The sequence below is a fragment of the Daktulosphaira vitifoliae genome, unplaced genomic scaffold (assembly GCF_025091365.1).
Source record: "Daktulosphaira vitifoliae isolate Bord-2020 unplaced genomic scaffold, ASM2509136v1 Scaffold_5, whole genome shotgun sequence".
Lineage (NCBI taxonomy): Eukaryota > Metazoa > Arthropoda > Insecta > Hemiptera > Phylloxeridae > Daktulosphaira > Daktulosphaira vitifoliae.
The window spans coordinates 9,662,184-9,734,272 of record NW_026099576.1 but is presented as its reverse complement, the minus strand read 5'-3'; the positions used below and the strand labels follow the sequence as shown (position 1 = coordinate 9,734,272).

Genomic DNA, 72,089 nt, shown 5'->3' with positions numbered 1-72,089 from the left:
ATTAACTTTTAAAAGGTGTAATGTAATTGAAATGCGTTCTTTGAATGTAATTTTGGATAAACCTAAAGACTTTTCACAAGAAACTATCAAAAAGTTGCTGCTTAATCAAAATTTTGGAATGTTACCAAAAAAAATTGATCCTAATTATGGATTATACAAAATTGAATTGTTTAGTAAAAAAGGAAACGAAATATGTGACGTATTTGTTAATCAACGAAATGAAAATGAAAATTCTGTTTCCAAGTGTTCACTATCACCTAAATCTTCTAATGATTACTTAATTACTGAGATTCAAGTACATATATCTATATATTATTCTATTCTTAGTTAAATATTTATATATTTTACTTTTAATGTATTAAATTAGAAAACTGTTTTTTATATTTTTGTGGTACTTAATGCTTATAAGTTATAAACATTTGAACTTAAATAATAACTTTATTTTGAATTACCAATAATTTAACATTTTATTTTAGTATTATTAAGTGAAGACTTTATTTTTCTATCGAAGTTACCACAGATTTATTTTAGTGTTAATTAATAGATTAAACAGATTTGTGAAATTTCTTAAAGAAAGCTATTTGGTTGTATATTATACTAATTGGCATATTCTTGTAGTTTATTATTTTAAGAGATAATCAATTCAAATACTTTTTTGTATTGCTTTAGTTATTTATCTTCCAAGAAAAAAAAATTTAATGTAGAATGTTTTTAATTGACCCTATATAATCTAAAAATGTATAGTTTTATTTAAAAAAATATATTTAATCTTAATATTTTGAGATTTATGTTTAAGGCTACTGAAGTTAATTTGAGTAATTTGTAAGTATGACCATAGGCATTAATTAATTGAGGCAACTTGGAGAAACATGGTTAATGGGTATGGACCTTTGTGTCCATTTTCCAGTAGTAAATATCTATTATTATTTTGATGTAATTTCATAGAAGAACACTGATTATTAGTATTAATTTTGCTTTTTTATTTTAAGGTATAGCTTAATAGGTAATTTAGGTTTTCTATTAAAAAGAATATATATATACAGAGTGATTAGCTAACTATATCTCACACAATATCTTTAAAAATACAAGTGTTATAACAATTTTTTTTTTAACCATTATGGATTTTTGATGAGGTGTTTCATAAGAAAATTTTTATTTCTCCACCATTCCTTATGTTTAAAAATTGTATCAACTTCAGATTTTCAAATGACAACCCTATTTTTTTACACCATTAGATTTAGTTTAATAAAATTGTTTTGTAAAAAAAGTATTTTATTTTATTTAATAAGGGCTTCACGGCTCTCTAAAGTTTAGGGTCTATTAAGAAAAAGTTATAACAGACTCAATTGTTATTGGTCGTAAATCTATAAGCACTACCAGTTTTATAAATTAACATACCAAGCTTACCTTAGTTATTCTGTCTATGTGCATTGACAAAATAAACCAATAGCTCTTATCACTACTTAAAATAATAATGTGACTGTTGTTGGAAGACTACTGAATTTTTTCATCAAATATCCTAAATTTTAAAGTAGCGCATTTAGTTTAAAATTCCTAGTTTTTTATTATCTTTTTACTAAATTTTTTTTTTTATGAAATACATAAAAATAATATTTGTTGGTATTCGAAAATCTGAAGTTGATACAAGTTCTAAATATGAGGGATGATGATAGAAATTTATTTTTCTTGTGAAACAGCTCATCAAAGGTCCATAATGATTTAAAAAAAAAAATTATTTATAACACTTTTAAAGATATTACGTGAGACATAGTTAGTCGATCATTCTGTATATTAAAAGTAATAAGCCAAAGTGGTTTTTTTCTTGAATTATTGTATTATTATTTAACATGTACAAGTAAATAAACTAAATTTTTATTGATATCTGTAGGACTCTTTTTTTTGTATTAGTTTAAATTTTAACTTTTCATTAAAATAACCAGTAATAATAGTTTTCTTATGAAATTTTATATTTAATGAATTCAATATAATATTAATTGGTTCTATATTAATAATTATTCCAAAAATATATATTTGTAAGTTATTTAATAACGATAATATTTTCAAAACTAATGTAATGTTTTAGGATGATGACAAAATTTCAACTACTGGTTCTTGTAGCTTTACCATACTACATCAATCAAATGTACGTATTGTTTTTATAATTAAATTATTAACTAAATATATAAGTATTTATTTTTTTTTCATATATTTTTATATTTAGTAATAATTAAAACAGTATTTATAATTTTTAACATAGCTTTACTGTTTTTCTTTCATTTTTACTTAAATTTTTCATCTATTAATGTTTAATCCATGACATGTTTTTTTTACTTTTTCAGAATGATCAGATCACTATAGATAGTCAAGAAGAGAGGATAAGTAGTGTAAGTAAAATTTTGTGCTAATAATTATAGCTACTAACATTACAACACATTAAAATGTTATATGTAATTTTTCTGAAGATTAGTGGCATTATAGATGTGTAGCTTTTTTTAAGTTTCTTATGTCTAATGTTTCATTATAGCTCTTTTAGTTTGTTCTGTTAATATGTATGTATTTTTTTTTTAAATTATAATAATTTTATTTCTTTAGTATTTGATAGAGGTTATAATATACAGATATGCATAATACAATACAACCAACCATAATTTTACTCTCGTGGTAAATCATGTATGTTATAATTATGAGATTGTCCTTAAGACCTAAAGTTTGTGTCTATTGTACTTAAGACAATTTCAAATATATTGTATTTGATAAAATATGTATCATAAACTTTTAAATAATCCTATTTTTATGTATGCCTGTACATAAAATTCCAATAATTTAGTAATAAATTAAAATGTATTTATTATCAATTTAGATTGAAAAAATAACGTGTTTACAAGTAGAAAAACTTTCAAATAAAAGTGAGTTGCTCTGTGTACTACTGACTTACAAATCACCAATGCATTTTTTTGTGAGACAATATAACGCAGACTTCCATTGTTATTTTGAAAATATTAAGTCTTCTTTAGAAGAAAGGTATATTTTGAAAAAGTTTGATATCATCAAAAATATGTATGTGATCTTAAAACATTATTCTGGCTTAATATACCGTGCACAAGTTGTCAATATGGATTCAATTGTTGAAAGTAAATATTATTTGAATTTAAATAAATTAATAAATGAATTGTTTTACTATTAAATAATTACCTTGCCCAATAATTGTTTATATTTTTATTTTACAATATTTCACTTATGTGTTATATATTATGTTTTAAGGCACCCAGAATGTGTAAGAATGTAATTTTGATTGAAAAAAAAAAAATTAGAGAAGTACAAAAATAAAAAGTAAAATAATCATACTTCTGAGTGTATTAAAGATTTAAGAGAATTTTTCAATTATAATACTGCTTGTCATTGACTAAACCAAATTTGGAAAAATAGCATTTCTCAATTTTTAACTCATTTTTTTATCCTTTCAGCTCTGGGTGTATCAATTATATAATTACTATTGATTTTTAATTAACTAGTTTAAGCCTTATAATAATTAGCATGTTTTTGACAACTATTCAATATTATTAAATTAAATCAATAAAGTTAACAAAGTAATTTTTTATTATTACTAAGTCCAAAACTCAAAAATACTTTATAAAATGTTCAAAAACACTTGTCTTATAAGTATAAAAAATAATTAAAAAATTACACATAAAATATCTATATATGTTCCATAAAATTAGCTTTAAATAAAAAAATACTCTCTTAAAATGCCTTACTTATGTTTATTAAAAGAAAAATAATGCTATAAATTTTTTTTTTAATACATTGATAATATTTTGTATTAAACATATTATAACACTTTAAAAAGTATTTTAATTTTATTGTACTTCGAACAAAATATTTTGATTATAACAACATTTTTAAAATACAGATAATTTTCATAATTTTTGAGAAGCTAAGACCTCAAATTGTGCATATGAATATTTTTATACATAACACTAAAGAGTAATACATAATTAAAAAAAAGCACCTCTCATAAATTTTATTCTGAAATGTGGTAAATACTTATGTCTATCTATAATAGTTTTTGCTAGATTACTCTAAAGTTTAATAAAGTATAAAGGTAAAGTATAAATCAAATATCAAAGTGTATTCAGCAAATCACTTGTAAACCTTGATTTTAATTATAATGTCGTATTATTATTTATGTAATTATTATAGAAATAATTAATTATACAATTGTCATTCTTTAAAATTAATTATACCATCATATTTATCATTGAGAAATATATAAAATTTTATTATGTTATTAGTTTCAAAATAAAAATTGTTTTAAAAATTAAATTAAATTTTAAATTATTTCAAAATAAAACAACACTGAAAAAGTATATAAAAAAACCATGGTTAGTTACGAATTTTCGAAATGTTTATATATTATTTGTATTAAAAGCCTTTTTTTGCTTTATATTTACTAAAAAAGTACAAAGTTAATGTTTTTAATTCTTATAATATTATATATTTGTTGGTTAAAGTTCAATAATTGTAAGTTAAATCAATAAAAAAAATAATAATACTTGAAAATTCAGCTTTTATTTTGAAAAATGACACTCAAACTCAACTTAAAAGATTAAAAAAATCAGTTAAAAATGATGGAATCTTCCTAAAATGTTCACAAGTCTTATTAAAAACCATAAAATCATTTAAGAAAGTTAAAAAAAAATTGATTTTTTTATTATGTTTTTGATATAATTTTTGCATCATTACTCATTAGTAATTATCTCAAAAACTAGATGTGATAGATAAAATCTGAGGCCAAATTCGGAATCAACATTGAAATTTCTTTAAAAATTCATATAAAAGTTGAAAACAATAAAATAGCTGTTGTCCTGTGTTATTTCTAAAAAACACAAATTTTAATGAATTAAAATAATTTAAATTTAAAATACAGAAAAAATAAACTAAAATCTATTACATAGTATCATGAATATAATTTTTATTTCTAGGAATTGAATTAAAGTTAGTTGATGAAGGCAATGAAATTGTAAATGAAGAGTTTGATAAAATTGTATTGTATAATTTTTTGGAGAGTGATTGTATAATGCCTGCTCAATTAGTATTGGAATGTTCATTAAGTGATATGTGGTTTCCCCTATTGAATATTGATGTTGCTATGATAGTGAAATCACATTTTCACAATGCATCCATATATAAATGTATTATAACTGGTAAAGACGAAATTGGACGAAATTCAGTAAAAATGATTGAAAAAGATTCAAACATTGATATTGCTGATTCTATTCTTAAATCTGGTTTTGGTCAACGTTTAGAATCTGTAATGAAAACTGGTAAAAAATTATTTATATATCTTTTTTTTAATATTTTCGGTTGTCTTTATTTTTCTACTCCTTAATTTATGATAAGATTTATTTACTCTTTCTATCATCACAAGTTGTACCATTTTAAAAACAATTCACTAAAACTTCCTCCATAATAAGCAAAAAAACAACTTAAAGTATTCAATTTTATAGGTTATAAAATATTACAGGCCTAATGTTTTTATTTTAAAATTAGGTAAATTTATTAATAGAACTATTTATATTATAATCTCTAAAGTCAATAAAAATTCCCGCATGGTATACCTAATTTTGGTAACGGTGTGACAAGCCTGCGGACCTCAGTCATTGGCGTAGGAAGGTGGCACTCCCATCGCCCAATGCAATAAGGTGCATTGCAGTTGTCCTACCCTGATTTTAGTTAATTGGAGTAGTCTGGTTCTCCAGGTTGGAGGTTATGCGTTGAGCCAATAACCCAGCCATATAAAAAAAAGTTATGTTCAGGACTCGAAAATAAGCCTTGGAATAGATTTTACGGAAAAAAAAAGGAAACTAGTAATAGGAATTACTATGAGGTACATGGAACATAAGAACCTTGTACAAACCAGGAGCGACTTTGGATTTAGTAAGAGAAGTAGAAAAATATAAGATGAAATGTGTGATCTTACAAGAAATTAGATGGGAAGATACTGGAACAACTAAAGTATCCCAAACAGCCATTTTTAATGGTAAATGTGAACATCCTCACAAATTGGGGACTGGATTTGCTATATACGAGTCAATAATCCACACAGTCCAAGAATTTAGACCATAACAATAACAACCGAAAAATTTTATGTAGTTTGGATTATAGGCCAGTCAACGAAGGAGTAATATTAGCAAATAGCAGAAAAAAATTCCCATCCAAATTTTTTTTTTTTAAAGTTGAATTAAGATATGTATAATGACATATTAAAAGTCCTCATTGATTGGAATTGAGCCTTTTTTTTACAGCCTCGCAAAAGTTAAAAAATATGAGCTTTTTTAATTTTCTCAAAAAATATTTAACTTACAAAAAAAAGTTTCGTACAAAAGTTGTTTAAAAGACAATTATAAACAAAAAAAGTATCTTATATTTTTTCATTTAAACAAATATTTTTCGAGTTACATTACATTTAATATGAGTTCTAAAATTTATTTTTCATTTTTTTCATTTTACGGTTACTTTTTATCATGTTATACTTACATTAGACACAATTTTATAAATGCATATGTGTGTATGTGTGAGTTTATTTATTTATAGTATCATTAAAGTGTAGTGTTTATTAAGATACAACCGATAGAGTAGGTAATTGATTTAACGCTAAATTGATTAAACCCAACTAAACGTTAAATTGTACATTCTTAAACAACAATTATATTATGTCAATTGCCACCGGAATTTCTGGTAATCTTTTTCTTTGCCTTAATCCCAACTACTTGGGGTCGCCCACCCTTATCCTAAGCTTCCACTTGACACAATCTCTCACATTTTCTACGCTCACATCATCTGTCCTCATATCGCATTCAATAACATCTCTTTCTTGGGCTTCCTCTATCTCTTTTTCCTTCAACTTTTATTTCTATAACTATTCTTACGGCTTCCGATTTTTCTCTTCTCATAACATGATCAAACCATCTAAGTCTACTTTCTCTCATCTTATCCACGATTCACAATTCTACGAAATTCTGGCTGGGTTGACAAAAGAGAACATGAGGTAGGTGAAAATCATAAATCACCTGGAGAGGATCAAACTCATGCAGAACTCCTCAAAAAAGGAGGAGAAGAAATGACGCCCAGGTTGTGCAACCAAAAAGTTACCGGAAGATTGGAAAATAGCATTACTATGTCCAGTTTATAAGAAGGAAATAAACAAGAATTATCGCGGAATTGACCTTTTAAGTGTTGCTTATAAAGTTTTCGCGAACTGTGTTTTGTTAAGGATAAAAACAAAATCGGAACAAATCATTGACGATTATCAAGGAGGCTTTAGACCAGGAAGATCTACGGTAGACCAAATATTTATTCTCTGACAACTATTCCAAAAGACATGAGAGTTTGACAAGGAAATGCATGTACTCTATTGATTTCAAGAAGGCATACCACAGTATCCATCGCAAAAGCTTAATAAATATTTTTAGAGAGTATAACTTCCCACAAAAATTAGTAAAGCTAGTCAAAACAAGCATTATGGAAACATTCATTAAAGTAATAGTAGGAGAAGCTGAAACCGACCCAATAATAGTGAAATCAGGCCTAAGACAGGGGGACTCTATGTCACCTGTTCTATTTAATGTAGTATTAGAAAAATTTTTAAGGGAGACTAATATCAGACCCCAGGTAGGGTGTCACTACAAGATTCTTCCATAGCATTATTGGTATATGCAGACGATTTGGTCTTCATAGAAAAATCACACGATGGCCTCAGAACACTATTTGGCTTTTTGGAGGAGACAGCGACAAAGGTTGGTTTACAAATAAATGAAGGCAAAACCGAATACATGGTGGTGGGGAGAAGAGATAGTATGAGAATATATCCTTCCTTAGGAGTGGATTCAATTGAGTTAAGCAATTTAAATATTTAGGTTCAGTATTGACCGAAAAAAATGAAACTGAAAAGGAAGTAGCAACAAAAATCCTGTCGGAAAACAAATGTCTTTTCGGACTCACAAACATACTAGGGTCACGGTCCCTGTCGATTAATTTGTTAATTAATTTGTTGATTTTACTTGTATTATACTATAACTATAACTACTCTTGATTCAGATTTTTTATTGTTTTAACAATTTAGATTATGTTCTTATCATTTCTATGGGTCATTTTGATGGCCTATACAGCTAATTTAAAAATAAATTACAGTAATTAGCGCACAAACTGGTTAGGAACATATAGGCCCACAGAGATATCTGAATTTTCTGGTAACTTGCTCTTATTTTTATTTAATGAATCACAATTTGGCAATATAATTTATCCCATTATATTCTATTGGTCTCTCGAAATGGTTTTGATTTTGTTACTCAAAACTATATTTTTTGTCCACCTTAAGCAAAAGCTTACTATAAATAGCATAAAATAATCATCTAAGAATATTATACAATAACTATGCTTAGTAATTTAAGGTATTAGATATTTTAGCTTCGATCCTAAGTTGAGATAATATTAATTTAACATTATGTGTATATTATTATTTTTATTTTTCATGTCTGTTGCTACATTTTTTTAACTTTCATGAACTAATTTTTTTTAATGTTGCATCAATAGATTTCAAATCATGTATAGAAGAAGAAGGCTTAAAAAATGATAAAAATTCCCTGTTTAGTTTTAAATAAGAAAGCCAACTATATTTTTTAATTGGCAACATACATAATATATATATAAATAAGATGTATGTTGCTAGTATAATATTATTCAACTATTTATTAATTTAAAAAAACTTTATAATAGATAAATTGAGAAATAAATAAAATTAAAAGTACAAAAATAATCTTCTTGATATAATTATTATTTTAAGAGAACTCAAGTGGCTTAATAAATTTTTATGATTTCTTCTTAAAATAACAAAAAAAATTTTTATTTCACTACATTAATTTAATTTACTTGATATTTTTTTATTATTTTGCAGAAGAAACACCATATGAAGAATCTGTTTTAAATGGTCAAAGTTTCTTGTCATATGTGGTTTATTCTCATTACAAATTATTTATTCAACCAGAACCTTATACAGTAGATGAACTAGAAGAGGAAATAAAAAATTATATAACTGACAATCCAGTAAAAATTTTTAATTAATTATGTTTTTTTAGCTTCGATACGAAGCTGAGAAGATATTGGTTTTACTATGATGTGTTTTTTTTTTTTTTGTGTCTGTTACCACTTTTTCTCATCTCTCACCAAACCGATTTCTTTCAACGATATGTCAAAAGATCACAAATCGTATCTAGTCAAAGACATTACACTCAAAAATTGAAAAAATTTCCCTCGTTCCCCGTAAATGGGGGAACTCTCCAAAAAAATTACAAATTTAAAAATTGCTAATTTTTGACATTTTTTTTACTTAAAACTGCCATAACTTTTTGAAAAATGACCAAATCAATATAATTTTTTTTTTATAGATGCTTGATGTCTTTACCTTTCATTAGGTATATTTTTTTATAAATCTGACCTTTTACCTGCCCACAGGGGGGGATTAAAATAACAAAAATTCTGGATTTTATTTTTTACATTTTTAACTTTATAATGCTTTAACTTATTGAAAAGTGTATAAATCAATACAATTTTTTTATGAGAAATAATATTTATATCCCTCTTTCATTTGACATACTTTATCTTAATTAGGATATAAATAAGAAAATGGCAGATCACGTAGCTTTTTAATAATCCACCAATTTTTTAAAATTAAACACTAAAGATTTGCATCGAAGTGTTCTTTATGATAGTGATTTTAATCACTGTCAGATATCATTATACTTGACCCAACTATGCCACGTCACCACTATGCTGGGTTTTTTTTTATGTTATTTATATATTGATGTATAAATAAATGACCCAATAAATATCTGACCAGACATTTGTTGGTTGAACATTTAAAAGACCGTAAACAATGCTTATTTTGTTTGTTGGTAAAATCCAAATGGTTCAGATTGTCATTAAAATGAATTAATGAAACATTAGTACATTTTCAACCTTTTCATACCTCATATCACTGGTAATAAATACAAGTATTTATCATTAATGAAAGTACTTATTTGTTTTGTTTGTCTTTTCGATATTAAATAATGTGTTATGGTTATATTAATAATAAACGTCCTACAGGTCTCTACCGTCTAAACCACGTCTCAACTATGCCATGTCACCACTGTGCAGTGACCCCCCTGTGCTGATTTTTTTAAACTTATACATTATATTGGTATATGAGATATACAGGGGTAATCGGTTTTTCATAAACCACTCAATTGCTCTCAAAATAAATACAATATTGAAAAAAATAATTTTGCTTATATTTAGTTACATATGTTTCTTGATTTATCAACTAATAATTACTATTTAATATCATCCCTTATAACTTATAAGGATGACAACTTTATTTTTTTCTCAATGTTATTCATAGGCAGGAGGAATAGTATGACTCATAGATGATAAATAATAAAAATAGAAGGTCCCATTCCCCATCTCCAGTCATAACTTTATATTGTTAATAACTTCTGAAAGACTGGTCCAAAAATTGTTAAAAAGCAGTCAATTTCTTTTAAAAATGTTTCTATTTGAAAAAATAAAGATGACACCATAAATTATAAGGGATTAACATGCAACTAAAAAAAAAAAAAAAATTATTTTTTTTTTGTGTTAATTGATTGGTCTATGATAATATATATATTCATATACGAATTAAAAATTTAATGTAATATTAATTTATATTTTCAGATTTATGAACCTATAAGTTTAATAGATTTGCAAGGAAAATATTGTTTAGCAACTTTAAACAATGGTCAATGGTTTAGAGCATATGTAAAAAATATATCTGATGAATCTATTATTGTAAAATTGTTTGACATTGGCTTATTAACAGATGTTACTATTTCCCAGGTATGCAATATTGTGGAACAATTGTTATCAATTTATATTATTTGAATTTAAATTACTAAATTTACCATTATATTTTAATAGTAGAAATATTTTTGGCCACCAAATTTTATATTTTACATTAAACTTTTATTTAAACATATTTTAAGATTTTTTTTTGTTCTATAATATATATATTCAGAGTGATTTTTTTAATACTAGCGACTCAATATCTTTTAAAATAATAAGTTTTTGTGAATTTTCTTTTTTTGGTTTTTGTTAGTTACACATCTATTTCCATTTATTATATAATATTTTTTAGGTCCATCTCTTATNCTTATCTATTATATAATATTTTTTAGGTCCATCTCTTATATTTTATTGGGATGTCAACATTATTTTTTTAATGTAACATAGATATTTATAAAGCTTATAAAAAAGAAAATGACAAGTCTATAATGACTTTTGGACCAGTGCTTTAGATGTTATTAGCATTTTAAAATAAGACTAGAGATGAAGCAAATATGTTGCTGGTTATATCTTGGCCACTTTCTTTCACTCACCACGATGCAAAAATGTGAATATTTCCAAAGCACTGGTTCAAAAGTTATTATCGACCAGTTATTTTCTTAATTAGATAATTTTTTATTGTATAAGCTAGATAAATAATTGTATTTCCATTTTAAAATATTAATATGTTACCCTTATAAGATATGAGGGATGAACCTAAAAAGTATTTTATAGCAGATAACAATAATATACATATAACTAACAAAACCAAAAAAAATCACAAAAAAATGATTATATATAAGAAATTGAGTGGCTAGTGTTAAAAAAATGACCATATATATACTACAAGAATTATTTTCAAAAATATTGGAATTTAGCTAATTTATTACTTGTGCTAGGTTTTCTTATTTTCTTTTTAGGTAAGACCAATAACAAAAGATCTCATGAAAAAACCACAGTTATGTTTAATATGTGATATGGAAACAAAAGAATTAAGTTTCAAAATAGCTGAAAAAACATTATATAATGTAACTGTTACATCTATAAAACCAAATGGACTGTAAGTATTATATTTTTAAAATATAATGATAACTTAAATTACTAACAATAAGAATTATATTATTTAAATCCATAGATAATCTTTAAAATTTTGTTTAAAAAATATATTTGCAGCCTAGAGTTTCACAAATTTAATAAAAATTTTAAAAATATCATGAATATTGTTTTTTGCAAGGTACATTAATTTTAGAAATTAAAATGTTTGAAAGTTGTTCATTATTATATTAATATGTGCAGAGTGTTTAACATTTTATATAAATTAAAAATAAATTGAACATCATGACTTAGGTAATATAACCTGAATTCATAAAAAAAAAATGAAATCGGTAAAATAAGATTTTTTTCCCTTAATATATGTCATGTATATACCATCTACACTCAATTTTGATATTTTTGGGCAGAAACATTTTTTAATGTAAAATAAAACAAAATACTTTTTAAAAAATATTTAAATAATATTCATTAGACTTAATAAATTTCTAGACAGTTAGAAGATTTAATTAAAATTAATAGTTTAATTAATACTTTTAAATTATTCATAGTTATATTTATTATGTATACATATAATTTTTTAATATATATATTTCAGCTTGAGCGTTAAAATTAGTGAACATTTTTCTTCTCCATTGCCTATACCTGTTGTACGTGGAATAGAAAAAATATCTAAAGTCCATGTTGATGGCGATGTAGCTTATTTACAAAGAGTTGAAGACCACTGTAAACTTCTAAAAATGTCTGAAACTTTATCTAAAATAAATAGCAAATTATGCATAACTTCTATAATGAATTCTGGGGATCTGTATATGTTTGAAAATCATGGTTTATATTACAGATGTGTAATTAAATCAGTTAACTTAAAAATGGCTAATGTTCATTGTATTGATTATGGATATGAAAAGCAATTGGAAAAGAAAAAACTACAATTTATTGGATCCAATAAAGTTGCAAAACTACCAGGGCTTGCTATACCAGTTAAAACATTTCCTGGGGCTATTAACATTACAAATATATTTTTAACTAATTTGTTTATAAATGATGATAAAAGTATTAGCGCTGCGCCTTTTAAAATAAATTTAATTTTACCTCATGGAGATATAATTGAAAATCTTAAAAACAAGTGTTTAGTTAAAATTAGTTGTATGTATTCATATCAAGACTGTTGGATTGTTCCTGATATGCAATATACAAAAGAGAAATTAATATCTGAAGCACTAGACCAGATACAGACTAAAACAATTTTTTCAGTTTCTGAAGTTGGCGCTTTGTGTGCTGCTTTACATCCACTTGATAAAAAATGGTACAGAGCTTTAGTTCTAAGTGTAGCCAATGATTCTTTAAATGTATTAGCTATTGACACTGGAGAACATTTTAAAACATATAAAACTACAAAATTAGCTAGTGGATTACAGAGTATTCCTAATTTAGCTATTAATTGTAGAATAAAATCAAATGTTGATGCTAAAAAATTTGTTAATAAAATGGTGTTCTGTAAATTAATATCATGTGAAAAACCATTGATTGAAGTTGAATTATTCATTAATGATGATTTGGAAGATGATACTCCTTTACATAATAATTTGACTGTAAATATCTCAAAATTTGAATCATTTAATGAGTTTTATGTTGTAAAAGTTGAAAATTGTGAAAACACAAATGGCGATAGTATCAATATTAGTTCAGTTAATAAACTATTTTACCACTGTTGGATGGAAGAAACTGATGATATTTATATAAATGATCCAAAAAATTATGATCAAATTTCCGAAATTATGACTTCTCGAGAATGGGTTATGCAAATTAAAAATGATAAAGAACCTTTTTTGGTGAAACTAACAAATAATGGTCAAGACTGCGTTGATGTGATACTCGATAACCTTGTTTGTGTTTATTCAGATTATGAAACTCCTGAAGGTACAAACAAACACGAAGATTCCAGTTCTGACAATATAGAGCAAGCTGTAACTACAGAATCTGGTTTATGCTATGTAAAAAATGCTCAAGTTAGTGGAAACATTTCATTGGAAAACTTGATTATACCAAAATTAGAAAAAGTTGTTATAATTAAAGTTGAAACTCTTCATTGGTTTTATATACATTCAGTGAGTTTATTTGATCTCTATAAGGATCGTATAATTCATGAATTGGATATGTGTATTATAGAGTTAAAAGTAAATGCAAAATTATTGAACACTGTTGTTGTGACATTCAGTAACAAAAAAGGAACTTGGTGTAGAGCTGTGGTTGATAAAATTATTTCAGAAAGTATTGCATATTGTTATTTTATAGATTATGGAATGTATGAGAATTGTTCAGAATTTTATAAACCTACTGAATTTCTTAGTCTATGCCCATTTATTGTAAGACGTTGTGCTCTTATTGCATCAAAATTAGAAGATAAAGAAAATGAAATATGGTACCCTAATGTACTTGAAATGTTTAAAGATATATCAAGCATTAATGGACTTGTGATGGATATGATAGTACAAAAAGAAGGGTCTCCGTCTTTAGTTATATTACAAATAGAAGGAAATGATATAAGTGAAATGTTACTTCCACAGATTGTTGTGATTACGCATATTGAATCATTTTCCAATTTTATAGTTCAAACAGTATCTTCAGATCTAAATACTATAAAAGAAGAATTTAAACTTGGAAATATTACACTAGTACCAGTAGATGATCCTAAAATTGGAGATATTTATATAGCTAATATTAATTTGGAATTAAAACGAATAAGATTTGATGCACTTGGTGGCACAAAATATGTAGTAATTGATATAGATGACACATTGGATGCTATATCAGTTGATTGTTTATATGAGGTGCCTGAAAAAATTCAGGATATTCCTATTTTCACATTACGCTGTTCACTAATATTAGATGACAATGAAAAAAATTATTCATTTGACAATTTTAAAAGAATATCTAAGATTAAAAATGAAGCATTTGTCATGTGCATAATTACAGAAACTGATGGAAAATCACCAAACTTAGTGAAACTTTATTTGAATAACAAAAACATACAAGATTTTATCATAAAATCTAATTAGATATCTTCCAATATTTATTAACACAGCTATTTATTTTTAATTGTATAAATGTCTTGTTGAATAACAGTTAGAAAAAAAAAAGTATTAACAAATTTCTATTTACTTTTTTATATTACTTTTTGATTTTACATTCCTTTATGTATATTGATGTTATTGACTTTGTTTTTTTTAATGAAACCTATAAGTAAACTGATATTAATGATTATTTCTTAGTAATACTTAATGCCAAATATATTTTGCTATTTTGAAATAAAAAAATTGTATGAGACTGTTTATTTTGTTTTAACTATTTTTTATTATTATATTAAACTTCTTACTAAATTGTTTTGTAACATTTTATAAATAAGATTAATAACATTTAGGTAACTCTCATTTACAACTAATTATTAATTTGTATTAACTAATAATTGAACAATGTATTTGTTATGTTTCTTGTATCGAAGAAGAAATGTTTTATAAGGGTACTCGTTTTGTATTTAATGAGTGTTTTATGATAATTTGAAAAATTATTGGGCAAACCTAAAAATTTTCTTATCGAGTTTAAAGTATAAGAAAAAGATCAAGTCTTAAGGTTCTGAACTGTAGTCAACAACTACGTTTAATATAATGAAATTATACAAAGATCATATTGGATTAGCACAAATTAAAGGAGTTTGGTGAGACTTAGCTCTTTGAAAATTTCAAAAACACTACTACTACTATACTAGAAATAAAAAATGTTTAATCCACCGCATGGTAATAGATTAATATGTGTAGGTAACGCTCTTTAATATTGAGATTCGCCTTTAAGAATTTTTGGGATACTATTTAATTCCCTGAATACAGCCTTGATAATAATTTCAGGTAAATATATATTTATTAGATTAACCTAATAATTGTTTATTAAAACTTTAATTATAGTATATAAAAATGATCAAATATGTAGTTATTTTTATTAAAAATTATACACCTTATAATAGTATATTATTCACAATGTTGATGAGCCATTTACCTGTGAGGTATACGGTAATAATGCTTAATACAAGTCAAAAATAATTAACTACTACAAAAGTTAAATTAGAGTACAGTGAACGACCAGATCTTTAATTCTCAACTGTCGCTTGTATTTGTTATCAGCACAAAAAAAGAAAAATATGCTACGATTAAATTTAATTAAATATTAAAAATAGATTATTACTTATAATATAATTTATTATTGTCTACAATAAAAACGTAAGAAACTAAAATTAATTTACTATACATAGCAAATGTACTTAATTATAATTTTTAATTTTGGATTCAAACTAGGCATTAAACGTTAGCGTTTTAAGTAATACTATCGCTCCAATGCTTTTAAACAATTATAAACCTTGTTTTAGTTTAATTATGTAGTACATTTTGTTTAATAAGGCTGAAATTATTAATAAAGAAATTACATAACAATTGAGTTTTAATAATCAAGATATATTATAAATATTCTTTTTTCTTTACTAGAGAGAGAGAGAATACTGTAACATTTATTACAACCTGATTGTATAGTTGGAAGACTAAATATTAGTTAATAGATTCGGTGAAATTCGATTCATCGGATTGACGCTGTTGAGGTTGGAATGACTTAATCACACCAGGCGTGTGTACCATTTGCAGGAATCTATAATAAAACATGTTACTGGTAAATTTTTGACACGAGCTAGGGCCGCCAACTTATGATCTCAACTTACGGTAAATGAGGTTTACGGATGCGTCGACACCGCCCCATTGGATCTCTAAAGTATCCAGGTCCGCACTTGCGGTTAGACGTATTTGAAGACGATTGGGCACCTGGAGTTACAGCGGTAGTCATAGCAGAGGTTGTCGTCGCCGGGCTGGATTCGTACGTCTCGCTGGCAGATGCATTGCCGTTGCTGGCGATCAACGCCTCGACCATTTGTACGATTTTTTCGCTGTTGGCCGGCCCGAAAAGATCTGTTGCAGAAGTGAATGTTGTGGTAGGAGAAGTAGTCGAGTATGAGTTTTGCGTTGATGACGTCACTGGTGTTGACGACGTCGAGTTCGGTTTGGACGGTCCTAAACTCGATGGATCAGTGTAGTCCGGTAAATCGGCATACTAATCACAAATAATTATATTTCAGCCATATAAATTTACGTCAAATCGACTTCAAACATACTTCTTGTACATAATTACAATACATTATCGTTGTAGTTATGTATGAATTTTCAAGTACCCAAATTACTACTTTTTATGTATATCAACATTTTTTTTAAAAAACATAATTGAGTGCAAACATTTTTAAATGTTTAGTCTAACTGTTTATAATAAACTATTAATAATGATATTTTAAAAAATATATAAATGTAGAAAATGTGTTATTATTTTATCTTTATTATTCCGTTAATTTTATTTGTACCAGTTTTATAAACTTATTTAAAAAATTGTTTTTTTTATCAGGGCTGTTAGAGCGCCTGCTCCTCAAGAAAAAACGTTTGAATTCAACACAAATATGTATACAAATAAATGAACAATTTTCCGAATATTTTTTATGATGTTTTTGAAAAAATAATTGAAACTTTTTGAAATCTATCACAAATTAATTATTGTGAATCTTAATATAACTTTTTTTTTAAATTTAAAATGAATTTTCATATACTTTACTAAAACAGTACTTAGGATACAACCTGAATATTGAAAAAAATAATCAAATATTTTCAATTGAAGACTTACAATTCAAAACGTACTTTTTCAATTTTTATCAAATTTGAGTTAAGCATCAATTGTAATTTGGACGCGGCGTCAAATGGTATGATTAATTTTTTTTTTGTATGCGTCTATTCCTACAGAAAATTGATTTAAAAATAACGATTTTGTGCATAATGTACTTTTTTGATTTTAGAAAATCGCCTCTCTTGAAAATTTGTACTTTTGGAAATAGTACGTTTTGCATTGTTACCCCTTAGTTACTTTTTTTGGAGTACTTAACAAGGAAATCGTATTACCGTTACAGTGACATCAGAGTCTTATACGGACCAATAAATAATGTTGGTTTGAAATGTTTGATGAATAATTTGTATAGATTTATATTTTGAATGGTATAACGGGTTTTATACAAAAACGTTTTCGAGATAAATGTGCACTATATCAATCTGTAGGTAATAGTTTTTTTAACGATTTTGTGATTTTTCTTTTCAATATTCTACAAATTATGCTGAAAAAATTACAATATCTAACTGAAAATTCCGTTTGATCTCATACTCGGAGTAATTGAAGTTATTGGCGCGTGTCGCCCAAATAACGAAACAAAAAACAAACAATCGTGTTGTTTAAAAACGAGTAAAAATTTTAAAAAATGTTATCGACAGAACTTGATCATTAGTTTTGATATCACGATTCTAATGTTTAATTACATTATCAAAAGAACAAAATAGTATATAGTTAAACTATTTAATAATAGTTTTTTGTTTAATTAAACATAATTTTTTCTATAAAAGATATCACAATTGTTTATATGTAAATATTTAATTTCAACATCAACTAAATTATTGTCGACATCGATCATCAAGAAATCAAAATTTCCTGGTCAAAGTACTCATAATCGCGAAATACTGGGGTAACTATTCTAACGGTGTCTTAAAGTAAGAAAAAAATAGATCTAATGCATTTTTATTTGCATAACCGGCATATTTTTCCGTGTAAAATTTCAAATCACCACGAAAAATATTTATACTTTTGTGATATATTTAAAGGACATATTGAAAGATAAATATTTCAAATTTCTACGCTCAAAAAAATATTTAAGTGAATTATCGGAGATAGCTGACGTCTTGTGTTAGACGACATGGCGAATGCAAAATAATAGTTATACTTACGTCTTCGTCACCTGCAGCCGAATCGTCAAACACAGCGTACAATTCTATATTTTTTAGGTGTATTTGCAAGTTGTAATCACCAGTTTGGCTCTGGTCGAACTTGATGGTGGCAGTATGACAAGGCCGCGTTGCGACTGCGGCTACGAAAAATACGGACAAAATGACGCACCACCACCGCCGAAAGCTTGTCATTGTGTTCAAACTGCGGCTAGTATTGTTAATTAGAAAATTATTGATTTTAATTATTTTACTGGAAAAATAACGCCTGGAGAGCATTAACGAGAAACAAAATGTCCTGAGTCGGTTAGAATCGCGGCTGTAATCTAGTCTGCACCGCATCAACGAGCCGACTGTGCGCGGTCCATCAGTTGCATCCGTTCTGATCAACGGACCAGTTTCCAGTGGTCCACTAAGAACCGCGTTTTCCCATACGGCCAACAAGGACAATTTCCGTAGGATAGTTATTTTTCTGGGACTTCGTTAACAGTTAACGTGCAATTCTGGTCAATACGAATTTTCCATCATCATCTAATTACACAATAGGCCGTTAGAAATAAATCAATTTTGATGTTGAGTTTACAGTAAGAATAATCAAATAAAAAACGTCATCTTGAAATAGCCGACTTAATTGATGTCGGATTAAGCAAATTACTTGAGAAATCTTTTATTAGGCGTTTTGATGTTTGTACAGACATATTAAAATTATATTTATACACAGAAAAGCTCGTCGAATTTAAACTATAAAAACGGTATCTAAATAAAAAATCGTATTTTAACGTTTTAGGGTTAAATTACTTTTGCTTTAGTTTAACTCGAATAAAATTGTAAAGATAACAAAAGTCATCAGCCGTTTATTTGCGAAAATTCTTTGTTGATTTTGGAAGTAAATGAATCCGCGTGGTACATCCGTGTACTATTAGAAAATTGTTTCAAACTGCGTTGTTCTTAATTAATGAAATATGAAGAATTTTTGGCCAACCGAGATAATTTCTCTCCCAAGATTATTTCTTCGGGCTACGTTTAAACGACAAAAATATGTATGAATGAAACACATTTTTTACACTGATCAATGGTATGTTATCACTCTCACAATCGTTTTTGATGTTCATCTATAACAGTATATACTGTTTTTTTCGTTGAGCCCCCCCTAGAATTGTTTAATTTTATTGTATTCGCGTTCGTTAACTTACGATGTGTAGTCGTAAAGAATGGTTCAGGTTTTTTACGAGCACTAATATTCATTACACATTATAGTTTATAACGTTTAATTAAATCAATGGCTGCAACAATTTGTAGATTGTTTTTGCGTATAAGCTCTGGTCTGCCAATGATGTCCATTTCAGCCATAGATTAAACAACAAGTTTAGGATAACTGACATATTAAATACAATTTTTCTGTCAAACTTCTAACATTATTAAGATACCATGATATTACGTGTATAAAAAAATATATATTATACGATAATCATGATTAATTTTAATTATTTACATTTTCGAATAAAAAATAAATAAAAATATTAAAAACTGATGTATTCATCATACTTTTTTAGATATATTTTAATTAAAACTTGAAACAATATTTAAATTATTCAATTTTTGGTTGAAATGCAACGAATACAATTTGCCATGCTAAGAATAGACTTATTTAGAAAATTCAAAATGGAGATGGGGATAAAAAAAATTTTCCAATTGACAAAGTAACTTGAAAATGTTTTAACTCATTTTGAGCTGATTACGAGCAAAAAAAAAAAAGTCAAAAATCATTACCACTGATCAATGAGAGAAGCACGTGCATCTGTGCTCACCTATATATACACCCCTGATGTCACGTAAAGGTATGCAACTCAGAAAATTTGATAAAAAAAAACTTATAATTTATATCATTGAAGTATAACAGTACACTTAATCAGTAGTCGGTAAATAAGATGTAATATGAACAATATAGTCGTATTAAATTTATCCGTGTATATTTGTAATGTACGCATCTGCTGAATTTTTTAAATTATTTAACATTTAATTAAAACAAACTGGTCGAATATCAAAATAATATACGTCGAAATCAAATATATGTAACGTATAAATGCATCGTATTGTTCATGTATACAAATTATCCTAGTAGAAGTAAAAAAATATCGAGGACAAAAAAGTAAATAAATCCATGAAAGTGTACAACACGTGAGGGTGTTATTTGTGATAGCCAAAAAGTATTATATTGCTCATTGGATATTGTCAATCGTATTACGTAGACACATTGATCTGTTGTATATTTAGAGAAATTGCATGACATCCTATAAGTTGTCAAAAAATTATAATATCAGTATTGCGATAGTACTACTGTCTTTAAAATACATAGTTAACTAGAATAAATCATTTTTCACAGTGTTTATTTCGATATTTCATTTTCACATTCAATTTAAATATATCTTCAAAACTCATTTTTGAACTTTACTTGAGTATAAAAAACGTTAAATGTATAAATGCACTTGAATGATATGTGTATCACACAAAAATATTACTTTTGGCAGTATTTAAAAAAGTTTATAATAATGTTGACTTGTGATCCAATGAATAATCGCAATGTGTTTTACTTCTATTTTTGTATTATTATTATCACTGAATAAAAAAATAATGACTGTGCCGAAAGGTCTTAATAAAATGATTTAAGATAGTGTAACTGCATTATAATGAACAATTTTTACGATAGTTATTGCTGACGTGCATCTACGTATTTCGGCGAAAAAAATACATAAAAATGTATACATCAATTGTGAGATGAACATAATTTCATATGAATATGAATCAAATTCCATGCTTTCAAAAAGTGATTAACACTAAAAAACATATGTTAGTATGTAATTCCGCAACTCGTTTATGACTGTTTTATAATAGTGAACAAAGGGGTTCAGTACAAGACTTTTAATTTTCAAACTACAATCTAATAATGAGTCGTTATAAATACCAAATGTTAAAAACAATACACTTCCTATATGTCAATATATTTATAAGTACTGACACTTCATATACATATAGACATTTATTATGGCTACAATAATAATAAGAAGTAGATTAGTATTTCATGGACGTGACTGACCACCCCCGTGACGAAGAATGCTTTTAAAAATCGAAATTGATCTGTAAGTACCATTGAACCACTTTAACTGTACCAAAAAAATCCACATTAGTATAGAGGAAAATAAACGAATTCTATTATGTTTCTTGAAGTCGGACAATATTAAATCAAGTATGTTTAAGTCTTTACAAACAATCAATAGACAATCGTTAAAATTGTAACCATACGACGCGAAAAGTAATTCATCTTAAAAATCCGCATTAATAGGTTATATTGAATTGATGTGCTACATTCAAATTTTCAATTATAAAAAATATACTTCATAGAACAATATTTATATTGAAAGAACACACTTTAATAACATAAATCTTCAGTTGTAGATGAACTATATTGAATCATTTTAGAAACGTATCATGCAAGTGTCCCTCATTCGTTATGCATAAACCTTAAGAACATCTATAAATGTAAATTATACACCTCTAAACATTTTATACAATGCAATTGTTGTTAAATGGTCCAACTATTTACCATGAGTCGACACCTAAAACTTAAAATGCTTATAAGAATATCGAGATCTTGATCATTTTTTATTTTTAAATAAAACAGCGATGAATGATGACGATAAATGCTTCAATAAATCTGAATTATCAATGTAAAATTACTATTATTCTATATTGTAGACTATGGCGACACACCAGGACTCCACCGAACTCAATAGTTAACAATAAATATACTTAGGTCGTAATATTTAGTGGGACACTATTTGTATTGTATAGATTTCTGGCGACTCATTTTATACAGAGATTGATGAACTTCCTTATTGTATGCCTTCTAAATTGCATGTGTGACCTCCTCCTTCATCCCAAACGTGCAATTAATTTTATTCAACATTTAACTTTAATTTTTAATTATAGTGCCCCAAATATTTATCCAAAAATGTATTAGACAAATTTTTACTTCATTTATTAGTTAATTCCTGTACAATATTACAGCATGATGCATGTATAAAAGAAATAACAATCATTATAGTAAGTACATACATTTAACAAAAATGTGTTTGTTAAACAACATTCCTAAATATTACAAAAAAAAAAAAAAAAAAACATACTGAAGATGTGATATAGTTGGGATAAGTATAGATGATTAAAATCATGTATAGGCATAAATAATTGAAAACAGAAAATTATAACAACACAAAAAAAATGTACTTTAAACTTCGGTTGAAAAGATTAACTTTTCATACGAAAGTTACTATTTTGAGCTCCGTGCACGCAAATAAAGGGTCAAACTTTCAAAAAAGTTGTACCAAATAAAAGGGATTGATAATTTTTTTTCTTACTTCTAAGAGAGACAAAGAAAAAACAACTAGCCTCAGGGTTAAATAACTATCTACTATTATAAATTATAATACTATTACCAGTTCGCCACTCGCTAATATATGTTCAAATAAAAATTTAAGAACGCATTAGTGTCAACATATATGATGATGTCCTATTAATAATTTTGAGCTTAAAAAAATTCATAAGCCTACATTATCAGCAAAATATAACAAGTACTTATTGTTTCTAGAATCAATATAAATATCATAGGACACCAATAATTGATATATTTAATATATCTAAATATACTTGTATATTTAAGAGAAATATTTTTTCAGTCAAAGAAGAACATTTAAAAACATTTTATTATTACTTTTTTGGAAGGTTGATTTTTAAAATATTTTTTTATTGAAAACATAAATTACATTAATAATTGATTAACAAGTAATTAATTTATTCATTAATTAATCATAGTTAATGAGTAACGAACATTAAAATGTATCAATATTCATAAAATACATAAAATAATTTTTAAGGATTAACTTTATTTTTAAAAATATAGAAGATGATTAAATATTTAGATTATTTAAACTATCCCTGAATTGTATTCTAGCCTAGTTTTGAAAATTAATTAAACATTTGCGAATTGATAAAAACGCAAAGTCAATGACTTGGGAAAAACAAGTTTGCTTCCTAATTGATCCACACATGTATTCCAAAGTGAAGTATATTTTATAGCGTACAGTGATAAGGTCAAGATCGTGATGATGTAAGTTCATTGACCGTTAGCAGATTAATATTTAAAAATATGTTTATAATAAACGTTGTCGAGAGTATTTTGAGTGTGCATATTAATAATTATATGGAAACTGTAGGAACACATACACTAAGTGATATGCGTGTTAGCTAACGGTATTAGCTGAACTCGTATAAACAAATTTCAAATTATGTTGTACGGGTTTTTTCCACACGGCTATAATTTACAAACGGTCATCATCTATACTACCGGTTATGAACATCATCGGCGACGAAGCGTATGGCAAGAAACTCTAACCCAATACCCAAGTCAACTCCAGTGCATTTACTGAACGGCAACGATGACGGTCGCTCTGCGAATTGTTATTTTTTTGGTCGTCGCGGCGGTATGTTGCACTTTGACATTTGGCATCCCAATACCTGGCAAAACTATTACTTACGATCAACGGCAGAATGGTGAATTCAACTTACAGGTAGACTTGAAAGACATTGCACTTTTATTTTTGGGAGGATCTGAATTTTTAGGTGAAAGATCTTCAGGTACCAAATTGTTTAACACATTCGAACGCCGTCACCATGACAGTGAACATTCAAGGAAAAAAACTAAAAAATGTCCTTCGCACATTACTTCTACTACAACCACTACCACTGAAAACAATGTAAGCGATCAAGTTACTATTGCTACATACACACCGAATATGATAACTGAAAATAACTACAATCATGAAACTTCTAATACACTAATAGAAGAATCAAATTTAACACCATCACAAGCAAAAAAAGAATTATTGCAACAGAATCCAGTACTTCACCACAAACTAAGTGTTACTACAATTAATCCAGAATCCTCAAATTATCCAACTTCCAATGCAAATGAAATCTTAAATTTAGAATCTGGAAGCACTAATAATCCACTAGAAGTCAATGTTCAAAAATACTCGCAAATGATCACTAAAACAAACAAACCAGAAGAAAACTCTACCGAAGAAAATATGATCGCAGTGAAAACGTTAGACAGATCATCTATGAATGATATTGTATCTTCTCAAGTTTCTTCAGCCATAAAGGAAGAATACGAAAAATTGGTCGCAATAAATATGGCGACTAAATCTTCTCCTCATTTAAATAATGTGGAAAAGCCGGTAGATGTAAAATCTCAATCAAAAATAGAAAAAGTACAAGATTCTATAACTGAACGTTCTAGTATACCAGTAGGAGTTATAAAAACATCCTCATTAGATACTAAGCAGCCAACACAAAATAAACAAGTTGAAACTGAAAAATCTCCTGATATGGTTATTGTAAAAACTGTAGATAAACCAGTAGATGTCAAATCTGTGGTAAAGTCTGGTTCAGTTATTGACGTGAAGAGTGCAAGTGAAAATAATATTAAAAAAACTCAGGAGAATCCACAAACAAGTAATGAAAATTTAACCAAAAATACAGGAGATTCCTTGTTAAAGTTATCAGAAAGCGTCGTTAAACCTCAAGAAACAATTGTTTTAAAAACGGCAATAAAAGAAATAGTGGCCGAAAATCACGAAACTAGAGATAATTTAAATAAACCAGTAAAGTCAGGGGAAGTAGTAGGAACAAAAGTCAATCGAGAAAACTCAGTAAAACATACAGAAAATGCCAAAAAAGACATGGTTGTAGTAAAAACTGTGGAAAAACCTTCTGTGGCCGTACATCCTAAACCGGTAGAAATCAAAGCTCCTAATAATAGAGGATCTGAAAAATCAGTTGTTACCAGCTCTAAAACAACAGAAACGCAATCAAATGTAGGCAATAATAATACACAAGAAAAACCCGTTTCCAGTGAAAATATGATTTTTTTTAAGACTGTTGAAACTCCAACTACTCCTTCTGTAGTACAACTAAGCGCTACGACACAAACAAAGATAAATGCAAGCCCTTCGAAGACATTGCCATTGACTACAATCGGTACATCAGATTCAAGGAAAATAGGTGACCGTAAACCAATACCCTCTGTATCTCTAGGTGTAGCTCCTCCAACGATTGTTACAGCTTAACTGGGAAATATCCAAGAGAAATATGAATTACGACTGAAAAGTATTTGCCATGTTTTAAATGTTTAGTCATTTCATTTATGTATGTATTCGAAAATCAAATAACATTATTTAAAGTCAATTAATTAAGTTAATTAGGACGCTACAAGTTTATTATTATATTATACGTATTAAGTAAATTTGTTTGTGTGTCATTTTTAAATTGTATATTTCATTATGTAATATAAAATGACATAATAGATATAAATAAAAAAATATTGAAAAAATTATAAAAATGATTCACGATTATTTTAAGTTAAACTGTTACTTATTTATTAATTAATAACGACTGAATTTGAATTTTTATTAAAATAATCACTTAAACATAATCAAAACAATTTATTTTAAGTCGATTAGCTACTTAAATATGAACATAAATTTTAATATGGATGTTTACAAACGTATACTAGTAGTAATAATGCAATCTGTCTCCTGTTGAAAATTACACCACAAATCAATTATCAATAGATAATCGTTATTTTTTATCATAATTATATCTGCTGACCTTTTGTATCCCTCCTTACATTTTAATGATCTTATATTTGAGCCGCTTAGAATTCAAGGGGTATAAGGTACATTAAAAAGAAATTGAATTACGTGAAGTCAGACTAAAAATTAGAAGTTTTCTTTTAGGAAAAAAAAAATTTTATAAAACACATGAAAATAAATTTTATTTCATATGAAAAACAAATACTTAAAACTCGTTCTTCTCAAATTAAAAAAAAAATAATTTACAACTCTTAAATGTTACATGCCTCATTTATATCAATTTTATTCGAATCAAATACATTTGTTTTTATTAACAATTAAAATTGTTTAATTATAAAAAACACTATTTTTAATAGGTGTATAATAACTTTGACATTAAATAGTTTTATTAATAGTTAATTGTTAATTTATAAATCAAAAAAATTTTATGACATTTTAATTATAAGTTTTACATGGTCACAACTAAAATTGTTAGAATACAATACATTCAACATAATTATTCTAAAGAATAATATTTAAAAATATTCATTAATACGTATATTTTAATATGACTAACTTAAACGATGCACCTACGCTTTTACCATCTAAACCAATTTTATTTTTCTTTGAAGTTTTATTAGGTATAATACTTATTATACCAGCCATCATGTGGGCAATATTAAAAAAATTAGTTGAAACTCCAAAAAAAAATGTAAGAGGTCAAGTAATAGTGGTAAGTACATTATTATTTTGAAATATTGTCACTATTGAATATTACCCCATTATTACAATCGTGGTTATTATTATTTTTTGTTTTACTTTTTATAAATTTCTTACCTTATAATTTAATTTTAATTTAAGAATATACATGGTATTATTCGGTAAATAATATATAAACAATTAACCTAAAGCTAAGAAAATATTTTTGAAAAATATCAATTACATTTTTATAAATAAACCCTTAGAATAGTTCAAAATCATAAAATATATAACATTATCCCTGATTTTCAGGTTTATAGCTAACTTTTTAAGTCAAATCAACAGTTTTAACTATCTATTAATTGTAGACATAAGAACGATATGCAATAAACTAGATTTCAAATGTTGATTGTTTATCATTCAAAGGGTTAAATGAAATCAAATTTTTTCTCTTCGCACTTTAAATAACAAAAAATATTAAAATTATTATGTAACTATAGGATATACACGTTTTATTATAACTTTATTTAATTTTATAAAATTTTAGATCACAGGAGGTGGTCGTGGTTTAGGTCGAGAACTTTGCTTGAGATTTCACAGATTAGGTGCTAAAGTTGCTTGTGTGGACATTGATATCAAATGTGCCCGCAAAACAGCAGACATTATTAATGAAGGAGGTGGGGTAGCTAAAAGTTATTGTGTGGATATCACTAACAGAGAACAAATAAAATGTATGCACGCGGATATCGTTAAAGATTTAGGCCCAGTCGACATAATAGTGAACAGTGCGGGAATCGTTATGAGTCATGCTTATGTTAACCCTGATTCCGATAAGCTAATAGAGGACATCATAAATGTAAATTTATTGGGACAATTTTGGGTAAGATAAAATTAAAAGTACTTTAACTTCTTAGAAAAATGTTAAAATATATTCAATGTTTTTATTTAATTAATCTTGAACATTTTTACTTGCAAAATACAATTAAAAGACCTACGAAAGACTTCGGTTAATGTTACAAATACTTCAAAAATTGTATTTTTTTTTATTAATCGATAAATTCTTGTTATCGTCACAATATTGAGGTACACATTTTAATAGGTGATTTTTATTAACTCTAACCCCACTCGAAATTTCTTAAAATAATTATTCTAAGAAATATATTTTTTGAATTTTTTAGTTTTATATATTTTTTTATTTATCAATTGTTAATTATTTTTTTAATTTATCCCTTATATCTTATAAGAATGAAATTCATTTTTTTTAATAGTTATACTAATAGTATAACTTGTAATAGTATACATCTTTAACTAGCTGATAAAATAAAAAACGATAGCACAGAGAGAACGTGACATAGTTGGAACCAGACAAGTTAAACTAATATAATGTTTATAAGTTCAACATTTTTTAATTTTAAACTTTGATAAAAATCAACTTTAAATGATGAAATATTAGGTTGAAAATGACATTTTGAATTGTAATTTCGTACGGATTATTTTTATCATTAAATATCAATAACTTAATAAAAAAAATTTTTTTTTAATTATTTCTTTCATGCGTTTAGTAGTAAACTCTCGAAAAAGAGGTGATATAAAAAATCTAATTTCAAACTTGAAATCAGCGTAAAAATTTGGTTCAGTAAAGTATATATTGGTCTATAATCATTAAAAACTATTTTATTTTACTGTGTAATTTAGTATAAAAACGAATTTTATACTCCTATTAATTTGGAAATATTTAATTAAAAAAGGATTTTTTGAAGTGGCCATTTCTTAGAATAACGTAATAACGTAATCTACCTTTTCTTTTTTCAACATTTATTTCTATAACTCTTTTTACGGATTCTGTTTCATCTCTCCTCATAACATGGCCGTGAATTACACGAATATTAGCTAAAAATGACAATTTTAAGCTAGTTTTAAAATTCAAAGCAGTTTTTCTTAACTTTGAGGAGACAAAATAATTATAAATTTATATTTAATGTAAGTTAGATTCATATAAATTTTATAAAATTTGGTGGACTCATTCTTTGTTAAATACTTATAAGGTATTTTAAAACAAAAAAAANAGTTAGATTATAAGAAGTTAGATTCATATAAATTTTATAAAATTTGGTGGACTCATTCTTTGTTAAATACTTATAAGGTATTTTAAAACAAAAAAAAAAACAAAATAAAATTTGAACACAAAAATAACATGTTTTTTAACTAAGGCAATAATTTGCACATAAAAGATCGGGAAAATTTTTTTTTTTTAATTTATAGTTCGTAACATTGCTTTAATTTAACATATGTTTAAGGACGCAATATTTCCGGAAAATTTTCAAAAGTTAAGTTGAAAAAGCTGACTTTTATAAAAAAGTGTTTATTTTGAATCCCTCCCTTTTAACAGGTAAACGATCAGATTATCAAAAATATATACCAAATAAAAGGAAAGTTTAAAAAATGTTGAAATTTACTGATTTTAAAAATCGTAATTTTTTGGGTTATTTCCCCTATTTACAGGTAACAAGGAAATATTTTTTAATTTTTTAGGGTAATGTCTTCAACTAGATACGATTTATGATTTTGACGTATCGTTGAGAAAAAGTGGTGACAGACACAAAAAAAATATAAATAAATGTCATAGTAAAATTATTACCTTTTCAAATTCGCATTCAAGATAAAAATAAAGGTGAATTGGGATGAAAAGGTAGAGTAAAAAGTACTTATATTTTGTATTGTTCATTAGTTCGAATAATTTACTATAGCTATGGTTTGAACAGCGGCGGGTCTATAATTTTTTTATTACCTCTGAGAAAAAAACACAACGACTTTTGATCGTTTAGCGTGTCGTTGAGAAAAATCGGTCGAGTAAGAGCTAAGTAAAAAGTAGTGACAGACACAAAAAAAAAAATGGAAAATAAACACATCGTGGTAAAATTAATACCTTCTTAGCTTTGCATCGAAGCTAATATATAAACTATAAGATATAATTGTATTGAGTTCTGAATATTAAAATTGTAGCATCTATTTAAACACCAAGAGTTTCATAGAAATGATATATTTGAAGCTCCGAGTATTTCTGAACGTCTCCTCTGGCCTAGGTATAAAAATATCAATAACTTTTGAAGTACTGTTTCAAACATTGTTATCGACCAGTCATTTTCTTAAAAAGATATTTTTTACTTTAAAAGCTAGATGTATCAAAAAATATATAAAACTAAAAAAATACCAAAAATAATTTTCTTAATACAATTATTATTCTAGCCTTATTGATTAAATAATCATAATATATTTATGAACTAAAATATTTTATTATGGAATAATTGATATGACATTAATGTAGGTGAACAGAGAAATACTACCATCAATGCTAGAAAGAAATAGTGGACAAATCGTTGCCATATCTTCAATGTCCTCGATGAGTGGCTTATCCGGCATATCATCTTACGCCGCTACTAAATGGGCAACAAATGGTAAACAGAAAATTATGTATAAAAAAAAAAAATATTATGCAGGGTAATTTAATTAGACTTTCATTCTGTTTTATACTTTTGTAAAGGTATGATGGAATGTTTACACAACGAATTAAAAGCTCTAAACTCAAATGTAGTATCTACAACTGTATGCCCATATTTCATAGATACTAATCCAGAACTTTCAGACTATTTTGATCTCAGGTAAACACAATTAATAGTATAAAAAAAAACAATTGTAATAACAATTACTTGTATCAAATAAGATAATTATTTTATTTGATAATAAAAATTTTAATTATTAACACCTTTAACAAAACAGTATCATTTTAATATATTTTATTGTTATGATATGTAATAACATTACATCACGTTAGCTATAAATTACTTTATTATTGAACTATATTTATATTTATTTTAGAATTGAAAAAATGTCAACGTCTTATGCTGGTGAAATCATTATGTCAGGAATACTTAAAAACTGTCGAATTTTTTCGGTGCCAAATCATTTTATGGGAATAGTGGCATTAGCAAGGTAATATGTTTTAAAATAAACCTTTTATGTGATACCGTATTTTTACCTAAAACGCGAAATTAATTATTATAGTTAACTAAGCAAGTTTTATACTTTATAGAAATAATTGAAGTATTTTAATGTAAAACTAATCAATTAACTAACAAAATAATTGAATATGTACTGAGAACTATATTTATTTAAATATAATGTATTTTATTTGACACAGAGAGAGATACATTAATTAATACGCGTATATTGTGTATTTCGCTTAAATAGATGTCATCAATTAAATATTTTGGCTAAAATTAAGGCATTTTTTTTTAGGTTATTACCCGATAACTTACAAAATTATTTAAACAAAGTTTTTTATGTGAATATTTTACCACAACCGACGGATTTAAAAATTATATCGAAATACAAAGAAAAAATTTCAGAAAATTAATTTAATAAAATTAAATATACATAGAAAATATCATGAAATCTAAAAAAAAATTATGAATTATTGTATCCAAAAATAGTGTTACTACAAATAATTATTAATTTACTAGAATAACATATCAATATCTTCGCAATACTCTTATTTTATAGTATTAATATAAATATTTATAGAGGTGTTCTCAGGGTTTTGACTTTGGTTAGGGGATATATACACCTTCCCCAAGAGAATACCTCTGTATTTATATGTATGTATGTGTATAATTAAATTAGATCTATTTTAATTGAAAATCATTAATGTATGTAATTTTTTTTTCTTTTTTTCTTTATTTATAATTGTGTCTAAACAATGTTGCAATATTGAAATTTTCACGGTTGAGTATAATATTCAAAAACAATAAATATATTTATCACTAGAGTTTTTTTAAGTTTTTCATTCTATCCTAAATATTTTCTTATATAATTGAAGATATCTCTCATTCCTAGTTTGATGTTTAGTTGTAGAAAATAGTTATGTACAGTTTTTCAGTTATAGTCCAAGAATAATGATTTTCATTCGGAATCTCAAAAGCCTGAAATCTTTAATACATTCATAAAAATGATCTTTATTAAAATATTAATTTAAAACTAAAAAGTATAAAAATCGCTTATACGTATTTCGGAAAAAATGTTACCGCGATTAACGCTAACATATACATTAACACCCTGACGAAAAATATTCCCTTATATATAACCCTAGTGATCTTTTAACTTCGTGATGTTATCACCAGTTAATTATTCACACTTTTCCAGTTTTCACAATTTTAAAAGTGATTTTTGTAGTTATGAGATCCCAATTAATTAAATTATTTTTAATTTTGAACATTTCTATTGCCTCCCTCATATTAAGTTCCGTGTAATTATTTATTGACATAAATGATTGATTTTATAATATTTAATTTCAACATTAAGACGCTAAAATTAACTTATTGAGATTACCCCGATATCACAAGGCAATAAAACTGCAAGACATTTAAAATTAAACTCTTTTGTTCTTATTAATAAAATAAGTTTTTAGTTATTTAATTATCACTATGATGCACATCACAATTTAAATTAAGTAAGAATATTCAATTACATTTAAATTAAAATATTATGATAAGTTTAAAAATCATTTTCTAAATTTGTTCAGTATTACCTTACTTGACCCCTCTACACAATATTAATACAATAATAATGTATCTCGAAATTTTTAATTGTGAGATAATCGATTTCTATCTACCATAAAAGTTACATGTGAATGACTGTTTGTATTTAAAATAATAGACATACCAATGCATTTAGTTAAAGTTTTTGCATAATTAAATAGTATAATTTAGTTTATTATTTTAACATATTGGTGTAATGTCAAAAATAATTTTTTTTAGATAAACTTATACTGTATTGATAGTGCAATATGATAAAAATAATTTTGTTATCATGTATGTCTAAATTGTAAATTATTATCAGGAATATTTGCGGTTGTAATTAATTATTCCTTAAAATTATGCTTCATTAATTTTAATTATTTATTTCATTTAAATTAAATATTTTAATCATTTTTATAGTATTCGGTCAAAAACTAAATAATCAATATCGTTGCAACGATAAAATATATTTTTATTGTTATTTATAAAGTTAGAATAATTAAGTGATATTAATTTATAATGTCACTTAGTAATATTATACACAGAACATTGCAGTGAGTTATTTTTTATTTTTTATACAGTAAATCGTATTAATATATTTGGTAATAAAATTATTACTTGGATTTTAGTCAATTTATTGGGCTCCCATCTCTTGGTCCTAAAGTTACAAGCTTCTTAAATCCAGAGGTTTTAAGTCCTTGGTCAGTTGATTTAATTCGTACAAAAACAAGAAAACATTTCCCTAGGCCGAATGAAACATCTCGTATTAGAAAACATGGTTGGTTTACAAGAATGGCAACTAAAGATGGGCGTAGAGTATTGCAACGAAGGATACTCAAAGGCCGTTTTGTTTTAAGTCATTAATATTTTTTTAGTAAAAATAGTTTGGTTTTTTAATGTAATTTGTAAATTTTAAATTAACAATAATAAAAGATGTTATTAAATATACTATTTGTTGTTCATTATAGTTTTTAAAAACCTTACCATGTGCTAATTCTTATAATAATTTTTATACTAGTGTTAATGATCTCTGGGTGTCGTTCATTTCAATCGGTTCAGTTTTACAGTGATTTACAAGGAAAAATAAAAGTGAATTCTAAATCTGTTCGAAATGTTAATTATTGTATACCAGTACTTACAGAAGAAAGAAAAAAGGTAAATAGATAAGCTATTCCTCTCAAAGTTCTATTAAATTGAAATGACATGATTTTTAGACAATTAATAAAATTGTTACTTTACAAATCTCTGGTCACTATTTAAATTGTACTTCATTTATACGAGATGGTAACATTTTGGCTAACTGGAAAATGATTAATCTTCCAGAAGATATCTTTAAATTCAACTTAGATGATGTTTATAATACAGTAAGTATTATTTGACCTATTCTAGCTTGTTTTGTTAAAAATGTTAACAAAGAAATAATGTGCATAAAAATTGAAATTAGGTAGTTGAAGTTATGAAAGATTTACCTGAAGGTGATGTTTATCTAATAGAAAATTATGTAAAAATGCCCAGTAATGTAAATGTTGCTGGTGCCAATCTTTTTTACATCAAGCTACAAATGCTGGCTATGCTTATTGCACTAATCAATAGTAAATCAAATTTCGGTAATTAAACTTAAAAAAAAATAAGGTTAATGATTTTAAGTACCTGTATTTTATTAAATAGATCAGACAAATAACAAAGTACTTTTGTTAAAAGCACGCTTACATGCTAGGTTATTTAGAATAATTGTTGGTACTGAAATCATTTCTTCACAGACAATAACTGAATCAATGTTAAAGGGTAATTTTCCAGAGTATATAACTCCCATTTTCCCATCAATTGATGCAGTTTTAATGTATAACTCAATCAAAAATCCTGCAATAAAAGAATTGATGTCTAATGGACTTATGATAACTATTGCATTTGTTGATTTAATTTTGAATTCCAATCCGAATAGTTTACAAGCACTTACAAGAAGTACAAGAAAAAAACAAAAAAATAATGATTTGTAGGTATAATAATTTTTTAATTATTAATCAATTTTCTTTATATATATAAAAAAAAAATAATTACATAATAATTAATAGAATGATAATAATAATGTTAATTACATCAAACCTATAGAACTTGAAAAACAAAAGTTATATTATTTGGTATAGTGAATGAAGTAATACTGTTTTACGCAACTGATCATATTTTAAAATTTATCCTTAAATATATTAAATTCCTTATTTAAACTTTAATATAAAAAAATATGTAAATAAAATTTAGAAGAAAGAAAAAGTAATATTAAAAAAATCTTGTTTCCATATGTTTCTTTTTAACATGTCTGTTTAAATCATTTTTTTGTTGATATTTCTTATTACATACTTCACATTTATAAGGCTTTTCACCAGTATGTACTCTCATATGTATTCTAACTTTTTCGGGTCGACTGAACTTTCTCATACAGACTTCACAACAATATTTTTTTTCAGTATGTATAGCTTCATGTTGACGTAATGTTGATAAGCACTTAAATGATGAATCACAAATAAAACATTGATATGGTCTTTCACCTGTATGTTGTCGTTGATGTACACCTAATTGAGATTTATTAGGAAGCTGTTTACCGCATATTTCACACATAAAATTCATATAGTGAGTTCTTTCATGATAAAGTTTAGATACTTCTGACATAAAATTCTTGTTACAATATTGACAGGTATATTCTTCTGTATTATTTGCAAAATTGTAGGCATAGGCCCAACCTTTAATGCCAGGTAAGTTATGGGCTTTTATATGATGTACTAAATTGTGTAGGCTATCAAAACAAAACATACATAAATCACAGGGAAAATAATGTTCTGGGTAGTGTAGCTTTACATGATTTTCAAATTCAGATGTATTAGAACAACGACGGAAACAGTGATGACAATCTAATTTTTTTAAATTATGACTCATGAGAATGTGTTGTCTTAAATTTTTACCTTAATAAACAAATAGACAAATTTTAATCTTCTAAGCTTAAAATATTTATTGTACTAATACTTTACCATCATTAAATGTTAGTGTACAGCGCAAACATTGAGTCTTATTTTTTTTGTCAAAAGATTCACGTGTCATGTGACAGAAGTTTTTCTTTGCATATGGTCTTCCATTTCTGACATAAGTTTCTAGTTTAAAGTTATAATTTTCTTTATTTTCCTTAAATAAAATTAATTTGAATTAATAAAAAAAAAATTGTTTTCAGATCAACAAAAAATACCTGATCAAAAATGTTATTTTTATTGCATCTTTTGTTGACTTTCATTGTTGTCATCTATAATATCAATATAAAAATTTAGACATTACTTATTATATAATTATTTATTATATTATAAAAATAAAAATATAATATGACAATAAAAAAAATAAATAAAATCCTTGTACATATAAATTTCAATTATTATGAATATAGTGTACAATCAACTTGTTCTTTTTTTTTGTTTTTTTTTTTTTAATTATTTTGTAACATTGTTATTTTTTTTTTTTATCAAAATTTTAGTCAGTGAACTAATAAAATAATAACTATTGAATAAAATTTATACCAAAATATTATTTCTAAACTTTTAAAAATTTTATAATTAATAATGAAAAAAAAAACTATATCTACAATTAATTTTTTTCAATAAAAAAGTATTGATATTGTATAAAGGGTAAAGGGGAAAACAGTAATATTCTATTTTTTTCGATTTAGATTTTATGGTTGGATTCAATAGCCCATTAGCAGTAGTATTAAATAATGAAATCTATTTGATGAAAATTAATTAATTTTTTTTTATTATTTAAGTGTCTATTTTTGTTTTATCATAAAAGAATATTTTACACATTAGGAATTTATAGCATATTTATTTATTTCTTGCTATTTGAAAGATGTGCAGAAAAAGACAATTACTGTTTTTTCCCTTTATTCTTCATATTGATTTTATGTTTTTATTTTAACATAAATAACCTTTGTTAAAACATCATTTTTAAGTAGTTCTACTTCAGAATTTCCTATTATTGCTGACATAAGTTTAGTTGTGTTGTAGCAAAATTCAAACACTGGATAAACATCTTCTATTTGACTAACACATTTTTGACAAATTTTCAATGATAATTCATCATCAGGTGAAACCTAATAATAAAAACCCATATAAAATTCAATGTGATTATAAAAAAGTAATATTTACTTAAACTCTAATCAACTTTTTCAAAGTCTAAAAAATATGTTTATAAATTAACACTTGCAACCAGTGTTGAATTTAAATAAGAAAAAGTAGGGTCAGATTAAGATCTAATGAGCGCCAGGGTGGTACCTTGAGATGGACTCCCCCTATGAAAAATACTGTTCCCATAAAAATGTTATGAGCAAAAAAAAAACCAGAAAACCTCTGTCAGTTATCATGTCTAGGCTAGTAAAATTCTAGAAGGTTTTTTTTAAGCCCGTGGCTTTTGGACCCTATGGTGTTCGCTCCCCTTGTCCCCTTAATCAAGATCTGTGAAAAATTATGAAATTTTAGGGTCACAATAAATTTTTTTTACTTATTTGCATTAATCAAAAAACATTTTTACGAATACCTGACCAGCCCTAGCTCTTATAAAGCCAGGATAAAGTAATTTATTTTCGTGAAAAAAGTGTTGAACGAAAAAAAGTGTATACACCATTATAAACATTTTTAATGGCTTTTAATCAAAAAGTTACTACTATCCACTGAATATGTGTATTACAATCACAATTCATATGTACAGAGATAGGTGCTGTTAAAATATACCAAATGTAACAAGATATGGATTAAACGTGTTTTTATAAAGGAAGTGATTTTTTTTAAGAAACACAAAATATAGCTATTTTCCATTAAAAATTTAATTAATACATAAATATACCGTCTACGGACCAATTAGATTATCTCTCTCTTTCAATCTGCATTTAAATGTCACCTACAAATAACTTACATGTAGCAACAAAAAAGCATTTATTTTATCAGCCAACAGATTTGATTTTTGTCGAGTATTGTATTCAAATATATTTATCGATCCAGGATTACCACAGATACGACATAATGCCTTTATTTTTTCCAGAAGTGCCTGAAAACCAAACTTATATAACATTTTTGGAAAAGTAAATATTTTTTAACTATTCTAAAAATAAATATTTTTATGTCTTGTATAACATCAAAATAAATAAACAATTAATTTTTAAAGTTTTTAATCTATTGATAATTTGTGTATATCAAAACTTTTAATATCTTTCTTTATATTTTTAATTTTTTTACGACTAATAATAATTCATTACCAAATAAAATATTAGTATTAAAATAATACTTTATATCAAATATTTTACTTTATGAAAGTTTCACTAAACTTTGTACAATACTTTAAAAGATTATTTTTGAAGAAATTTTGTTTTTTTTTTTAAATGTAAAACTCAATTTTAAACTATTTCTTGAAAAATCATAGTATTATTAAAAAAAATATACTAGTTATTGATCAGTTAAAATTTTACTTAGACCATTTTCCATTTAATAGTAAAAAATTATTGGTTCCCATTTAACTTTCAAAAATTACTCCTAAAATATACGCTTAGGAATAATTTTTTCTTGCAATAAACTTTATATTTATAATGGTCTTCTATATAAATAAAATTTTAATCTATACATTTTTATGAAAAAAATATTATTTAACGAAAATATGGACGCTAGTATACTTAATAAATCAAACTGTTTATATTTTTTTTTATCAGTTTCTATTTTTAGGAAAAAATAAAAGACAAATGATTGATCGTTGGACTGAATACTAGTGTGCGTTCACTCTTTATTTGTAATATTATACAGAGTGTTCAGAGCAATAGAAACCCGTTTCCTGACTTACTGAACACTCTGTATAAAATTATTTATGAACAATAAAAACATAATATTAGCCTCAAAACTAAAACAAGCAGCAAATACTATAATAAAGCCAATGGGAGGTACCCCTACTGATCCCCAAAACCCGTTATATGTTATACTTGATGTAGCGATTTTATTTTTTCCTTAAATTCTTATTTCTAAATTGAATGTTGTTAAATTTTACCAAATTTTCTTTATTTTTAACTTGTAAAAACTTCATCATAAGCTCATTTGTTTCAATGCCTGTTTTAACAATCCGGCTAATAGTGGTAATCTGATTTACACAGCTCTCGCATGCCATAGATGATAGACGATCATTAATTGCTACCTTAAATTAAAATTCAATAATAAAAATAGTAACTCTATTTCTTTATATCTAAAATGCATTTCAATGAATACATACTTGAATTGGTAGTAAATTATTAATTTTTTCAGCCAAATCTAACGATTGTCCAAGAGATCCAAATATATTCATCGAACCGATGTCACCACATATCCGACATAGTTTTTTAATTCTTTCACAAAATGACATTGTAAAGTAGAAATACTTTTTTGTATTTAAATTTATATTTGTTTATATTAAACCTAAAAAAAAATTGTACGTGCATCATTTAGAGTAGAAATGTAATTAAAAAGAGTAGTGGTCTAAACTGTCGTAAAAATTGCTGATAGTTCTTTGTTCTTACTGGAATATATTTTAAGATTTATGCTTAGTTATTCTTATGCTTGACTGTAAGGACCAGCAGTTAATGATTAAGCGTTTTTTTTATTCAAGAATGTAAAAATATTTTCATATTCACATAGAAAATCAGAAAAATATTCAGATGGTTTATGGTTCAATGATACCATAGGGGCAAGTAGGAGATGATATAGCTATTTAGCACCCCAAAAAGATTTCACCATTCTTTTAAATTTCTTTTACTACTGTATAAATAATAACTGCATTATTTTAATTTAAAATTTCAAAAACTTGCTTTGTATAGTGTATTTGTTTTAGCGTGCAATGTTTTTGATGAAGTATATGAATTTCACTTAAAACATATTAATATTATTTAGTTTCGACAATTATAGTTATTTTAACTAAAATTGTTTAACTATAAACCATGCGGTATTCTATCCAGTGGTAGGAAAACAATGCATGTATATAGAATTATTGTATATTTATAAATAGTTATAAAGAAGGTTGGGTACATTACTTCGTGCGGAGCAAGAAAAAATTGTTTTGTCTTTGGAACTTCAGCATCTCAAGTTCCAAACACTATGAGCTCCTATAATTGGTCCTAAAATTAGGGTGGCGCAATACATGCGCTATAGTAAAATAAATTACATTGAAAGAAATTGTATAAATTATAACAAATTAAAAAATATTGTTTAAAAAGTCATACGACTAAATAAAAATGTATAGTTAAGGTATAAAAATCATATTACAAATTTAGTTAAAATGATTAAGAACCTCTAGTTCTAAATTTTCTCTTGGTTTCGATACTAGAGTATTTAAATTCACTATATCTTTTATATATTAATTAATGTTTAAAGAATAAAATAAACATTTTTTCCTGAAAAATATTAAATAAATATATAATATAATTATTATTTATTTATTTAATTATATTTCTCAGCGAGAAATTTTCATTTTTTAGTCTAATTTACACTACTATTTGCAAGTAAGCAAATAAGAAAAGTATTGATTAATAAACATTTTTGTTTAATATCGGTACTTACGATAGAACTTTTTTGTTTTGTTATTTTGTAGTTAGATACTGAAAAATAATAACTATTAAAAATATAAATTATCACGACAATTAATCATTAACGCATTGAACACATTATAAAAGGAGCAATTCTATAAAATGGTTTACCAATTATTTGACGTATTCAACGGACTAACTTATATGTTCATGACTAGAGAAAAAAGTCATCAGCTGCTTAATTGCAGAATATTGTAGAAGCGATAGTTGATGGAAAATAATAATAAAACCAAAAACACAGTGTGACCATTAATAATAGTAATAATATAAATACAATTATCCTCTCCGTTTTGATAAAATTAAACCTTTTTTTGTGCATACTAACAAATAATTAAAATTCTAATTGTCAAATCGACATTTAATACTTTTTTTCAATCGATATATACTTAATATCTTTTAAAGTACTTAATGCTTAAAGTATAATGATAACTGTCATATGCACGGTACGTTTTTTGGTCTAGGGTTGTGTATAGATTGACATTTCTGGAGAGGACTTAATATCCCTATAGCAAAATTTTATTTGTATTTCTATTAAAATTAATAATAAAAGTACAGATAAAATCATGTAAGCTCCCCATAACATTTTTCTTAGATTATTCTAGCTTACTAAAAATTTTACAAAATATCTTCTTTAAGGATAAAAATTATCAGTAAATAAAACGGGCAATTTTACATTTTTCAATATTGCGCTTAAAAAAACAATTTATATGTAACTTTTAAGACTTAATTATATTTATATATTAAATAAATGCAAAAGTTGGATTCATATAAATCAATCGAAATCCTAGTCCAATAAAAAATACAAATAGATCTGACTAATTTTTTGTGAATTATATATTTTGTACCAATATCGCATTTTTCATTTCAATAAAACTTCAATTTTAACTAATATAAATTATATTTTTTAAGGTTAAAATAGAACCTATTAAATGTTTAATGCAAAATTAATTCAATATTACTAGTTGTAATTGAATGAACTTGTATATATATATATATTTTTTTTTATGCTATAAGTTATAAAAATAATTGCTAAAAAATATTCAAGGAAATTCTATAAATTTAATTTATTTTACATTGTAGTATGTTTGAAAAAGTTATTTCTAAGTTAATTTCCTGAAAATCTCACAATAATCATTATCAATATACAAAATAACTATTTATGTCTCACTTGAAATTTATGTAAATCTAAAATACTAAACATTTAAAAATAAATGCAAAAAACATAATATAAATCATTGTTTTTAATAGTATTTGTTTCTTTTACACGATTATAGTACAGTTATTTTATTAAGTATTTTTAATTTTTAGTTCATAATACTAATACAAAGTTTTATATTGCTAACAAAATTGATAGGTAAAAAAATAAATAAATTTTTTTTATGTTTGAATTACATCTTAGAGAGATAAATAACTATAGGTTTCCACTATTCAACTATTTTGTATGTTTTGACTTATAATGATTGCTTCTTCCTGTATATTCAGAAGCATAAATTATATACAAAATAAATAATTTTAGTTCTTATAACTATACAATGCATTCATTGAGAATAATATTTTTATAACATACATATTATAGTATTTTTTACAATACATAAAATATAAAAATTACTCGGGAATAATAAAAATAATGATATAGTGAGAAATGTACATTTTCAGTATAGAGCTCAATATTTATGTTTAGATATAAATAAAAAAAGTTAAATTGATCATTATTTTAAATAGCACAATTGCTGTATTGAAAATATTTTAAGAATTAAAATTTTATAATTTGATTTAACAGTAAATAAAAAATTATAGCTAAACATCACTGATTTTTTAAGTATCTAGATTTTTGTATTAAATAATAAATAATATTATATACTAGTTGATATGAATGACATTGTGTGAGTAAAAAGAAGGTAAACCAATTTTAATTATTTATGATAAATTATAGTGTAGTATAACTTTTAATCTAAATAATGAACTAATTTATTTAATTTGAAGTTAATTTAAAGATGCATATAGTTAACTATTATTTAATATATTATTTAAAAAAAAAAAAAAATACAGTAAATAACAAGAAAATAAAATTTTGGAACAAAAAATAATATAAGAAACTTATAAGTAATGCATAAAATGCATTATGATTAATTGAATTATATTGTGATAATATATACATTTTATTATAACATAACATAATTGATTTAATTTATTGGTAACAAGATTTTACCATTATAATAATTGTAAGAGAATAAACTTGGTATTTGGTAACATTTATCCGTCAGTTAAGACATTATATAACCTTAATATTCTATGGGATTGAACTGCACTTTAAAACATAAAAATAACTTTTTTTTTTTGCTATAAATTCAAACAATTTTTAATATCACAATATAATATTCAATGCACTACTGCTATGGGTGCTGCAGTTGAAACATTTGTAGTAGAAGACTTAACACTGAAATCAACAGTATTTACCACAGAAGTTGAACCTTTAAACTCAGTTGGTAGAGGGGGAGGAATTTGATTAACTGGCGAAGATGATGCAAAACTCTGTTGATGATGATTGGCAAATGGCGATTGCAATGCATAACATTGAGGAAAGTAAATTTCTGGTTTGACTATTCCTGATGGCTGATTTAGTATTGTGTTCAGATGTGGAGATCGGCCTGGTTTTATAATATCTGATCTCCTTTTATTAGTATGAGGATTCACATGACTATCCATATGACGTTTAACTTCTTGTTCGGAACCAAAACGTCTACGGCAATTAGGCATTGGGCAACAAAATGGTCGTTCTCCTTGATGAGTTCTAGTATGTTGATCAAGAATTGCTTTTTGCCTGAAATCTTTACCACATTGTAAGCACTTGTAAGGTTTTTCACCAGTATGTATTCGCAAATGTTGGTTTAGAATTGTACGTTGGCGAAAGTTCCTTCCACAATAAATACAAGTAAATGGTTTTTCATTAGTATGTATACGTAAATGTTGAGTGAGATGAGACTGTTGTCTAAATCTTTTACCACATTCAACACAAGGATAAGGACGGGATTCTATATGAATACAACCATGCTGTAATAAAGTAGACTTTTGTTTAAACTCTTTGTTACATATTGGACAGCGAACATATAAAGGCATTCCAGCACTACGTCCATGTTGAATTACATCTGGCAAACTTTTACCTGATTGGCCAAAAATTTCATGTATAACTCCTGTGAATTTATGAAAAAATAGAGTAAATATAATATTTTAAATTTTTTTTGTAATATTAATACCTTTAGCATCTTTGAAATAAGCAGGGAACTGAGGTGCATTTTCAGGAGAATAACATGAATCATTTGAATCATACTGTATATTTTTAGATTGAGGCAATGGTACATCTTGTGGCCATAATTGACCATTTTTATAAACTAAATGAGGACCTATGTCTGAAAAATAAATATTCGATCTATGAATATACAAAAAAGTTAATTGTATTATTAAAATCATTTAGTACCAATGCAAATACAAGTATTTTAGTAAAAAAATTAAAATCCAATTAAACATTTTAGGGAATTTATTCATAAATAATAATTTTAATCATTTTTTATGCATTTCTTTAATATTTATTGCAGCATGGTATTAGTAAAAAAAAACATAAATGTTATTTATGTGTTATAATAAATTTATTCTATTTTTAGCTATAACTTCAAAATAACACTTTGCAAAAATATAGGAGTTGTTTTTCAGTACCACACAGGTAATAATTTTTTCAGAACATTCTTTTTATAAATTCAATTACAAAAGTGTACATGAATAAAGGGTGTTCAATTAGTAAAGAAAATGGTTTCTATTATACCATTTTTCATAACAATTGACCTGTTTCCTTACTTTTTTATAATATTCATAAAACAATTATATATATAATTCTGAAATACTTAAAAAACTAATAATATAAAAGATTTTTCATAGGAGTATTTTAAATTTGGATAAAAAGAATAGATCAGACAGATGGTGTCAATTAAATGATTAAGATAAAAAGTAAGTGTAGTAATAGATTTTTAATAAAAATAAACTGTTATCCTATTAGTTAAATTATTATGTTAATATTTTTTTTATTTTATTTTTATTTTTTAAATTAAATACAAAATAATAAAATATCAACAAATTTTAAAATTGGTTATTAATTATGGTTCATAAAATGAATATCACATTATTATCATTTTATACACAAGATCAATCAATTTTACACATATTTTTAAATAAAGTAACTATAATTATTATTATATTTAGAAAATGTTTTAAGGATATTTGATCATTCTATTTGTAAACATTTTTATTTAAAAAAAGATCAAGGGTCATTTATAAAATCAATTTATAAATTTTTATTTTAATAGAAACTTAACATTGGATTAGTTACTAGTAGGTAAAATGTTCAAACAGTAACAACAAATATTTGAACATTAGTAAATAGTTAACAAGGTAGTATAAAATATCATACGGATGTAGAGAATCATTTTAGCAAGCCATCCTGAAAACAGACTTTTATTGATATTTTTAACACACCCAATTTGACCTTACACTGGTTAATTGGTTTTTTTATCAGTGTCTAACAAAACTCTCATAGAATCACTTTTTTCTGATCTTGGATTGGCTGCTTGCGTCCTATCAACTAAGGGAAAAGGTTTTGTAGGTATGTTCAATAAATGTAAGAAAGGTTTACTACTGCTGGAAGATGAAATAGAAACAGAGGAGTTTAAAAGCTTTGCTGATTTAAGATTATTTTGAAGTAATCTCGAAGTGGCATTTTTTAAATCTGAGTTTGTTAAATGCTGTTCATCTTGTATATTGTTAAATAAACTTGGATATAATTTCATTCTGAAGGCGTCAGCTGAGGACTTCAGGAAAGCATTCAGATTATTGTGAAGTTGAGAGGGTGGAGGTGAACTTGAGGAATCACTACTATTTAATGAGGAATGAGAGTGCTCGCCTTGGTGAGTGCGGACATGCTGGTTTAGGATGGCTTTCTGACGGAATGCCTTGCCACAATCTCCACACCCGTACGGTTTCTCACCCGAATGGATGCGTAAATGTTGATTAAGAATTGCTCGTTGACGAAAAGTACGGCCACAGTAGATACATACAAATGGTTTTTCATTAGCATGTATTCGCACATGTTGTGTAAGGTGAGATTGCTGGCGAAAACGTTTCCCACAATCACTACATACAAATGGTCTAGAGTCAGTATGTATACGTTCGTGTTGCATAAGAGTGGCTTTTTGTTTAAAATCTTTACCACATGAAAGACATTTAAACATTCTCATATCTGAACATTTTTTTCCTGACATTTCTTGTTGTTGATGCAATAAATCAGGCATATTAGGAAAGTCACCAGATGCTTCAGCTGGATTTAGTGGAGTCAACATTACTCCAGGTTGTTTTAAATAAGACATAAAACTTGACGGGCTAAGCATGTGAGGAGGTCCACCTCTTACACTAGAATAATAACTTGAAGAATCCCCTGAACCATATTGTCCTGATTGAGAACGATTAGTTTCTAAAGGACTATCTTCATGAGGTGTCTCTTCATCACCTCCAGTCCCAGAACCTGTTACATTAAAATAAATTTTAGATTTTATGAATATTTAAAATTTTAAAAATAATGTGAAAATAAATTTTAACCTTAATAAGTTTTTTAAAAGGTTATTGGTATACAACAAATTTTAACTTAAAAGATCTTAAAAAGTATTTCATCACAATAAGTATAAATAGTTAATTAGTTATCACATATTTATTGCTAAATGTCTACATTACATCTTATTATAAAAAAAAAATTTGCTACATTTGAACATTTTTTTATAATATAATTTATCTAATATTAAATGAGTTCTCTTAGTAATTAATAATTATTCATAATTAACCAGCTAATTGTAATTTGTGCTACTATAAAAATAAATCATTCAAACTTTTTAAAAATTTTAGTTATTAAAATTAAAATTTGTATTACTTAATAAATTAAAATTGTATAAAGAATTTTAATATATAGATATAAGAAAATGAAAATTTTGAATTTTTTATAGGACAGTATAAAATAAGTATGCACCTTGAATTGAATGGTTGGCTGTTGGATATGGTGATGGCAGAGGTGATGAAATAGTTGATTGAGATGCCTGTTCATTAGATTGCTCAATAGATTCATGTTGAGATGATACAAGAGTCGGATACCCATTTTGAGAAGATCCTGGACCCCATTGGCTAGTACTTCCATTTAGCCCTGGTTGATGGTGTCCATCTTTATTGTATAAAACGTAGGGAGCACCGTTCTCTATAAAATGAAAGATAGAATAATAATTGATTCATTTTAATGTATAATAATCACTAGACAAAATACATAATACATGGTTCATTTTTTAAAATTTAAATCTACAATACCATCGTCTAGTTTAGGTAATTCCTGTGAATTAATGATCATTAGGATTCAACATTAGAATTAAATAATTATATATTCATATATCTTACTCATAAAATCTAAAAAATGTTAACATTAAATCATAATTTATAAATAAATTCAAAACAAATTTAACCGATAGAGTAACATATAAAATAATTGATAAAAAGCACATTTTTTTATCACATAATATTGAATACTCATACTTATTTATCATACGTAGATTTAGATACTACGTTGCCATTTTAACATATGATTATTCACAACCTGTTACAACACATTAGATATCAACTTACATTATATATTCCCGCCTAAAATGACGCTGTATTCAGCTTAATTTAAAGGAAAAAAATAATCTGTAATATAGTTTAGTTGTCTTATTAGGCTTTTAGCTTCATTTTCTTGGGTGAACTATTTTTTCTTAATTTTCAGAAAATCTAGTTCCTCCTCATTTATTTTAAAAAATAACTAATATGTAGGTATAGGTAAAAACCTAAGTTACCCAAGATCTCAAGTATATCCTAATTAGTCTTTGAAAGTATATAAAGGTACTGTTTTTTTAATTCTTGCAAATCATTACCTTGGGCAATACAGTACATAAAATTGCGTGGAACTTTGAGACCTGCCGCAAGACATGCTGCAAAAGATGCTGAGAAATTTATTGCCATACTATTCCCTTCATTACTTCCTGTAACATTAAAATAAAAATGTTTTCAGTAATAATTTTTAAACCGTATCTTTTTGAAAAAGTTAATATATAGGACAAGAAAATGAGATTAAACTGTTACTAAAAATTTACTTCTTACCTTATTGAAAACCCCTAGTATTAACACAAAATATCTATTTATATGGGTATTTTAATAAAAATAATGAGTCCCTCAATATTATTAGAAGGATTCAAAAATAGTGTGGTAATGTTTAAAATTTAATAGGTGCTTAATAAATTCAAAACAAAACAATCAAAACTAAGATCTCATATACAGAATGTTTTTAACATAATAATATTCAAAAAATTCTTTTTATTATTTTCATGTATTTCTAGATTTATTAAATATTAAGTATTTATTTAATTTATTCCTTGTAAAGATATTTAACTAGCTTTTAGATAAAAACTAATACAAACAATGACCTGTCATACCATGGTTTTATAATAAAAAAAAAGATTTAACTAAGATAATTAAGTTGGTAAAACTTTAATAAGGTATGAATTAAAAAAAATGTATAATAAATATATCAAAAATACTAAAATGAATTTTCTATTATAATTATTAATTTAGGAGTTATTGGGTGGTTATATTTAAAGAATAATGTTGTATAATGGCTCATAATAAAATTAAACAAGCTCCTCAATATTGTACATCACAAAAAATGTATTTAAAAATATTTCATACAGATATTTATAGGTAAAAATTTATAAATATTCATAACACTGTACACCAAAATATTAGGACTAAATTTTTTAACTTTCTATATAAAATTAAGCATATTTGTTGGTATTCACATATCAGATACATAAAAATCTAAGAAGTTATGTTTGATATACTGAAAATTTTATTATACCAACAATTTTTAATAAATATTAAAACAAAACACAAATAACATTTAGCTACACTAAAAAAATATCAATAAAGCTTATTTAATTTAAAGGAGTATATAAAATACAATTTATATATACACATTATAAATATTACATAACTAGAGCAAAAACAAAAATCACGTAGTTTAACAATAGCTAATTTTATAAAATAATTACCACATTATCATTAACTGTAATTTTAAATAGTCGATCTTAATATTAACTGTGTGTAAATAATTAAAATAGATGCAATTGAGAAAAATTCATAAAATAAGTTTAAACATTTTTGAAATAGTGAATATAATACAAAAATAGATGTTTGGCTATAAAATCCCTTTAATAACTGGACTTCATATATCAAGTAATAATGAGAAAGTACTTAATACATTTGAAAATAATTTTTCGCGTCTTATCACAGAGTTATAAAATACAATAATGCTATACAACAGTGTAAAAATAATTTAAATAAAAATATAATAAAGGTAGCAATATTAGGATTTTTTTAGTTTTTACACTTTTCATAAATAATATATGCTAACTATTATGCAAAATTTTCTTCACATGGAAAGGAAAAAAGAAAATTACAAATTCTATTGAAAAAAATTATGATAAATAACAAAATCAAACATTAGGTGTACTACAAGATCTTATCATTTTCCTACCAACTAATCGTTTTATTCTTTCTTTCCTAGTACGAAACAATTTAGAATTTTCATACCTTCTTATACTTGCAGTTCTAGGAGTTTGTGTTTCAACAGAATAACAAGGTGTTAAAAATTTTGAACTAAGTTTCCAAACCTCAATTTCATCTTGTTGTTGTTTAACAGCTGCCATACCTCTATCAAGTAATAGATTAACTACTGTAGAAGCAGTAGGACGATTAGTTGGATCTATGTCTACCATTTTCTTTAACATTTTTTCAAGTCCTGTGCTAAAAACAGGAGTTTGAGGAAGACAGAAGCCTCCATCTCTTAAACTATGCCACTCAGGTCCATTTTTAGGTAAATCTTTTTTAGTTGCTGCTTCATAAGCAGTAAGTGCTGTTGAAAATACATCAGCTTTTTGTAGTTGAGAATAATCATCTCTTAAAAGTTCTTTAGGTAAATATCGACAGTCTCCATCTTCAATAGTCCGTACGTCTTCAATACATATTGTATGTCCAAAATCTCCTATTTTATAAACAATATCTTTATCTACAGTTTCATCATCATCAAGATCTTCAACAAATAATAATGCACCATCAGTTCGACAAATTAATATATTTGCTGCTTTTATATCTAGATGAGCAAGTTTTTTTGAATGAATATGAGCTAAGCCTTTGCAAACATGACATAACAATCTTCGCAAAGCGCTATCACAAAATATATGATCCGATTCATGAATCATTCGTTCTAATGTACCACCATTGCAAAACTCAGTTTGAATATAAATATGGCCTCTTTCATGCCATGCAGTAAAATAAGATACTATATTAGGATGACGGCCAATGACTGAATGTGCATATACTTCTTTGCGAATAAAATACTCTTGACTTTTATAAATAGTCTTTTTTGTCTTTTTTATCGCATAAGAAATACCATCGAGTAAATTTGTACATTTGTATACTTCACCAAAAGCACCTGTGGCAATAAAATCATCCATTCTAAATTCTTCATTGAACCGTGATGTCTGTAAATCATATATACTAACATTGGTAACTTCACCTTCATTCATGAGATCCCTAATAGATGGATCAACTGCCGAGGAAGTTTTACTATCAGGTGTAGATAAGCTTCCACTTGAGTCATGGTTTTGATCATCACCACTATTGTAACTTACATTTGGTGTTTGAGATAATTTCTTACGTTGTTTATTTTTTAAAATTTCAATTCCAGTTGGAGTAAATGGATTGACTGATAAACGCGGTTTGCTGCACCGTGAGAACTCACCACTTGTATCAGATGGTGGTGATGGACCCCTGTGACGTACCTTGTATAAAATTCTAGGTTTTAAAAACGGCGTTGACGAATCCACTCCAATTTTTGGCGAGAAAGAATGACGGCCATCAGGAGAGGGTGGACAAGCTGTTATAACAGGAGCTGCTTTGTCAGCGTCAAAACTCAACCGGCGCATTTTTTGAACGAAAAACGATTCGTCGTCACAAACCATTTGGTCGTCGCTTCCATCCATACCTTACAAATGTCTCTTGCTATGTTTATAGCACTATTTGTATTGATTAAAAGAAATAATCAATTTTGTTAAAACCAATTTCACACATCAGTAAATAAACAAAAAAAAAACCCGACATAAAAAATAATTTTTCATAATATAGTAGATAAGTAAAGTAAGATCGTTACACACGTTACTGCTCTACTAATGTACAGTGCTATGCAACTGTTCACTGTTGTCAGTTAACGGGAGCGAATAAAACGGCGCGCTTTACAGTGTAGCCTGACTGATAATGTCTCGTTGACACTGAAAATGGGAATTTAAAAAAGCTTTCCATCCATATAAAATTTTGTTCTCAACAGAACAATTCTACAACATAGAATTATAATTAATTCGCTAAATTTTTAAAGTAAAAAAAAAAAAAAATAAAGAAAAAAAGAATACAATGCTATACTGTGTATAATCCAACTAACACCAATTTACCAATATTTTGTTGTGCGTCTGTCTGTACCACGGTCATAGACCGCCCTCATGACCCGAAAAGAACGATTAAACACACATTTTTGTAAAAAAAAATTTTAATTTTAATTTATTGTAGCTCAAACACATTTTGTACTAAAGTTACGTCACTTTACCGCCACCACAAATGCGTAATGAAACTTTTGAGAATAATAGGGAATACAAATTCAATTTTATATGATTTTTGATCAAATTTTTAATTATTTCATTTGGAATTCGAACTTATTAATAAGCTGGCGAGACACCGGTTCCTCGTCGTTGTTCCAATCGAGATGAACATTAAGGGAAGACGACAGTGCGTGTGCGACTGGCTGGTGGACGTTGTGTATGACAAACGCCGCCACGCTAGGGGAGTAGAGAGCAGGGGCGGTCGCGACGGCGGTGGTGATAAAAAAAAACCCGGTAACCGCGCGCGCGTAGAAAACCGGAATGAGCGGTGGCGGACGGTAAAGACGGACAAAAAAAAAATACCAGTGCGAGACGACGAGATGATCATACTAGAAGGAGCACCGCCAAACAACCCGGCAGCGTTGCCAAGTGTATACCTACGTCCCAGACGAACCTGTATCTGTGTGTGTAGGAGAATATTGCTTAAAAAAGTGCGTCCTACACTTTACTCTCTCACTACCACCGTGCACAACACGGTTCTCAGTATGGTAAAAGAGAGAGAGAATAAGAGCTATCTGACAATCAATATTTTAGCAACCCAAACGTTGGTTGAAGGGAATGGAGAGGAAGTAAAAAAAGGGGTCCAAAAATTATAATTTTTTTATTATATAACCGACGTTCAAGCGAGCTTTTTTTAATACATTTTTATCGTTTTTTCCCGGGCACAACTGTTTTAGAAGGACCGCCTACAGCCTCAGAAAAATAATATTATAAACTTTTTTTGTCAAGGACTGGATACTCATTTATTTGTGTGTACTCTTTACTACATCACCTCAAATTTTCTCACATTAAACTACTAGTTAGAAATTATACAATTTATCGTATTCATGTACGATTTGAATTTATTTCAAAAACATTTTCTTTTGAAAATAATTAAATGTTAAAAGGTTTTTAAAATCACAAGTTTTTTTATTTAAATTCCCTAGGTATTTCTTAATTGTAGACTCCTTTCTAACTATAATTCATGGTTTAGTAGAAAACATGTATAGAAGTATTATTTTAACATAAAATTGGATACACAATTTAAATATTTTACAATTTTGCAACCGGTTTACTAGTGTTGTCTGTTGGAAATTTTTATTTTATAAATTTATTGTAACAAAAATACAATAAAAACAATTGAAAAATGTATTATTTTATGTCTACATTTCACACTATAATAACTAATTATGAATATCAACATACAGTGGCGTCGAACCAGTGGCAGAGGCGCAGTTGTCACCAGTTAAAATTGGTTAGAGTAAAAGTACCATTTTGCTACCCCCCCACCATTGAGTCAAACAAAAAAAAATATTAAAAAATAAATATATTTTTGTTAAAGATTGATATTAATATTCATATTAATTGATTTAATATTTTGATTTAAAAAACTCGTTTATTATCAATTTCAAATTTTATGATTATCCAATAGTATAATGTTTATTGTTATTCTATTATCAATTGTGAACTAGCATATTTTATTGACTACAGTATAACTGCAACCAAGTTTTTACCAAAGACTAAATTTGTTTTTTATCCTGTATTTCATTTAATACTTCTAAATTTTAATGTAGCAAGAGTTATTTTGTTTAAAAATTTTGATTTTGAATTATCCATAAATTTAACTAAATAAATTAAAATTTGTTTATTATTTTAGTTCTAATAAATTAGAACTAAATAGTTTTCAGAGTTAATGATAAGGTAATTTTTTATTTATTATGATAATAAAAAAAAATTTATTTAATACTTTAAATTATATTTGTCTATAATATAATTCTATCAATAATTATAAATAATATAACAAATAGTAATATGCATTATCAAAAGTTAAATTTATAAACTACCGCATTTTTTTTATATGGTCACTACAATACAATGAAAAATTATTTAAACGTTTTTTTGGCTTTATATTAATAAAGGGACCTATTTTTAGCCAGTACATTTTTGTCTCCAGAGAGAGTGCAATGAAAAAAAATACCGACTCTCAATACCCCCCTATGTGCACCAGTTCGAAGTAAATCTAAAATTTCTTGATTTTGATGAAATATTTCAATATTAACCAGAAATCATTTTGTATTAGTGTGGCTTTCTATTATTATTAAAATGAAATTCACAAAATTAATTTACTTAAGTAACATTGATAAATAAAAATATAAAAATATAGGTGATAGAGACGTTTTGTGGAAACTTATTAATAGGTCTAATTTTATTTCTAAACGCATTACTGATAACATTTGTAGATATTATTCATTGAGACATAGAATTAACATTTTTTTTTCTGTAACAAATAACCAAGAAAAAAATGTGTTTATAAATAGAACATAAAAGTTTTGTGTTTTCTTAGAATAAAATCCTAGCTATGCCACTATTTATCGCCATGAAACAAAATGTAAGGATTATCTTTAAGGATTTATTTGTACCTGTTAGTAAAAACATTTTTTTCTCCTAGGAGCAACTAAAAAAGGCAATTAACCCCTAAAAATTTTAAATGCAACTTTTAAATTTTTTAGGGGTTAACTGCCATTTTTAATTGCTTCTAGGAGAAGAATAGTAAATATTGAAGAACACTGAACTTTTTTGTTAAATTTTTTTATTTCGATATTTATTAAACTATTTATTTAATTTAACATTGTCAATGCTATAAAATAAATAAAAATACAATAACTTTTTTTTATTCAGACAAAATTAATGATTATCGTTTAACTATTAATCGAAGTGTATTACTTAACATTTGAACTTAAATGATAACTAAATACTTGTTTTATCGTTTTAAGTTATTGGTTAAGTTTAAACATGCAAATAAAATATGTCGGTTATCTAGATATAATGAATATTTATCAGGGCTACAAAAACATATTTAACGTTTAATCGATTACTAATGATTTTTATTTTTTACTTACTTATTATATTAGGTAATATACTCAATCACTCATATTATATAAATATTAAGTTTTTAATCATTTTTAATATAAATGGGCCATTTTTCATACTTACTTAAATTTTTTTTTAATTCAAGCTAACTAAAAACCATTTAATGTTGAGCAACACTCGATACCGACCTTGAAACATGTGTAGACGATAGTGCCATATACATTAGTATATTGTCTGGAAAATGGAGACTGTAAAGGTGTTAGGAGTTTAAATTATTAATGTATTACACGGAGTGTTTCTTTTTATACTAGCCACTAAATTTCTTTTAAATAATATATATTTTTTTGGTTTTTCTTAGTTATACATGTTTTTTCATTTATTTGTTTTAAAATAATTATTAGGTCCATCCCTTATATCTTATAGAGATGTCAACTTAATTTTTTATAAATGCAATATACATATTTAACTAGCTTTTAAAATAAAATTTAATCTGATTAAGAAAATGAATGGTCAATAACAACTTTTGGACCAATATTTTAGAAGTTATTAACATTTCAAAATATAAACTAAAGTAAAGCGTGGATGCTGCTATTTTTATCATTAATCATTTATCAGTTACACTACTCTTGCCACCTAAGTACAAAAATCGGAATATTTTTCGAAGTACTGGTTCATATGTTGTTATCGACCAGTCCTTTTTTTAATTAGACCATTTTATAATTTATAAGCTAGTTTAATATATATGTTGCTATTAAAAAAAAAAGTTGTCTCCCCTATAAGATAAAAGGAAAGGATCTAAAAATCATTTTGTAACCGGTTAATGGAAATACATATATATATTTAACAAATACAAAAAAAAAAAATTTCATAAAACTTATTATTTTCAGAGAAATTGAGTGGCTAGCGTTAAAAGAATCATCTTTATAATTTTTCATATCAAAATTAAAATCAAAAGTCTTATTAAATCTGCTTTTCGGAAGCGTAAATTTGAAAGAAGTCAAGGTGGAATTTTGTGTTTTTTTCTGAGGTTTCTCAGTTTACATTTTGCTAAGAATTGTCAAATTATTAATTAGCATAACCAATTTCCTGGCTAACATATTGGAGTAGATAACTAATACCGTTAATAAATATTTTTTCATTATATAACCTTCTCTCTTTTCTGTCTTATTTTATAATGTTAATTTTTAAATAATGTAAAACCACTTAAAATTATATTAATTTGAGTTTAAATAGAACTTTATTTGAATTTTTTCAAAACTGTTTTATTATTATTATTATTATTATTTTTTAATTGCAAATGAATTATAATATATATATTAAAAATGATAAATTTAACAGTATTTTAGGCATATTAAATTTTATTACATAAAATTACTCGAAACAAATGATGAAGACTGCCCACAATATTATATAGTCTTACGCTACTAGTTCATGATGTCCATGATATGAATTAACGTAACACTCAATATTCATGTATAATTTATATATTATTTTGGTTTATTTTACCTATTGACATGTTTGTTATTTAGATACTGTAGAAATTATCTGCTCCAAGTTTCAACAAATTGAATCTATTAAATTTTGGTTATTACCGACAGCACCTGTCATACTTGAAATCAGTTGAGTATCATTGTCGAAAATTGTATCTTTACTATATTTAATAGTAGTTGTGATAGAAAACCTCGTGTTAGATATAAGAGAAACTTTTAAAAGCCAAAATGAAAAATATAACTATGAAGGTTGTAAAATAATGATTGAACCGGTGCTGAAAGTTTTAAAGATAACTTATATCTAATATCATTATACTGTTTTTTAAGGATTAGTATTATTTGTATTAGCTAAAAAGAAAAAAATCATTCGGCAAAAAATTTAAATGATATATGAGATATATAGTAGACGCAGAATACCGACAAATTAATAGTTAAATTCCAATTAAAGTTATGAAAAACAAGAGTCAAAATGATTCCTAAATAATTAGAAACTGATGGAATTTTTTTAATTAAATCTTTCATAGCTATAAAATAAATAAGTTTGTGTCAATTCTAGTATACCCATATCTAAATTGTTTAATTAATTTGGAAAACATGAAAATTAATTGAGCCTTTAGAGTAAAGGTCAAGTGGTAATTGAATATAAAAATTTATGTGTATAGATTGAGTCATATAAATTAAACTAAAATAAGTTCTAATTGCTGAAAACAAAGCAGACGAGGTTTATTAATCTATATATCAATAGTTACTGTTCACTACTTTGAATATGTATTACTATTTTTGAGAATTTTTGTAGCGATATCTAAAAAGCGTTTTTTTATTATACAGAATATAAAAATTAAGAAATATTTTAATTAAATTTTTTAATTTTAATTATTAAAACAATATTTTACGAAAAAGGTACATAATTCTGAACAAATAATCCCTTTTTAAGCTGTCGAACAACAGCTATTGAATAATGTTGAATTTCAATTTTTATGGTTAGTAACTCATTTTGATAAATTGTGGATTATGGCCTATAGATAATAAATAGAAACAATGGTAACAATTAATAATGAGATCAACCGCGATTAAATAAAATACATGGCTTTATATTAATTACTTATTTTATACTGAAAAATAATGCGCAATATCTAGTAGTAGAAAGGATTAAACATCGAATATTATTAAAAGTGGTTTTACGTACATTCATCACTAATAGAAGCTGAATTATCTGTACAGTAAACATTTTGATTAGAAAGAGATGACATCACTTATTGATAACGTGTAGCGTAAATATCGATAGTTTGGAATGTTTATTATTGAAACGGAATAGAAATTATTCAACTTTTCAAAAATTTTACTTAATGTATTCAAAATAAAATTTCTTTATTAAAACTTTAAAACAAAAATTTTATTGAAATTAGAGGTAAAATAATTTATAAAATCGATTTTAATATAGATGTTATAGTATCGATTAAAAATAAAATTAATTATTATCTCTCTCGCACGCTTTCCCTTTTGACCCACGTCCTGATTTAGTTGAATCATGTTGTAGTTATCTCATTCAATACATTCAGTTACTACAGGTGCGAATACAATTATTTTGAGTGTAATAATCGCTTTAACAATATGAACTGATTTTATTCAATCTATAAAAGCGCGCACGGCGTGTGCAAAAAACAATATGTTATTCGAAAAATTGAGGTGAGTTTAATGGTTCTCTAATTATACGCTGTTTGAGATGTAGTTGTTTATATATATATATATAGAGCGTTTTTCAAGTGAGGTAACATCTTATGGGCTGTTGATATAAATAATATAATTGAGAATAATTTCTTCTTTATGTATGACAAATTATTTAATTGTCTCATATTTATTAAATTAGTGTATGTATTGCTTTGAACTATTTATTATGCGAATAGTGAAATAAGTATCATCTATAAAAAGATAATACAGTAATTAATGTCCCATTCTTGTTAATAATGTTATGAAACATTAGAAATACATTATTATTATTTTTTGTTGTCGAAATTCTACAGAAATCAACTATTCTTTATCAATTTTTTTTTGAAAATTGTAAATTGTATATCTAATATTATATTAAATTAATTACAAATTTATTTGTATTTATTTCATGAAATGTAAGTTGTAAAAGTATATAACAATATTGAAAAAAATTATATAGCAGTTCAAAGAAATATATATTATTTTTTAGTTGGTTTAATTTAATTTGTCATATATATATATATTTTTGCTGCAGGACCAGATGTAGTCTTATCAGAATTTTACCAAGAGACCCAACGTAGGAAACTCTTGGTAAAATGACCTTTTTTTAAACTTGTATTCTTTATGCATATTTATATTGCAATAGTAAGCAAATATTTTTGTGTAGAAAAAAAATATATATAGAGTGATTCCCTTATTATGAACCACTTAATCAAAAAATAAAAATAATATTAATATTTAAAATTTTAAATTACATTGAATATATTAAATAAAAACTAAAAATACAGTATATGTTTAGTGTTGATAATGGAATATTGTTCCCAAAATATGTATTTGGGTTTTTAGTAATTTTTTGAGTTAAATATTTTTAATATTTTTTAGTTTTAAATTATTTTTTTTTATTCACGAGTGTTTAATTTTTATTATATAATATTAATACATTTTTTATTGGTTTCTTATAGTTCAATGTTTTTCTCAATTTATCAATCATGAAGTATTTTTTATGTTCATCCCCATCTTATAAGGGTGTCAACTTTAATTTCTCAAATGGCAACACATATAATAAACTAGCTTATTTATCAGATAATGATTTAATTAAGAAAATGACTGGTCAATAACAACTTTTGGACCTGTATTTAGAAAAGTTATTAACAATTAAAATTAATAAGTAATTTAAATGTATTTAAGTTAATACTTAATATTTATTTACTAGATAATGATTTAATTAAGAAAATTGCTTATAAGTTTAATCATAACTAAAGAAAATGTCTTCAATTTTAATATATATCTGAACACCTTGGTTTTTAAGTAGAAATTGCTTTACATATTTTCTCATGGTTGTCTAATCTCAAATGAGCTACTAAAATACTGAACTCATAACAATGTTCAATTTCAATACATTTTACGTTTGTATTAATTTTTTTCAATGAGGTTTTTAATTAAAGAAAGTTAAATATTTTTAAAAAGTTATAAAAGCTTTTGTTTATTTAGAATCTTTCATTGTATACAATTATAATAGTTAATCAAACTTTCATCTGTATGCTTTTAGTTTTTAGTTTGTTGAGATTTTTTTTAATTTAAGAATCTTCTAAATTAATAAAATAACAATAGACTATATAAGTAGAATTTTTTTTTAAATTTTAACTATAATTTAATGGTTTAATGAAAACTTTTGTTAATTACAGTAGACTCTTAATATTTTGAATTTCAAGGAGAACAGGAAAAAGTTCAAGATAATGAAACTATTAAATTTTATGATATTATAAAAATTGTATAACATAAGTTCTGTAAGATTTTAGTATAATTGGAGATAGAGAAAAATTTGATATGTAGTGTTTTTATGAGAATAATGTACTGTATTTCTATAAATAATTAAATACTGGAAAAATTCAATTGATCAGCTATGTATTACAATAAAAAGTCATTTTGGAGATATGTTGATCTTGTAAAATACCTTAGCACCAGAGATCAGATTAGGCTAGTCAAGTGTATTCCTAATTAAGAATATTTTAAAAGTTAGATAGAATCAGATCAGATCAAGCCTTAATGTGGAACTTAATAATTCATGTACGGTTAGTTTTGGATGTGATATAAATAAAAAGATTGTAATACAAATAAAAGTATAAAAAAAAAACATGTTTCTTTGCTTTATCTGTTTTGGAATATCACACTTAAAATTATTTAATTGATTAAAACTTTCTGAAATTTGTAAAAATTAAGTGTAGGATACAAAAAAAAATTCTGCTTTATTAAGTTAATAATTTGTTATTCTACTCTTATGTTTTCCATTAATAATTCTATTCTAATTTTTTAAAATTATTTTATTTTAGCGCCATCATGGCAAACTTCTACGAAGATGGTTTCTCCATCAACAATTCATTACAAGAAATCTACTTTGAAATAAATATAAATCTATTAAATTGCTTATCAGAATCGCCACAATATGGCAGTAGTATCACAAGTAGCCAAACCAAGTTGCTTGTTGCTCAAGAGCAACGAAGCAACCAGTCCATTCTCTTCTAAAGAAATATGTAAACTAAATGATACTGAATGGGATAAATTGACAAGGAGTGATATGGCTGGAAAACTGCTGGAATATTTGGATAAATTATATGATACAAATAATGGTATGTTTATTTTAAAAGAAAAAAGTTATACAATTTTGTTATATAATTTATGTTTTCAAATGTAAGGTTAATGTTAGGAAACATTTGATTAAAACTTATAATTATTATGGAAGTATTAAAGACAAAGTGTTTTATTTTAATATATTATAATAATCAAACAGTTTTTTTTTTCATTCGAACATTAAATTAAAAGTTAAATTCTAATTACTTTCTATGAAATTTCATAACTTTGACTAGTGACAACTTATGATCATAATCATAAAATTTTATTCAATTTCATGTTAGCTATAAGTATATATTATATTAAATTAATATTTCTGTTTAATGTCAATTAAAAGATATTGCTTATTCCAGATTGGACAGGAAAACATAGATAGCTATTTTTGCTCTGTTTTATTTTGACTGTTTTATCAAGAGTTTCTGAAAGAACTACTTTTTAACTAATTTTAAAAGTAACTGATTTTTTTCTTTCGAGAATTAAAACATTAATTTAAATGATGAAAGTTAGAATAATTTTTTTATTAAAACTAAGATAAAATTAACACATATTGGTATTAAAAAAGTATCTATTTAGATTATTATTTGTTCTTAAACATTATTGATACTAACTTTCACATGTTTTTAATTATTAAAAAAATAGACTATCAAGTGAATAAAATATCAGTGGCTTAGAGGTAAGGCTTACAATAAAATAATTAAAAAATCATCTAGTGCATTCCTTTTACTAATGCATCATATATAATCACCCTTTTTAATTATAACTATGTTAAGTTAATTAATTGTTTATTTTTTTTACCAATTAATTAAGTCTCTAATGCCTGTAATTTCGTTTTACTTAAATGAATTTTAATTTATTTTGCATAGTTTCTTATCAAAGAAGTTTGTTGGGTTTTTCTCAGTTGTACAATTAGTTATTATAACAATGTGTAATGAGACTTAAAATATTAATCTGAATTTTTAAGGTCATTTAGGCCTTTAGTTATCACAATTTTAATATTTGTTAATTTTTTCCCATCTGCTGTTACGTGCTCATTTACATAACAGTTTTGTTTATTTATTTGGTATTTTTAATAGTAGAAAAAATCAAATGATACTCTAATGTTACTTATTATTACTCGCCAATATTTGTGTTATTTAATTAACTACTAATTATTAAGACCCTTAGCAAACACTGTATTGTCAGAAATATTAAACAAAAGTAGTTCACCTTGCCCCTTGTTTATTTGTCTGTACGATTTAGATATATCATGTTATCTTAGTTTTTAAATAATGTATTAATTATTGACATAACAAATACTGTGTTAGTTTAATGTGTTGTAAACGCGCAATAGATACATTATTAAATTGCACGATGAAAAATTAAAGTGGTGCGAAAATACTATGAGAAGAGATAGGAAGAAGTAGGGATATATTTTTATGCAAAGAAAATTAAGGTGGCGATAGGCGACGTTCGCTGGCAGCGTGTTGGCGCCGACAGCATCAGTTTTCGTTTATCACGCGGTTCCGTCGGCACGCTAACTAGTTGTTAGTTTGAAAGTGAACTTTACGGTTATATAATAGATGTGTTTTCGTTCACATGATAGCTCGCGATTCATCACATAGTTGTGTGATTATGAAGTTCAATTATCATTACACCTGGAGCAGGCAAATTATTTTCAACTCGCAAAAATTGGTGAAAAGAAGGTGAACACAGCCAACATACATCTTTGACGAATTCTTTCCCCCTTGTAGTTCCATAATTTGTAATAGAAAATTTAAAAAAAGCTTATAACCAAAAATCAGGCCCATCGATATTCATATATTTTTTCATTTTACTCATCATTCATACTCTTAGTATTATACGAGAAAATAATTTGTTTTCACTCGCCTAATTTAATTTTTGTTTTCTAATATTAATTTAATATATATATATATATATTTTTTTTTTTTGAGATCGACATAATTGTAGATATTCGTGTTATAACTTTTATAAATTGTAGTCAATATAGAAGTTTATAATATTTGGTTTCGTGTCATAATTAATAGGAGTATAATCTATAATTTTCCTTATTGATTGCTCATGACAGCCGGAATGATTTCATCTCAATGGTGTTACAATGGTATGTGAACAACTTTTGATGTAAATAGGAAATTTTAATTACAATTAAATTAATGTAATTTAGTGTTACGGTTGCCTAATAGAAAATCACATTTTCCTTTAATTTATAAGTATTTAGATAACACTTTTTTATACCACATAATAGCCTTGGGAGCTACAATTGTGTGTATTAAATATATATTAATTAAACATTGAGTAAGTGTGTATGAGTTTAATGGTGGCAACACTATGTATTATTAGATACCTTATTCAAATAACATAATCGTTGAACTTTTTATGACTTTCGATGAATATGAAAAACAGCTTATGAAATAAGTAGATGACAATTATTAAATTTCTTTCGTTAAATTTTTACGATTATTAAACATATGATATTTCCTTTGTAAAAAATTATTTTTGAACGATAGACAATTATAAAAATTTGTCCCTCGTAAAAATATTTTTTTTTGACATGAGTCTATTTGATTACTGTAGTTGTTAAAAATATGTATTTGACAATAATAAACATTCTACACTGTGTATTTCACTTTTCAACGTAAAAATGCTAATCACTCGAGTTACAAATTCAAATCTTGAACAAATAATATTCAAAACCGGTTATCATTTTGTTGATTTGTATTTTTTGATGTTTATTTCTAATAATTTTTTATATGCTGCGTAAATACTTCTCTAACTTTAAAAAAATTTATATTAAAGAACATTTCAAAGTTTATAACAAAAAAATCAGAAGATTAGGAGATCACAGTGGAGTTTGATCACTTACAAACTGTTTAATTGATCGAATCACTTATATATAACAGCATAATATTAACAATATTTCTCATTATACAAGCATAAAATATATTGATACCGATAGTATTTTTTTTTAGTTCAGAAAAGTCTGTTGAGTTAGTCACATTTATTATAATTTAAACTAACATACTGAGACCTAATCCTTCGAAAACTGAAAGTCACAAGGTATCTTTTGATTATTTATTTGAATAAATAAACTGTATAGAAGTTGGCCCTGAAACGAAATGACGTAAGGTCGCTTCAATGATAACAGCATCACAATATAGGATTTCTCTTAAATTCATTATGAATAATTTATAATTAAATTTTCAAATATAAATACTTTAATTATTTTTGTTTGTTTTTAGATGTTAAATTAAATTATAATTTTAGAATTTAGAAAGAAGTATTATAGTTTTAAAATATACATATACATCTTATGATAAAAGAATATTAAAATTTATTACTTTCTTTAATTTTAATGGGATATTGATATAATATCATTTATATTAATATATTTACTTTGATTACTGATATACAAGTATTATATGAAAAGTTTTTAAAATATCTAACAAAAAATATTTAAATATTTTACTTTATGTACCTACATAATTAGTTTATATTAAAAATCTAGGTCATAACAATAACTAATTGTTTTTATAAAAATACATATACATAAAAACTTTAATTACTTAACTAATATTTTGTTGTGAGTATGTGTCACCCATTCTGTCTAACCACGATGTTATTGAACTCTTTTAATTGATTTTTGGTTATATTTTTACATATAACTTGGTATTTCGTTCAATTATCTTGAATAATTCATTTTTTTTATAATTTAAACTGAGATATCCTAACAGTTATTTATTTATTTTATTGATATGCAATTATATGAATTTTAATAATATATACATATAATAAATGTATTTCTAATAAATTTTTTTGATGTAATAAGTTATCGTAGATTTTTTTAGAAATACTTAGAGAGCATTATAAATAATAATACACAGACGTTTAAATAGCTTAGATAGATATAAATATGGTATTTGTTTATCAAATTTTGTTTGTTTATACATCTTTTTGAAAGAATATTTTTTCCTACAAAGACCTATCAATTAATCTTTAATTGATTTGGTTTTTTGGTTTCATTTTGATTATAATAAATATAGACCGAAAGTGTTAATAAAATTCAGTTACTAGGCATAAATACTGCTTATAGGTTTTATGCCTCTAATTTCTCGTTCTAATTAATGTTTTCGCAATGTTTGAAGACGATAATTAGGAATGAGATAAACAACTTAATACGCTGAACTATTAGATAAATTAATTAACCCAAAAGTGTTCTATTTACTACATTAGTATATAGTTCACATATAGGTAAAATGGGAGCGTAGTGTGGCGCCATTAGACATTTCAAATGCTGTCAAGTAATGAAGTAAAGCTTTACCTGCTGCTGTTAATTGTCGATGGGTTACCACATGTCAATTTCAACGGCTGCAAACACTATGTCACTAGTACAGAAAGCAAACGGGAAACTATTGTACATAGTAATTTCTTATGATACACCAGTTTAATCTTCAAAATTGGCTGGTGTAAAACAATCTAATGGTTAAAAAAAAAATTCGATAAAGTAGTTTTTATTTTTTTGTTTATTTGCTAACAATAACTTCTTTGTTTTTTTTTATATACCTTATATTTTTATATTACCTTTCTATTAAATAACAAATTATTATAAACGTAGTATAGTAATATAGCCGTGACTTCTTCAAACTATATATATTAATGTGATAACCCCATTTCGAAAAAAACCTCAATAATCTTAACCCCTGAGCTCCTACTAAAATAATTAAAACAATTACATTATTATCAATTTTGTTATTTGGCTCTTTCTTTGTTTGTTCCAAGGAAACTGTCGCATTGTAGATATTTTTTTATAATAATAATTGTTAAGAGATAAGTGTTCGTATTCTTCTCAACAGTCTATAAGCTTGCTTATTTAGGTCACTTTTATAGTTCGCGGAAGGTCAATTTTTATCATTAATAATGGAATAAGAATATTTGTTATCATGATGATTTATATACTATTGAGATTTTATATATAATATATTACCAAACTTGTTTTAAATATAGTTTTTGATATAAGTATAGATGAGTTGTCTTTTTTAAAGTGTAGGAACCACATCTAAAACTTGGGTTTAAAGGTTATCTATTTCTAAGTTTCAAAATACAGTGTATTTTGGCGACCGTTTTTTATTGTTTTAGTTCCTTTGTGTATTGAATTGATTTAACATAAACTATATAACATTGACTTTCTAAGTTAATATAGTGGTGTTGATAACAGGATATATACACTTAACTGAGGCCAGACTTGCAGTCTCAGGTAGGGTATTGGTAGTTCATAAACCAGTTCCCCTCTTGAACAACATGTTTAGAAATTTACTATAGGAGGGATTCGTATAACTTTTAGAAATTTACAATCTGAAAGTTATAGGAGCTTCATCCATTATTTTTCCCAACTACCATAATTTTATATCAAGTCCAGTTCTCGTGAAACCCTACTTGATTACTACGCCTATTTTCTTTTTGGTATATTAACAAATTTTCATGTGTCTATTCGGATAGATTAATTACTAACTAATATAATAAGATGAAAATTTTGGGCCCAAGGTAGCTGTAATACAGCACTGTACTGAATAATATCCTCTATAGTCGTTATAATTATATCATTATAGACTATAATTACTATAGTCATTTAAATATTTTTGCTACTAATTTATGGATGTGTATTTTATCAAATAAATGATTGTATATGTAATTAGATATGACTACTACCACAATTCTGTTGTGTTTATTTATTAAAGTTTATAATAATAGTTTTTTGTATCAGAAATAACTAATTATTAATTTTAATAATAACTTTTATAGGACCTGAATCTATAACAGATTGGTTGAATGAAGAAAAATTTATTGATATGCCTATGTTTGATGATATTATGACAAATACTATACCAAATCACCTCGAAATGAAATCAGTCGAGTATGATAAATTTGTACCATCAAACAAAGATTTACCATATCAACCTTATAACTCTCAGCAGTTCACCCCAATATATTGTCCTCAAACTAATATGCAAACCAAATTCAATTATATACCTCCACCTTCCCTGACTCCTCCAACATCATTAACTCCACCTGAAAGCCCTAAAGATACTGATGTTCTTATGTCAATGTTAGATGATATGCAACCTGAAGAACTTACTCAATTAGTAGTTGATGATGATACTCTATCTGATTTCATGTCGTCTTCTGATACTAGCAGTTATACTGATTCTTACAGTGAATTTGTACCTACTAAAAGAATTAGACCATCTTCAGTTTCAACACCAACTGAAGAAAAACGCCAACGTAAAAAAGAGCAAAATAAGAATGCGGCTACTAGGTACAGAATGAAAAAAAAAGCAGAGATAAAAGAATCGGTTATGGAAGAAAAAGAGCTAGTTCAAAAAAATGATAACTTGAAAGAAGAAGCAAAAGAACTAGCTAGAGAAATAAAATATTTGAAATCATTGTTGCGGGATGTCTACAAAGCTAAAGGTCTTTTAGATTAAATTCAAACTTTTATAACTTTCAAGATCTGATCAAAATTTTTCACTGACTTTTACAATAGTTAAAAGTTGTTAAATAAATTCACATAATTTTCTTTTTTTAATGGAGCTTTAATTATAATTAAAACCTCTAAATCATTTATATGATGTGGATAAGCTATATAATCAGTGTTCAGCCATTATCTTTTTGTAAATATATCCTTATTTTATTTTAAAATAAAAACTATCATATTATGAATAAAAGTTTTTAAATTAACAATTATTTGATTAATAATAATTAAGTATAAAATTAAGTTTTTTTTTTGTTTTTTTTATTATAGTTTTATTATTGATTAAACTAAACATTAGTAACAATTTACATATGTGGTATATATTTATACGGATTTAATTAATTTTATTTACCACTTCATATTATTCATTTTTATTAAATATATTTCAAATTTAAATGAAAACATAAAGTTGATATTTTTTATTGTACATTTATATTTTTAAAAACTATTAATGTACATTCAAATCCTTTATTAATTACGAAACATTGAAAAATAAATATATAAATTTAAGTAATGGACTATTTTTTTCTTTTAACATCATAATTTACTTTATTTTGGTAATTGTTATTAAATTAAGTATTTTCATCTAATATTTAGTTGTATTAATTTTTAGTATTTTCAATTGTATTTTAATAGAGTTTTGTTTTTAAAATATTCTCACTTAAAATAAAATGAAGGTATTCAGAAATGTTTATCGTTTTTCAATTTTATTTAAAATCTGTAGTTTCAGAGAAATATTGTATTGTATTTAAAATAATGTAAAATGTGTTTGGTTTATTTTCATATTTATTACGAATGTAGTGTAATATTTTATTAAATACTCCTTGTATTTGACACGAAACTTAAATATACTTTTAAATTAAAAATTTTAAAATGTGTAGTTCTTTCTTTTCTTATTTGTGATTGATTTTCATAAAAGCCTTAACAATTATTTCAATCGATTAATATCAGCAACACACAAACATAATATTCAATGTGGAAATTTATGATATTAATTACATAAGTAATCAAAGGTGTTATGTTGTTCTAAAAATACTTCAGACCATGTTATTACATAGTTTTTACAATTGTAATGTTTTTGTACATTATTTTTCGCATTATTTAAAACTCGGTTATAATATTCTTTCTTTATGTATTTTAAGTTGCTATATATGAAAGCTTTGCATTACATATCCTGAATATTTAAATCAATAACACACTCAAGTTAGATATTTATTGAGTATACGCTATAGTTTAAAAAATATTAAATTTTGTATATTTTAAACTAACACATAAATATAACTGTGAAATGGAGGGAAACCCTTAGCTATGGATAATAATTTTAATATCCTAAGAGTAGGCTATTATGAAGTTCATGTTACAAAAATGTAATTTTAATAAAAGTTTAAGTTTTATTTAAAATTAAAATTATATTAAAAATAATTCAAAAAGCCATAAAAAAATTATCAAAAAATCGCGGATACGTATTTCGGGAATACTGTTACCATTATCAACGTTAAACACATACTTTTTGCTTCTTTTTGTTGAGGTCAGACTCATAGTAATGTGCGTGCTCGGTATAGAAATCCCATTTTAATATGTTTAAACTGCCGTATTCAGGCAGTTTAAAAATATTACCGTACGTTATTGATAATTCAATACTTATTTATTGATTAAAATATAATATCTAGTAATTAATTCATGCAATTATAAAAATAAATTATTGTATTTTTATGTCTATGTAATTACTCAGCTTCATTGTTGCATGATACTTATTAAAATCATTTCTAGCTAGGCCTTAAAATCTTAATGTCCTTAGACAATTGTCAAATAAGGGCCTAGTTTTGGTATTTTTATTAAATGTAAAAATATTAGTTGTTGATTTGATGACGCATAGAGAAAATTTGTTAAATTATTGGTTCTCAAGCAGCCGCCTTGTTTTTCAAAACTAAAATACGACCTTGGTTTCAGTACACATCTAAAAAGCTCTCCAAATGTAATTTTTTTTGTACTTTTTTCAGAATGAAGTGTCAATGATTTCGCTATTTGTTGACGATTAATTAATTGTCATTATTATGTAATAATTTTTCTTTTAAACTATTAGATTTAGTTTAATAAATAAAAAATATTTTATTGTATTTAATATTAAGTGCTCCACGGTTCTCTAAAGATTAGGGTTTATTAAGAAAAAATATAATAGACACGAACATTATAGGTCGTAAATCGATAAGCGCTATTCTGACTACGTGCGTTGACACAGTAAACCAGTAGATCTTATCGCTACATAAAATAATAATGTGACCGTGTTGGAAAAACTACTGAATTTCTTCATCAAATATCATAAATTTTAAAGTAGCGTATTTAGTTTAAAATTCCTAGTTTTTTATTTATTTTTTTTTATGACTAACAAAAATATATAAAAATAATATTGGGTTGCTATTTGAAAATTTGAAGTTGATACACGTTCTAAGCATGGTTCTAAGGGATGATGGTCGAAATTTTAATTTTCTCATGAAACACCTCATCAAAGATCCATAATGATTAAAAAAATGGATTTCTTTAAAACACTTATATTTTTAAAGATATTATGTGAGACATAGCCAATCACTCTGTATACTCTGTCTTACTCCTACTTATTCTTAAACCCTTTTCTTCGAGAGCTGATCTCCACACTTCTAGCCTTTGTTTAATTTTCTGCTATTAACACTATATCGTCAGAAAACAACATTTACCACGGCACCTCTCCTTGTATTTCTCTAGTAATTCCATCCATCACTATAGAAAATAAGTAAGGGCTTAATGCAGAACTTTGGTGCGCTCCTACTTTTACCCTAAAATTTTCTGTTACTCCTCCTACACTTTTTACCCAGGTACAAGTGCCATCATACATATCTTCAATTATATTAATGTACCTTTTCGGGACTCCTTTTCTCATTAATGCCCAAATTTAAAACCTCTCTCGGTACTCTCATAGGCTTTCTCCAAATCTATAAATACCATACACAGCTTTTACTTCTTCTCCTTAAACTTTTCTGTTAGTTGCCTCACACAAAATAATGGCTCCATTGTTGACTTACATTGGTAACGTTATAAAAATATTATTTTGAAAATAATGCTGTCTGGGGTACTCGACTTTTTTAACAAAAAAATACTTACTAATATAACGTAGCTTAGAATATATAAATCATTTATATCCTAAAGAATCCTAAAAGCTCAAAACGTGCCTATGAACTACTAAAAGTATATTTGCGGTCTGTTTTAAATTGGAACTGTCAAGAAAAATGTTGAAAATTATATTTTTTTAACTTGTACGATTTTGTTTTTGCAAAATAACATTTTTTTTTTTGTGCTTTACAACTACTCAGTGGGAAAGTTGGCCAATTAATACTTTTGTAAACCCAAGGTTTTATTTTCTAAAAAGTCAATATAAGGAAATAATTACTTAAAAAAAAGTTATAACAATTTATAAAGAGATAGAAAAGATATATAAACTTAGTATATATGTATGTATATACATTTATAACATTAAAGAATATCAATAAAAACTTAATAGAACATTTGTTAAAGTGTCAGGTAACCATAAATACATGAACAACATATTTATAAATTATAAATTGTTTTATTTTATACACTTTGTAATATGTTAAAATGGTATAAATGTAATTTAGTTAAATAATGCATTTAGTAGTAAATTTCACTAAACTTAGTGATTTAAACTTTAAAAATAAATCGAATTGAAACAAGATAATTGTAATTTAGTTTCTAGGCCTATTTGGATCTGAGGAATTTCTTAAAAATAGGTTTTTTTACTAGCAAGATTGGGTTGGGAGACATTAAAATGGTAGAAAGTTCATTAATAGTATCATTGGAGTATTAATAATAATAATTAAAATATTGCATTATTATTGTAATAATTTTAATTATGATTACAATCATCATTTTCTAATTATTTGCAGTTGACTTTGTCTTAACGCTTTGACGGAATGTTTTATCTGCTATGAATGTGTTAAAACTTTCATGGATTGTCTTGTTGCTTGAAGTGCTTGAGGATATATCCATGTTTACAGTTGAGTTCTGATGTTTCGGACTCATTGCAGAGTCCATCTTCAGAGTGATGGTTGCTAGTCGGTGGCTGCAACTATACTGTTTTATCTGCTGTCGAACTGTTACAGTGTCATTATAACTGAGGGAATCAGTATGGGGCAAGAGTGTGTCACTGAATAAGTTTCCGTATGGTCACTCATCTGGAAACCAATAGCAGACAGTGCAGCTCAACATAAGCGCTAAGACCCCGATTGAATGATCCATTGAGCCCCCTATCAAGTCCCTATTAAATTGTTATTATTATAATAATGTAATATTATAATTAAATAAAAAACAAAATACACTTTTTTTCACTAAAATCGAAAAAATTACAGTTGACATGTATTATTGTGCGAAGAGGTAATTTTTTTATTTTATTTAAAAGACGGCTAAAAAAATGCTTTCTTAATTCCTGTGGAAATGTAAATTTAATAACCTTTCTTTCATAAGTTAATTTTTCAATGTTAATTCATGTTTTGGAATTGAAAAATATGAGTAGATACAGAATAATTTATAGTTCATAACTTAAATACATTTTTTCTGATGTTTCATCAAATTTATAGTGTAAAGTATGAAAGTCTGAATGAATATATTAATTAAAATTATTAAGTTGTGTGAGTTTTTATAATATAAAATTAAACAATAAACAAATGTATTTTCCTTGACTGTTATTTTTTAGGTCAGTAAGAGATATGTTTAAACTGTTACTTAGAGTAACTACAAAATATATGGGAGTGAATGATCTATCGGATAGATCTTATATGTAACTTTTCTAAAAAAATTGTTTATTTTTATAGTAAATGTATAAAACTAAATACTTTTGAACATTAATGAAAAAAAAAAAAAACCCAGCACAGGGGGGTCGCGGCACAGTGGTCACGTGGTATAGATGGATCAAGTATAATGATATCTGACAGTGATTAAAATCACTATAAAAAAAAAACGCTTTGATGCAAATCATTAGATACTGTTTAATTTTAAAAAATTGGTGGATTATTCCAAAAGCTACATTATCTACTAGTTCATTATTAATATCCTAATTAAGATAAAGTATGTAGAATGAAAAAGGGATTATTAAAAAATATTATTTCTCATAAAAAAATAATGTTGTTCCATACACTTTTCAATATGTCATAGCATTATAAAGTTAAAAATGTAAAAAATAAAATCGAGAATTTTCACACAATAATAGCATTCGGTAGCCATTTTCACCGTGAAGATAAAATAAAGTCCGAAATTTTTTTTTCGCATAATAAAGTAAATTACATTAGCTTTAATTTAAGATATATATAAAAGTGTCAGACTTTCCGGAACACTTTCAAAATTTAAGTTGAAAAAGTTAATTTTTTGTGAAAAAGTGGTCATTTTAAATCCCCCCTGTGGGCAGGTAAAGGGTCAGATATAAAAAAAATATATACCAAATGATAGGTAAAGACATCATGCATCTATAAAAAAAAATTTATATTGATCCATACATCTTTCAAAAAGTTATAGCATTATAAAGTTAAAAATATAAAAATGAATTTTTTTACAAAAATCGTATTTTTTTTATAAACTTTGATGTCTGTTTTCACCATGAAGATAAA

The 72,089-nt window shown here is 25.6% G+C and overlaps 8 protein-coding genes across 25 annotated transcripts in view; 4 read left to right on the top strand and 4 right to left on the bottom strand.

The window, feature by feature from the left end:
• The window catches only part of LOC126908583 (uncharacterized), a 19,554-nt gene extending 4,298 nt beyond the window's left edge, over nucleotides 1-15,256 (top strand). For all 5 annotated transcript variants that reach the window (XM_050690784.1, XM_050690786.1, XM_050690783.1 and 2 more), the window contains 9 exons: nucleotides 16-295; nucleotides 2,084-2,143; nucleotides 2,340-2,384; nucleotides 2,861-3,131; nucleotides 4,983-5,324; nucleotides 8,954-9,102; nucleotides 10,753-10,914; nucleotides 11,820-11,959; nucleotides 12,548-15,256. In XM_050690784.1, coding sequence (XP_050546741.1) covers nucleotides 16-295; nucleotides 2,084-2,143; nucleotides 2,340-2,384; nucleotides 2,861-3,131; nucleotides 4,983-5,324; nucleotides 8,954-9,102; nucleotides 10,753-10,914; nucleotides 11,820-11,959; nucleotides 12,548-15,008 — 3,910 coding nt within the window. In that variant the 3' untranslated portion in view covers nucleotides 15,009-15,256. The remainder of the gene's footprint in view (nucleotides 1-15; nucleotides 296-2,083; nucleotides 2,144-2,339; nucleotides 2,385-2,860; nucleotides 3,132-4,982; nucleotides 5,325-8,953; nucleotides 9,103-10,752; nucleotides 10,915-11,819; nucleotides 11,960-12,547) is intronic.
• A 662-nt stretch (nucleotides 15,257-15,918) lies between these two features.
• Nucleotides 15,919-19,240, bottom strand: LOC126908585 (uncharacterized). Its single transcript, XM_050690789.1, has 3 exons — nucleotides 18,852-19,240; nucleotides 16,709-17,094; nucleotides 15,919-16,638 (listed from the first exon to the last, which is right to left on the bottom strand). The coding sequence occupies exons 1-3, from the start codon at nucleotides 19,188-19,190 to the stop codon at nucleotides 16,542-16,544; spliced, it is 822 nt and encodes a 273-aa protein (XP_050546746.1). The 5' UTR covers nucleotides 19,191-19,240; the 3' UTR covers nucleotides 15,919-16,541.
• Nucleotides 19,241-24,150: 4,910 nt separating this feature from the next.
• On the top strand, nucleotides 24,151-26,320 carry LOC126908584 (MATH and LRR domain-containing protein PFE0570w). Its single transcript, XM_050690787.1, has one exon. The coding sequence runs from the start codon at nucleotides 24,338-24,340 to the stop codon at nucleotides 26,027-26,029; it is 1,692 nt and encodes a 563-aa protein (XP_050546744.1). The 5' UTR covers nucleotides 24,151-24,337; the 3' UTR covers nucleotides 26,030-26,320.
• A 696-nt stretch (nucleotides 26,321-27,016) lies between these two features.
• Nucleotides 27,017-36,247, top strand: LOC126908386 (uncharacterized). Of its 5 annotated transcripts, XR_007704763.1 has the most exons (12): nucleotides 27,017-27,266; nucleotides 27,780-28,112; nucleotides 30,558-30,687; nucleotides 30,774-30,891; nucleotides 31,109-31,222; nucleotides 33,435-33,583; nucleotides 33,824-33,960; nucleotides 34,020-34,169; nucleotides 34,250-34,412; nucleotides 34,474-34,798; nucleotides 35,268-35,430; nucleotides 36,023-36,247. XR_007704763.1 is itself a non-coding variant. In XM_050690401.1 (11 exons), the coding sequence occupies exons 1-11, from the start codon at nucleotides 27,102-27,104 to the stop codon at nucleotides 36,039-36,041; spliced, it is 1,803 nt and encodes a 600-aa protein (XP_050546358.1). In that variant the 5' UTR covers nucleotides 27,017-27,101; the 3' UTR covers nucleotides 36,042-36,247. The 5 variants fall into 5 exon arrangements, 4 of the variants coding, with proteins under 4 accessions (XP_050546358.1, XP_050546360.1, XP_050546359.1 ...); XM_050690401.1 differs by lacking the exon at nucleotides 35,268-35,430; XM_050690403.1 differs by lacking the exon at nucleotides 35,268-35,430 and having other exon boundaries at nucleotides 34,474-34,802.
• LOC126908388 (myoneurin-like) lies at nucleotides 34,815-41,079 on the bottom strand. Its single transcript, XM_050690406.1, has 8 exons — nucleotides 40,401-41,079; nucleotides 39,082-39,263; nucleotides 38,863-39,006; nucleotides 37,747-37,878; nucleotides 36,764-36,928; nucleotides 36,038-36,091; nucleotides 35,826-35,976; nucleotides 34,815-35,759 (listed from the first exon to the last, which is right to left on the bottom strand). The coding sequence occupies exons 2-8, from the start codon at nucleotides 39,208-39,210 to the stop codon at nucleotides 35,080-35,082; spliced, it is 1,455 nt and encodes a 484-aa protein (XP_050546363.1). The 5' UTR covers nucleotides 39,211-39,263; nucleotides 40,401-41,079; the 3' UTR covers nucleotides 34,815-35,079.
• Nucleotides 41,080-41,649: 570 nt separating this feature from the next.
• Nucleotides 41,650-54,235, bottom strand: LOC126908385 (zinc finger protein 883-like). Of its 6 annotated transcripts, none has more exons than XM_050690396.1 (6): nucleotides 54,217-54,235; nucleotides 47,413-47,520; nucleotides 46,488-46,709; nucleotides 45,375-45,992; nucleotides 43,681-43,833; nucleotides 41,650-43,617 (listed from the first exon to the last, which is right to left on the bottom strand). In XM_050690396.1, exons 2-6 carry the CDS (start codon nucleotides 47,498-47,500, stop codon nucleotides 42,806-42,808), a joined length of 1,893 nt encoding a protein of 630 aa, XP_050546353.1. In that variant the 5' UTR covers nucleotides 47,501-47,520; nucleotides 54,217-54,235; the 3' UTR covers nucleotides 41,650-42,805. The 6 variants fall into 6 exon arrangements, with proteins under 6 accessions (XP_050546353.1, XP_050546352.1, XP_050546351.1 ...); XM_050690395.1 differs by lacking the exon at nucleotides 54,217-54,235 and adding an exon at nucleotides 51,030-51,445; XM_050690394.1 differs by lacking the exon at nucleotides 54,217-54,235 and adding an exon at nucleotides 51,040-51,444.
• Nucleotides 48,960-50,952, bottom strand: LOC126908387 (wee1-like protein kinase). The gene has a single exon (XM_050690405.1). The coding sequence runs from the start codon at nucleotides 50,575-50,577 to the stop codon at nucleotides 49,030-49,032; it is 1,548 nt and encodes a 515-aa protein (XP_050546362.1). The 5' UTR covers nucleotides 50,578-50,952; the 3' UTR covers nucleotides 48,960-49,029.
• A 2,858-nt stretch (nucleotides 54,236-57,093) lies between the features above and the next one.
• LOC126908389 (activating transcription factor of chaperone) lies at nucleotides 57,094-66,898 on the top strand. Of its 5 annotated transcripts, none has more exons than XM_050690411.1 (4): nucleotides 57,094-57,269; nucleotides 58,253-58,434; nucleotides 59,621-59,917; nucleotides 65,712-66,895. In XM_050690411.1, exons 3-4 carry the CDS (start codon nucleotides 59,734-59,736, stop codon nucleotides 66,392-66,394), a joined length of 867 nt encoding a protein of 288 aa, XP_050546368.1. In that variant the 5' UTR covers nucleotides 57,094-57,269; nucleotides 58,253-58,434; nucleotides 59,621-59,733; the 3' UTR covers nucleotides 66,395-66,895. The 5 variants fall into 5 exon arrangements, with proteins under 5 accessions (XP_050546368.1, XP_050546365.1, XP_050546364.1 ...); XM_050690408.1 differs by having other exon boundaries at nucleotides 58,253-58,458; XM_050690407.1 differs by lacking the exon at nucleotides 58,253-58,434 and having other exon boundaries at nucleotides 65,712-66,829.
• Nucleotides 66,899-72,089: the final 5,191 nt, after the last annotated feature.

Coding starts and splice junctions, on each gene's coding strand:
- LOC126908385 (XM_050690394.1), bottom strand. CDS start 51,076: ATGACCGTGGTACAGACAGACGCACAACAAAATATTG. Junction 43,834..45,374: donor GCATGTCCGCACTCACCAAG/GCGAGCACTCTC, acceptor TTTATTTTTCAG/ACATAGGTCCTCATTTAGTT. Junction 43,618..43,680: donor TTATTTCAAAGATGCTAAAG/GTATTAATATTA, acceptor ATAAATTCACAG/GAGTTATACATGAAATTTTT.
- LOC126908389 (XM_050690411.1), top strand. CDS start 59,734: ATGGCAGTAGTATCACAAGTAGCCAAACCAAGTTGCTTGTTGCTCAAG. Junction 59,918..65,711: donor ATTATATGATACAAATAATG/GTATGTTTATTT, acceptor TAACTTTTATAG/GACCTGAATCTATAACAGAT.
- LOC126908584 (XM_050690787.1), top strand. CDS start 24,338: ATGACGGTCGCTCTGCGAATTGTTATTTTTTTGGTCGTCGCGGCGGTA.
- LOC126908585 (XM_050690789.1), bottom strand. CDS start 19,190: ATGCGGTGCAGACTAGATTACAGCCGCGATTCTAACCGACTCAGGACA. Junction 17,095..18,851: donor CGGCTGCAGGTGACGAAGAC/GTAAGTATAACT, acceptor ATTTGTGATTAG/TATGCCGATTTACCGGACTA. Junction 16,639..16,708: donor ATCCGTAAACCTCATTTACC/GTAAGTTGAGAT, acceptor GTTTTATTATAG/ATTCCTGCAAATGGTACACA.
- LOC126908387 (XM_050690405.1), bottom strand. CDS start 50,577: ATGGATGGAAGCGACGACCAAATGGTTTGTGACGACGAATCGTTTTTC.
- LOC126908386 (XM_050690401.1), top strand. CDS start 27,102: ATGACTAACTTAAACGATGCACCTACGCTTTTACCATCTAAACCAATT. Junction 30,688..30,773: donor TACTAAATGGGCAACAAATG/GTAAACAGAAAA, acceptor ACTTTTGTAAAG/GTATGATGGAATGTTTACAC. Junction 30,892..31,108: donor TCAGACTATTTTGATCTCAG/GTAAACACAATT, acceptor TATTTATTTTAG/AATTGAAAAAATGTCAACGT.
- LOC126908388 (XM_050690406.1), bottom strand. CDS start 39,210: ATGTCATTTTGTGAAAGAATTAAAAAACTATGTCGGATATGTGGTGAC. Junction 37,879..38,862: donor TTAAAAATAAAGAAAATTTG/GTAAAATTTAAC, acceptor TTTGGTTTTCAG/GCACTTCTGGAAAAAATAAA. Junction 36,929..37,746: donor ATGCTTTTTTGTTGCTACAT/GTAAGTTATTTG, acceptor TTTTATTATTAG/GTTTCACCTGATGATGAATT.